The sequence below is a fragment of the Atractosteus spatula genome, chromosome 9 (genome assembly GCF_055471065.1).
Source record: "Atractosteus spatula isolate fAtrSpa1 chromosome 9, fAtrSpa1.hap1, whole genome shotgun sequence".
Classification (NCBI taxonomy): Eukaryota; Metazoa; Chordata; class Actinopteri; order Semionotiformes; family Lepisosteidae; genus Atractosteus; species Atractosteus spatula.
The window spans coordinates 36,451,419-36,502,729 of record NC_142714.1 but is presented as its reverse complement, the minus strand read 5'-3'; the positions used below and the strand labels follow the sequence as shown (position 1 = coordinate 36,502,729).

The window sequence follows — 51,311 nt, the reverse complement described above, 5'->3', positions numbered from 1 at the left end:
GGTTATCAGACTGATTTTCATTTTGTGGTGTCAATATTCAAGAAACACACGTAAAATCTAAGATTTAAATATGTCCATACATTTTCTGCAGCATAAAATACTTAGCTTTTGAAATTAATTTTATCTTTTAAATCACGTGTAAAAAAGCACATTTTTCTATGTAAATTTGTTAATGTACTACTTCCATTAAATCTATAGATGGAACTGTAAATTAAACCTGAATGTAGCTTACAACTACCCATTTTACGTCACATACTGTACAGTATTATGAATGTCAGCTGTCTATGGACATGTTTAGTACAAAGACTGTGTCATTGAGTCTGTGATCTCAGTCTACATCCTCTAATTGTCTTTAAAAGTTTCATATTTAAGTATTTTTGCAGAATATAAATGTAGGCTTTTCAACACATTTGGCAACAAGATTGAGCTTTGTATAATGCTCTAAACCTCTTCAAGCTCCTGGCTTGTAAACAAAGGTTTGAGTAGTTAAGAGCAACTCTTAGCAACAAGAGATGCTCTGTATGCTTTGTATTCCTGAACAAAGCTACTTGCATCTGCGTGTCCCTGAAACTAATAACCCCGATAAAAACACATATATCCATGTTTGATAGACATTCAAGATAATGAGTGTTCAAAGTTTCAAAAAGTTTGTATTAATTTTAATGGCATGAACTTTGTTTAGGTTTTCTACATTATCTCTATTGAAACAGTACATGTAAAGTTTTGTGAAGTTTCCAAATTGAATTTTAAAGGGATTAACAAATATTTGCACAAGACTGTAATTGTCAGATGACTTACATAGTATAACAGCATACAAGTATCAGATAAGAAATATTTTATAGCAAACGTTTGCACTGGCTTTACCATAGGTAATGGCACACTGTATTATTGTAATCTTAATACAAGCACCTTCATCATAATAAGAATTGAATACAGATGCTTTGTGAGGCAAAAAAAAGCAATACCATGTACCATGTACAGTATATTGTTATCTATTATTAGCACAAATGATTTCTCATAACAAAATTAAATGTGATTTTATCTAAGACACAAGAGGAAACCCCACATTGGCCATAGATCTCTGGAAGACAGATAAAAAGGAAAACCACAAGAGTAAAAGTACGAAGATATGTTTAGATAGTAATCGATCATGATAAAAATATGTTTTTTTTTCTGTTATGGTCTTGTTAAGTATAAAAAGTGAAAAGAGAAATTTCAGATACATTCCAAAACTTCAAAAAACACTGTACTGTAATGTGTGCGCCCACCAATGTGGAAAAACAAGTTAAGGCAGGTCCAGCTTCCAGGTATCAACCCATTGAAGCAAAGGCTTATTTGCCCAATATACAGTACTTCTGTACAGATTATCATACAGAATTATTTTTAGCAGTCTAATCCTGATTGGGCACCAAGTGTAAAAGAACCTTCTCAAGACTTTGAGAATGCATTAGAAATTCCTTCCCCATCTTCACAAAGTCTGCCCCCTTGGAACTAGTTCCAACAGGCAATGCAGAGACATTGAATTGTCTATTCAAAAGAATCCTTAAAAGCTGAATGTAAATGAAGACATTCCACATACCATCTAAAGCCTTGAACATATACTAATATTGTTTTACAGTCTTTTTGTTTTTGACTACTGAATGGAATCTGTAAGCACCCATATTTTTGTTTTATAGTCTGTTTTTGACTACTGAATGGAATCTGTAGGAACCCACAGAGGAAAATTATTATACAAATTACAACCAATATAATAAAAGTAGGCTTTATTAAACAAGCCATTTTATTTATGCATTAAATGGGGTTTACAAAGCTGAATTTTTAACTTCAAGTGCTGTTGATATACTCCTACTAGACAAGCAGTACTCTAAGCTTCAATTACACTAATGCACAATATGTTTTTTGGATAACTATCCAGTGACTATGAACTGATGAGGAAAATAAAAGTGAATTTCATGGTGGTAATACCCACAAAATTAATTAAGACAAAGTTTCAGTATTCTATTATTAAATAGTTATCCATTGCAAAGCACTGTAAAATTACATTATTATTATTAGAATTTCTATTGCAATTAGAGATATATACTACTGTACTGTATGTGTACTACTTATACTGTATGGTATATAAAAGGTTGTGATTATGTTCTAGAAGGAATAATTGGGGTAAGTCATCTAGAAGTATCTATTTATACAAAAAATAAAAACAAATTGTTCCCAAGGACAGTAACACAATGTTACTTGTATTACAGCTACACAGCTTTCCCCTCACAGATACAGACAGGGTACAGACAACCAACATTACAATTACACCTCACACAGGTTATTCATACAGTACAGTATGTGTACTATACACATCAACACCTCAAGTAACTGCTTTTAGCAGGCTCAACAGTATATGAAAAGTAAAGTACTTCAAAAGTACAGGACACCCAATTCACCTCAGGAAAGGGCTTGGGGGCAGTTTCAGCTGGTGGATTGGTCATTAAAATGTACATGTACAGTACTTTAATATACAGTGAGGCTAGAAGGAATACAATTTTCCTTTAACGTAACTCTGAAAGGAAGAGAATTGGCCTTATCAGTCTCAATTTACGATTAAAAACTCATTGTAAATAAAAAGCCATTCTCACACTCAAAGTTGTACTAGCAACATATTCTATGCATTCTATGTGAGGGTATATTTTAATTGCAAAGGAGCAGACAAGACTTCAGCCTCCATTAGGCGTACCGCGAAACGTTTTACAGTACCTTGTTAAATTTATTGTAGCAATTTTGCCCTTTTACTGTAACAGAGTTAAAGATAAATAAATGCACTTCTTTTTAAAAGAGTTTTGCCATTGGTTTGGTGTGAAGCCTCGTGGTCTCAACATGATTTAAATATTTATTATACGAAATCATGGTCATATACCGTGAGAAATGTTTCCACAGCACGTTTACGAAAGTAAATCACAGTGACGTTATGGTCACACCATATGAACCCACAGTAAAACTATGGTAACACCGTGATAAATGTGCAAGTCTCCTATTGAATTATGGTGCCGTACATTTTCAAAATATCATTATGAGTACTCATGCCCCACGATTCTTAACCCCCCGTTCATGGGATCTGCAACAGTTTCTGGACCAATGCTTACCAGTCTCTACCGTAACTTTAAGTATAATTACTGATTTAATTGTGTTGGTAGGACCGCGTTTTATCCAAAACAGTACTTAAAGGATAATAACCTTAGCTGGTGAAAAGCTGTGAAACACTGGTCTAACCTGAAAAGCAATTGGCTTATCTTGGTAAACTTTCTTTCATTGTAAGGAAAACGACCAGCCTCTATCAGCCACATCCAAACTGTGATATGAAAAAATCAATAAACAACACCTCTCCCCCGCACACACCATTCAAAAAGAAAATGTATTTGTAGCAATACAGTGGTCTTTTTTCATTCACCAAAAAAATGTTATTAATAATAAAGTAGGCTTAAGTATTTCTAATTTTACTTAGCACACAAACATGTCTAAACAGCCTTATTTTGGGCCTTTTAATTAAACATTCTATATCAAGACTCAATGCATTTTGTATTATTCAGTTCAACAAGTCAAATGATTAAAAGATGCTATTTACCCTCTTATTTAAGTTTCAGTACTTTTTTTAAATTGTCCCAAGCTAGACCCAGCCTTGCTTTTATCCATTTCTGTTTTCCTTGGAACTCGAGGAAGGTACAGTACTCTTTGACAAAGAAAATTACAGAGTGCAAAGCTCAACATCAGCAAACATTTCGGAATGACCTACGTTTTCCACGTCTGTAGGCAAGGGAGCTATTGTGTGCTTCATTCGGTACAGCATCACGATTATTAAGGCAAGCAGGAACAACAGCAAACATACAAAAAGTCCCAAGTACGTGGAAAAACTTGGCATTTTTGTGTCGGGACGTCCCAGATGAGTGACCGAAGTTGTCAGAAGAAATGCTCCTGCAGTCGAGTTCGCCAGGAAGTTGGAATACATGTCGGGTGGAGGCGTGGGGATGTTCATCCAAACAGTCCTGTCATTCAGCATTATGGACACTGTGAACTGTTAGTTACAACAAAGAAAAGAGCAGATATTGCTGCTGGACGTATATACTGTACAGTTATATAGCAAGCTAAAACGCCGTAGCACTGCATACAATGAGTGATTGAAAATGCAAAAATAAGAGAAAAATGAAATTAACGTACACAGAACATTTTCCAATTTTTGGCTTTTTAGTTTTTTTTTTAATTTAACCAGTTACCCAAGAAGTGCTATGAAATTGAATAAAATTCCTGTTGCATCCAAAGAATCTTACAAGCCGTAACGCATAAAGATTTACTTGACAATAGATACAATCACCCGCCTCAATCCAGAATGGAATAGACAATACGTTTCCTCCTTTTTAATATTAGTGTTGATTCGCCGTTTTTATTAGTTCTACAGCCGTACAGCCTACGACAGTTCAATGCAAATCCAGAGTAGGTGATGAAGATTAACGTAAATTACTCGAATCAATTAATAGTATGTTTTGGATTTCCACCGTCTTTCCGGTTTAACACGGAACCTGATAAACAGAAAAGACAATTGTCTTGCTGGTGTGTTAGTATCAAGCTTGAGGTATTCTTGAATCAAAGGTGCGTTTTTCCAAGGAGAATATCTAATAAGCATCTCTTCTAGGTCAACTTATTTCGCTTACAACGAAGAAAAGAGGGTCATTACATTTCGTGAACACATTAGCACTGATCCACCATAAAGATATGACATGCTCGCTGTGATAATGATGATCAATGAAAGTATCTCAGCAATACTGTACTGGCATCGCTGTCCCGAACTAAAAACTCCAATCATGGGAAAAGGCGTAAGGAAATCCAGCAAACCATTCTTCCTCTCAAAAATCAGTTTCCACAAAGACAACCGCAAAGGACACAACCGCGCTTCAATGTAAATCCGAAGGGCATCGGTCTTGTTTACAGCAGGTGTTTTTTTTAATTTAAAAATCTCTCCGATTAACTTACTTTGTAACAATTACGATATCAATTTAAGCAACCCCAGACAGAGAACACTGATCTTCCAGGCTTTTTCTTTTGGGACTGCCTCTCTTGAAGCATCACCGCAGTATCTATTCAAAGTTTAGTCCTCCCGGCTTCTAGGCTGGTGTCACTACCCTGTATGATGCACGACTCCTGAAAGCAGAGGAGGGAATCTATTTACTGGAGACTGTAATTATTTTCATATCTCACCTGTGATCTCATCCTCGACTAAACAACTGAAAGAAATATGTGTTTTAGAAGATTTAAGGGGGTCAGCAGTGTTCATGAGCCTCAATGATTAGTTTTTGACGCAGTTTTTAAATAATCGGAACAAAAACCCCATCTGAACACTGAACGTCTTTAAAATAGGTACAGTAACTCTTCTGAGTTGTCTTTCTTTTAAAAGCTCTATCTTCTCTTTAATTTTAGTTACATTTTAAAGACTAATATGTGTTCACACAGTGGCTATCTACTACCATCAAATCAATGACGCGAACAGAAATTTGATCCAGACATTTTATATTCGCAATAATTAGATCACAAATTTTCAGGCATCCCATATTACATGTAACACCGTGTCACTGAAGTTGTTGATCTATGTTGATTAATCTTGTCAACAGAGTCTTTACAAACGGGTTGAATTCAGTTTATTATACCATCACGGAATACTTTTGTTCTCACAATCGTTACTTCATAACCTTCGTCAATTTCCACATGTTAAGTAAACACAAGTACTCCTTAATTTGCTTCATGTTTTGTTTAGCACATATGTCAAATGTTATCACATTTGAGCCCCAACCATCAGTAGCCAGTGTCTGATAAAAAAGCACGTTTAATATCTCTGTCTCTTACAGAAAATGGAAAAGATCGTTTTTCTCTCTCTACATCAAACGAAGGTCGGTTGAAATTCACTAAAGACTACAGCTGATGCCGTCTTCATAGCTTTTTCATGGCCTTCGGCAGTGCTGATTTTTAGCCTCCGAAAAATATTTTCATCTCTTGAGGTTTGAAAGACAGTTTGGTCGTTTTATCCTTTTTGTTTTGAAAGAAAAATAGCTTTGAACACTCTATAGAAGCTGAAGGACAAGAGTTTTATGTGACTGGTGGTGTAAAATGTATGTGGTTATTGTTTATTATTTCAAATGCTGCCCATATCTGATATGGCTGCTTCATATAAAGTATAATATGTACAGAACTGATTCATTGCTTCAGGCTCTTAAGTGTTCATACTGTAATTTACTAGTGTCGTAGACAGCCTGTTCCTTAGCTTGACAAAAATATTGTCTATTTGACATCCACTAAATATTCAAGCTTTATGCCAACTACTTGATGCCAAACACAGATGGTGAGCTCTGGTTTGAAAAACACTCATTACGATATTTTATTTCACAAATCATATATTTATATCTTTTAGGGGAACATAATGGAATTAAAGTAATCTTCTGAGGGCAAAAAAGAGTTACTAGAAAAAAAAAACTCTTTCAATGCTTTGATAATGTTTTAATGTATGATGTTTTAAAATGTTAACAGATTTATCTGTGACCCTCACATATGGTAGAGTAAAATGAAGGAATTCAGTGAATATTACTAAAGGAATCACTGAATGTCATGGACACTTTAACATAATTTTCAGTTATTTATCCTGTCTCTTGCATACTGTTGTTTTGTTGCAATCCTTGTTCCTCATTGGAAACTATGACAATCCTCCATCTTTTTTGTGATAGATCTCCTAAGAAAAGTATCCTTAACCTAAGAAATACCATGGTGTCTTAACACTACATAACAGCATTGCCTGTGCAGAAGGTAGAGTTAAACTGAACTATGTGATACAAATCTCTGACATGCCAGAAAGAAGGGGTGCGGTGAGAAACAGAGAGATAGCAGAAGCAGACTGGGTCAGAGGTCAGAGGCCAGAGAAGGTCAGAGGTCAAGTCAGTGATGGTGGAAGATTATGAAATATTGGCATCCTCCCCTTACCCACCATAAGAAATAAAGCTTTGGCACAAATTGAGGTAAACAAGTAATGTATTTAAGTATCAGAAAATGTAACTTCTGTAGCTACAATGCTCTGGTAGCTGAAGTGCATTCTAAACCCTTTAGGTCTGCAGGTAATTTCTGGGTAGTAATTTATCCAAGTGAAGATAGGTGGCTGAAAGCCAGTTAAATTGCCTCTACAACAGCTGCAGTAAATAATGTTGAAGATTTTACAGAATTCCTGAGAGTTATCTTCCCCTCTACACCATCATAGTGTCAAGGATAAAGAATTTAAAAGACAATTGATCCACCATCACTGTTTTTAACATTAAAGAAGCATTACTTTAGTTGAAATGTTTAGTCAGCAGTCAGAATTCTTTGAAAGTCATGTCTTTGCAAAGATCAATGATACATTATGTAACATTATTCTTCCCTTATTCATGATAAGTGCTTACTAAAATAATAGAAAATGTTATCTACAAAGTTATCTTTGTAAGCTTTTCTTTAAGGTAATTTAACATTTGTATCTCATTTTGCTACTAAAGCCTTACCAGTTTATCATTTCCTGATTGCTGAATATTTTATTTACAGCACAGATATCTTTTAACTGCTATTCCAAACATATCTGCAACTCTGTATAATAATAATAATTATAAGCCCAGTGACATCTGTCTCTAATTTGTCTGAAAAAATTATTATTTTACCAGAGAAAACATTTACTGTATATAACAAAATCTAATGATTCTCAGGAGTCTTCTTCTTTGCTATTTAATTTCACTTATATATACTTTCAGTTATCTCTTCCTATAGACCCATTTTAAACAATAAAGGTAATGTTTCTGATGAAGGAATTGTTTTGCATTTGAGCAAGGACAAGACGTGATACTGAAAAACGTGTTATGCAATAGGCAAAAGTTCAGCCTTCCAGATACTGTAGGTTTAACTGACCAGCATGTTTTCTAGTCTTGTAACCTCATTGACATTGTTTTGCACTACAGAAGAGACACCTAGCAATCATGAAGACTGAATGTGCTATCTGAGAATTCATATTGTACTGTTGCTACGGCAAAATGAGAGGTAAGTTGAAGTGCAGTCTGTAGTTGGCCAGTTGCATCCTGTGCAGGTAAACCAAAGGGGAGTTTGTTGTAAGATTAAACATCTTTCTGGTCATTTTGTCTTACAATAAGTAAAAGTAGCCACTAGTGGGACTAAATGGACATTTAAGAGGCTTATATTTAGTCTTTCTTTAACAGATTTTATTCCAATATGCCAAAGACTTTGTAGTGCTATGTTGTTCTATTAATTTACAAACTGTGACTTTACTTGTAAAATTATTAGTTCTTTAGCTTGTTTTTCCACCTGCTTTACTCCACATTACTGCTGTTTCCCTCTCCCCCTCTGTCTCTGTAAAAAAGCTGAAGAAGTTGAAAAACCCTGCTAAATAAAATTATATTTAGACCATTTCAAGGTACAGTATCTTCCATTACAAGCAGTTTCCTGAACATTAAAAAGATCTTGGGATATGAATTGTTCTTTGGGGAAAAAAAACTGAAGAAGGAAAACAATGAAGAAAAGTCAATGCAGAATGGATACAAGCTGGCAGGGAGCAAAATTCTCTACATAAAGAAGAAATGTTCTCGCTTAGGAAGATGACCTACTTCTGTTTTAAAAATATACCACTGCAGTGTATTTGTTTGTGATGCTGTTCTTAGCTTCAGCAGGGTGTCTATCTTGACATTAAGAGTTAGGACATCAGAATAAGAAATACGCCATCTGCTCCAGTTTTCTATGTGAGTAAGAAAGGATTATGTGTATGTCTCTGTTATTAATTATTCATTACATCTGAAAATGAATTCAGTAGTATTTATGTAATGAGAAAAAAATAACACCAACAAGAGCAGATCTATTAGCAACGTTAGTTTATTACTGAACACTGCTTGTAATTACATGGCAGCAAATGGACTTTGCAACAAAAAAATGATGCACTCATTAACAATGCTGTTTTTTATTGAAATGACATTGTGCTCCAATTCGGCCATTGCTGCATTATGATTTGGCCCATTTAAAGGACTCCCTAGACTGGACATAAACGTTTGCACTGTTTCCACCTTGTGGTCAGCAGCTGTTACCGCAATGAGCAAAATCTGCTTAACAGGCAGGCTCCAGTGCCTGTCAAAGCTGGTAAAAGCACGTCCCATACTGGAGGCATGCAGTTACCAAGGATTTTAGTGATGTCTGTGAGGATTCCAACAGACAAGCAGAAATATCAAGTCAGAAGTCAGGTTACATTAGCTTTTCTGTTAATGCCTGTCTTCCATAATTAGTAAGACCTCATGCTCATGCAGCCTACTGTAATCCTTAGCTCTGACATTTAACCCCATATTTCTTCATGCCAGTAGTGGCTAAAGGAGTAGGGATGATACTGTTTTAAATGTATTCATGACTATTGTATTTGTGCATTTATATGTGATTTTAACAATCAGAACGTATACAATTTACAATAACATTTCCAATAGGAGAAATATTTTAAATAGGTCAAAAAGAGCAAGAAGACGCCCCTTATGTTAAACCTCTTAATTAGCAAACTGTGGGAGGTATTATCACCCATTAATAATAAGAATAGTGACTTCAGGTGATCTGTCTACAATATGCCCCATCTCCATGCTGTTTATTATCTCATGTTTGCAGTATATGGGCTGTACACTGAAGTGGACCAAGCATGAAGCAAGGGAGACTTAAGAGGTTTAAGTAGGCCTAGCATTCAATTTCATAAGCACCTGAAAATATGAGCAGTAGCTCCCCACCTGCTAAACTATATTGCCCACCACAACATAACTTAACATGTACTGTATGCTATTTTGTTAATGAAGCACTCAGCCATAATAATGTAACCCACTTAACTGAGGGATCTTTCTTGTTAAAATTTTGTTATTATTTTTTGTTAATTAAACTATTAATTTGGTGGGGTATTTTCTACTAAGCTATTTACTAGATTGTTTTCCAGTCCTTGAAAAGATATATGTATTTCTTTGAAAGAGATTTGATTTACAGTTGCATGCATTTGTTAGTATTAGCCTGTAGTGAATGTAACAAAGACAAAGGAACTGGTGGTAGATTTCAGGAGGAAAAAGGTCAAACCTACTCCTGTCTACATCCATGGAAGTGGCGTGGGGATGGTGGACTCTTACAAGTACCTGAGAGTGCACATCGACGATAGACTGGAATGGTCTAAGAACATCGAGGCCATCTATAAGAAGGGACAGAGCTGACTTTACTTCTTGAGGAGGCTCAGGTCCTTCAATGTATGTAGTAAGATGCTACATATGTTCTATCAGTCGGTGGTAGCGAGCGCCATTTTCTACGCAGTGGTATGCTGGGGCCCTGGGATTAGAGCAGTGGATTCTAAAAGGCTGAACAAGCTCATCAGGAGAGCAAGCTCTGTCATTGGATCTGACCTGGACCCCTTGGAGGTAGTGGCTGAGAGGAGAATGGTGTCCAAACTAGAGGCCATCATGGACAACATCTCCCATCCCCTCTATGACAGGCTTGTAGAAATGAAGAGCACGTTCAGCAATAGACTGATTCATCCACAGTGCAAAAGGGAGCGCTACAGGAGGTCATTCTTGCCTTCTGCCATAAGACTGTACAACACATCCACCTTGCGTCTGGGCAGAGGCAACATTGACAGTGACCTGTTTCTGGACTGAACACATCTACACATCTACTGCTACATCTGTTCTCTTTCTTTTTCCGTTTACAACCGTTTTCTGTGCAATATATGCCAGGGACCCGTGCAATACATTTATATTTATATCTATATCTATATTTACATCTATATTTATATTCATATGCGTGATACGATTTTTCTGTGTACTGTTCTGTTCTAGTTTGTTCTTTGTGTGTCCGGACTGTGAGTAACTCTTTTAGTGCACCCCTCACTGTACTGATTGTATTGTATGTATTGTACTATTATTATTATTGTATCATTCGTTACACTGTGGCTGTGTTGTCTGTGTAAAGCTGCTGTTGCACTGCAATTTCCCTCCCGGGATCAATAAAGTATCTATCTATCTAGTGATTTCCTTAAAAATACAAACACATAGGTCAAATCACCCTACAATAGCACATGCTTTATTGATGAACAAACCATTCTATCATGTAAATGACCTGTAAATGATATAGGTTACATAATGAGCTGAACATTTACTGATACAGATCATTTTTAAAGACACTTTTCTTTTTTTCATGAAATGCTAGTGAAAACGGCTTGTGGATTCTAAGTGGCATAACCTAATAAGATATACTGTACAGTAGCTTATCTTATTTTACAATTAACAGGTTATTAACATGTTTCTTTTGTGTGGATATCTAACCATTTAAGGCAAGGTTCAAAAACTAAGCTGAAGAGCCCTAATCCAGTAGTTCATGCATATAACCCTAACTTTTATGGACACTAGGAACACTTAAAACATATTGATCAGTCAATGAAGTGATTTGTATAACTAAGTTAACTCTGGGTCTGGTGATTTGAAAGGTGATTTTGTTGTTCATATAGTTTCTTAATGGGATGCATGGTGGCACAGTGGTTGTCTTTGCTGCCCTGGGTTCATTTCCTGGGGCACTACCTGCATGTGGTTTGTATGTTCACCCTGTGTTTGTATGGGTTTCCTCTAGGAATTCTGGTTTCCTCCCATAATCCAACAATATACCGGGAGGATAATTGGCTTCTGGGAAAAGTGGCCCTAGAGTGAGTGTATATTTGTGTCTGTGTGTGACACAGAATGAAGTAACTCTGCAATGGACTGGTGTCCTGTCTTTCACCCATTGTTTTCTGGGATAGGCTCCACCTCCCCTGCAACCATGTATTGGAGAAAGCAGTTAGAAAATGGATGGATAGTATTTAAATTATTTAACTTATAAACATATAACCCTGCGACTCACAACTAGCAACCCTCTGAAGTTAAGCAGGTGTGAGCCTGGTCAGTACCTTGATGGGAGACCTCCTGGGAAAAACTAAGGTTGCTGCTGGAAGAGGAGTTAGTGGGGGCCATAGAAGGTGCTCACCCTGTGGTCTGAGTGGATCCTAATGCTCCAGTATAGTGACGGGGACACTATACTGTAAAAAGGCGCCATCCTTACATAAACTCTTCTTACACCATCCTTATGAGACGTAAAACCAAGGTTCTGACTTGTTGTGGTCATTAAAAATCCCAGGGCGTTTCTGGAAAAGAGTAGGAGTGTAACCCTGGCATTTTGGCCAAATTTCCCCTTGGCCTTTACCAATCACGGCCTCTTAATTATCCCCATCTATAAATTGGCTTCATTATTCTGTTGTCTTACCCACTGATAGCTGATGTGTGGTGAACATACTGGCACACTATAGCATCACTATTTGTGGTGGTGGAGAGGAGTCTCCATTACCTGTAAATTGAATGGAGTGTCCAGAAAAGAGCTATTTAAGTGTAAGGAATTATTATTATTATTAAAATAAATTTTGAGATTACTTTCTAGAAAAACAGATTCCCAAATACCATTACAAAACTATAAATTAAACCTCCTAATTTCTGAGGAGAAAATTTAAAGGGTTTATTTTATGTTGTTCAAGAACATCGAAATAGCTCTGCAGCACTGCTCCTGATGTTATGTCTGAAATCTTCTTAAAATGTGTACAGAACTCATTAAGTACCCCCTTATAGTACTTATAGTATTATAGTATTATAGTACCATAAGTATAAAAAGTGGTGTTTGTTAAACAAATAACCTATATAAAATGCAATTATGTATTTTAAAGAATGTTCAATTTATCATTGTGCTCCTCAGACCAGCATGGGAGGAATAAAGACATTTCTTCTGAAACCCAGGTGGCCCTCAATCACTGGTGCACCACGACTGCTCACAGGCAGGTAATGACATAACCCAAACTCAGACTAGCTGTGTCTGGATCATATAAGATATATGGTTCAACCTGAACTGTGAATTAAAATCTTTACTGGTTAAACCACTTTGGAACCCCAATACACAGATTTTTATACATTATTCACACACTGCATAATACAATTTGTTTTATAATAATTTCCTTAAAGATTTCAGTCCCCTGTTATTGGTGCTTCTCACTTTGTAGTTCTTTTGAGAGCAAAAAACACTTCAGGACTTCTAGGGCTTCAAAAACTGCAGGTGTATCTGAAATAGAAATTATATTGATAAGCAAGTGGCAGCAGAAATATCTGTGGCCATGTGAACAGACTAATTAAAGTAATGTACAGTATGCATATTTTCCATTTTTCAGGGTGTTCATATTCAATGGTTTGGTAGTGATTAGCAATGTTGATATCTCTGTCTGCTGCATTTGCTAGTCAGTCAATACTGGCTCATGGGACTGTGGGTAACAAAGGTGTTGTTAACCAGGCTTATCTCTAATAAATAATACATTTCCAGAATTCTAGCTAGCCCTTTGTTCAAAGGAATCTTTACACACTGTGTGCCACCACTGCATGATGTGTTTCTGAATGGTGTTCCCTTTTCTGTATTTGTGTTCAGTGAGACTAGCTACTAGGAACACTGACCTGATATCAGAGTCAAAGAGCATGACAACCTCAATTGAGCTGTTCAGATGTTCAGACATCCGAAAAAGGGAGTTTTAGACAGCCTCCCATAGCACAATTTAGTCTTTCCAGTTTAAGCTGTAGAGATAATTGATTTGTGCAATTGCTAATGATGTAGTATATACTCATACTCATTTGTATGAACATATCTACTGTACTACTAAAAATAATAATAATACTTACACTTCATAATGGCTTTATCCAATGGGCAAGCAATGGGCACAAGGCAGGATGTACCCTAGACAGGATGCTAATCCATCACAAGGCACACACAAGTCTGAAAATATCTATAGTAATTGATAGTTGTGACTGATGATGCTGATATTTCATTTGCAGGGTGTTCCAATAAAAAAAAATCACTTCTAGTGAAATTAAAAGTTAAAGGAAGTGAAAAAAATCTACTTAGAAAAAACAATTATTATTAACATTAATTGAAATGGAGTGGAGGTTATGAAAATTATTATTAGCTACGTGAAGGCCTTAAGTGTTTTGTTTTGTATTATTTACTTTAAATCATTACCTAAAACATTTTTAACTATTTCTAAGTGGACCAACATTAGTTATAACAGATACTGAATATATCCATAATCAACCCCAAACATTAACCAGAGGATGCCACCAGAGGATGTGTTCTTCTTTTTAAATCCATATCATCCTCTCTCATAAACAGCATTTCTCATTCTTAGACATAGTACAGAAGATAAAATCCCTCTAACAAAAGGGTGTTACATTATAATTACAAACAGAATTATGTTACGTGCTATCCTTGTAAACAACCTTGTAAACATCCTTGAAATACATGGGGTACACTCTAAAGACAGAACCAGAAACAGCACAAAAAAAAGTATCTGAGCCAAAAGGCAACCAACTGAATCCTACCTCTGAGAGAGCACTTACATAAATATAGAAAGTACAGTATGTAGTGTCAGGGGGTGAATCAAATACATTTAATGACTAGAACAGCCAATACTCACTACAAAGACAATACTGGTGAATGAATCACAATCGAATACTCAATACATCTACAAACTCCTTGATAATCACTCATGTAATACAATGCATACTGTATGTAGACCTATTTTCATATCTCTCATTAATCTGTAGAAATGAAACACATTGTTAAAAGTGTAAACATTTTTTAACCAGAATGGCATGGTTTGACCATGCTCCAGTGATCTTTGTTACGCATAGAAATCAATCAGAAAAAAACATTAATGTTAAAGTGTATGGATTACCAAGCATGTCTTGATTCATAGTATTCCATATAATGTATTTTCTTTGGAGTTTTAGTATCTCAAAAGGTGTCTGTGACACATATAGCTTATAGACTTCATTTTACTGAAATTGTGCCTAATGGTGGGTCATAATGCCACCAGTATTGTTTTCGTTGCACTGAATTTCATTCTGGTCACATTGTTTTCATTAAATTTGAATTAATAAGAGCTGCAACATTAAAGAGCTGCATCAAGGCGTTTGTGTAATCTTGGTGACACAGGCTGAGTGCGTCTCGGTGATAAGACGATTATGGAAGAATAATGGGAACATATAGTTAAGAAAAGACATTTGTCTATTTCACTTTATTATTCCACCATATTATAATAAAGCTAAAGAGCACAGAAGTAAATTCCAGTTCTTACGGTCTGTCTAGCTTTTGTATGGGTGGTGATATGTCATACTGTCTAGCCATTTGCTTTAATGATCTGAAGAATTCCTTCCCTTTTTCTACAAAGCTTTGTATGTGAATCAGTCTACCATTTTTTTCTGTTAACTTCCTCCTGTTGTCTGTCTTGAAGTTGCTGTCACTTATGTCTACATTTTCTGAAATATCTACGGGGTTGAACAGTAGTAGTATTACCCCCTGTCTGAGCTCAGTTAATTCTTCTTCAATATTTATTACTGCTGGATCAGGATGGAAGAAACTCTGAGGCATAAATATTGTTTAAAAAATAATATTAATGAAAATACATAAATTACTGAAAGGCATTTACAAAAGCAGAAACAATTACTTTTTTCTATGACTGTACAGTACAGTACAGTACAGTAGTTATTTGAAGAGGTCAGTGCCAAAGATGACCTCCAGACCCACTTTAGTTATATGATGCTAAAGAAAAAAAAATGTTTGCAACACTGCATTGTTGGAGATAATGAAATCACTATGAAAGAACTAATACTATGCATATCAGTTTCTTAAACTTAATGGAAAGGTTAATTGATAACTAATGCACTGACAGTTATGATTATTATTTCACAGAACTGGAGTATTAATTGGATGTTTTTGTGGCGGCTCGGTCAGCCAGGAGGGAAGAGAGGGAAAGAATGGCCTTCAGGATCTCGGTTCTGAGTGCTCCTGGCACCATCCATAGGGCCTTAACAGAGGGCAGTTGACACGCCATTTCCTCCCAGGTCGGTCATCTCCCTGCCTGCACCCACTGCCATACTTCCCGGAGCTCTGGATCAACCTCTTGGCTCTTTTCCCAGTCCGTAGTGTCTCCCTTAAGTTGGGCTCTGTGGCCATGGAACTCTGGCGCTCTTGTACTCACTCCTCCCTGCACGGTCTCCTTGAACGGGCATCTCTCCTGGCCGATGTTGTACTGTGAACTGGTACGCATGCAGTTTAGCAATCCAGCGAGCCAGCTGTCCTTCAGGTTCCTTGAAGGAAAGGAGCCATCGGAGAGCAGCGTGGTCAGTACGTAGAATGAATGGAAGTCCGCAGATGTAATGGCAGAAGTGCATCCACGATGGCCAGTAGCTCACGCCGCGTCACACAATAGGTGCGCTCCACCAATGTCAGCGCCCGGCTATAGTACACCACTACTCGCTCACCTTCCCCCAAAGGTTGAGACAGCACAGCTCCCAGCCCTTCGTCACTGGCATCCGTGTCGAGGATGAACTCCCGACAAGGGTCCGGCGCAGCCAACACGGGGGTGTTACACAGGTCATCCTTCAGAGTGTCAAAAGCCTCCTGCCTGGTGGTAGTCCATTCAAAGCTGACTCCTTTCCGGGTGAGTTTGTGCAGGGGAGCAGTGATGGTGGCGAATCCTGGTATGAAACGGCGGTAGTAGGAAGCGAGCCCCAGAAATGTCCACAGCTGCCTCAAAGATTGGGGTATTGGCCAGTCCCGCACTGCACCCACCTTGTCCTCCACTGTGGCAATTCCCTGCACACTTACTCAGTGGCCCAGGAATGTGACTTCCTTCTGAATCAGCTGGCACTTCTCCAGGTGCAGCTTCAGCCAGGCTTCGGCCATGCTCTCATAGACCCGGCTCAGAGCAAGCAGAGCACTCTCAAAGGTGTCACCATGCACCATCAGGTCGTCTAGGTACATGAGGCATTGACTTGGTGGAATGCGTTCCAGTACCTTCTCCAAGAGGCCAAAGGGCATAACTTGGAACTGCCCATTGAAAAGGTGGTCTTTAGACGGGACTCTGCGGTTAGCTCTACCTGCCAGTAGCCACTTCTGAGGGCAAGGGATGAGAACCCCGAGGAGCCAGCCAAGAGGTCCAGACACTCATTGATCCTCGGCAGCGGGTAGGAGTCCTTTGCGATGACTGCGTTCAGCTCCTGGTAATCCACACAGAAGCGGGTGAGGCTGATCCGGCCCAGGTCCTGGGGTGACGCTACAAAGGCATGCTGGTACCACTGTAAAAGATCCCAAAGTGCCTCAACTTGTTCTGGCATCAGACTCCTGGTGATCCTTTCTAACACTGGCCGGATCGCAGTTGTTCTAACTCCTGAAGCTGATCCCTGTCTGTCTGCGGGGTCAGGACATCTTGACGGGGGCACCTCGCCTATCCTGTTGCTTCCCGGGGCCCCACGCAGAGAGGCCTTTTTAACATCCTCCCTCAACGGCGCGGGCCGAGCGGAAACCAAAGCCAGAGGGAGTGCTGCAATTGCCTGCAATCAGGGGTAGGGAGTGGTAGAGAGGTGGTCTTCACCTGTCAGGGCCTTCTAGCTCTACAGCTCCTCCTTCTTGGGGTGCAGAGCAGAGGCAGTCTCTCCAGCGGTGATGTCTGAGGGCACGACTCCTTAACAGGAGGGGGAGGAGGAGACGGCGCAGATACCTGGGAGGAGGTTTCGCCATTCTATGTGGTTTTCAAAGCTTGGGCTGGCCCAGTCGAATGGTGCCTTGCTGTAGGTTGAGCTGAGCCTGTGCACCTCGGAGAAAGTCTAGCCCCAGTATGCAGTTTTCCTGTATAGGGGTAACCCAGACCGGGCCCTGGAAGCCCTGACTCCCCACCTCCATTAACGCCACGACCCACCCCAGCATGAAGGTCTCCTTGCCCGTCGCTGTATTCAGCTTCAGGTCGGTGGATCTCGGCGTTACCCCTGGCGGGGCTAGGTCAGTGTGCAAGATGGTGACCGTCGACCCTGTATCCACTAGCTCTTGGCAGGGTGTCCCTTTGATCACGACATGTAGGTAATAGTACAGCTGGGTCTCAGCACACGGCGTAGGCCGCAGGCTGTGGGTTCAGGGCTTAGTTGGCTCCCCACGTGGCACTGACTGTGGGGTACGCAGCGTCCCTCCTACGTGAGCCCTCACTCGTTTCCCTGCTGCTGGGTCACAACCTCACCCTGCCCCACAGTGGGTTCAGTGGCTTCAGCTTGCAGCCTTGACTGTGTCGCGCACACGCTTCATTGCCAGCCTCCCATAGTTGGTGAAGTAGCTCGCTCTTTGAACACCTCCTCTACCTCTTGGGCCTTCCTCAGGGCTGCGTCCAGAGTCCTAGGCCCTGCCAGCCGGACCTGGTGCTGTAAGCAATCAGGGGTAAGGTCGTGGATAAAGCAGTGAGTGATGAGCTTTTCCTGAGCTGGTTCTGGAAAACTAGGATAGGCCGTGCACACTAAGTGGTGTATATCAGCTGCAAAAGCCCCGAGCCTCTCTTCTGGATGTTTGCACGCGGCACTCTAGCTGCCACCGGAGGTCTAGAGTTGGCTCCAGGCCGCCGAATCGCCGGTCAAAGGCCGCCAATACCGCCAGCTGCACGGCCTTTTCCCATTTGGACCAGCCGCTATCAGCTCGAACCTCCGCCTAAATGCTTCCCACGGTGCTTCTTTCGTAAACTGGCCTACCGGTGGAAGTGTTGCCCTGTCCTGACCTGCATTCATCAAGCTGCCCTGTTGTTTGTACCCTGCTCTCTGCTTCTTCCCGCAGCACAGCCCTGCTTCTCTGTCGGTCCATGCCTGTAGCTCCACTGTCCAAGCCCGGTGCCAGCGTAGGCAGCGCGTCACCTTTCCTCCGGGTCTGCGGTGTCTTGTCTAGGCTTGTCCCCATCACTCTGTCTGAGTAAATTGGCTGCTTGGGTTCAATTCGTCCTGCTCCTGACACCAATGTGGCGACTCGGTCGGCTCGGAGGGAAGAGGGGGAGAGAATGAGCAGACAGGAGGCGAGCAAGGGGAAGAATTTATTGCCCTTTTTTGGTACACAGAGCACGCTAGCCGCTTGCAGGTGGAAGAAGAGCTCACAGTTGCAAGGTAAACCCTAGCATGCCACAAGGGGAAAGAGAGAGAATGCTTGAGGGTTCAATTTCTTGAAGGAAAGGGAAACTGCTGCTGGGAAGTGTCAAAGGGTGTCAATCCGGTCCACCAGTGGGGGGGTGGGGGGGCGTGGAACGCTTCATTTTATTCAAGGTCTTAGCCTTTATGTTTCTTTGGACTGGGTTTGAATATTTCTCTCTTACTTGAATGACACGTGTTCTGATTTCCTGTTTCTAATGATTCTGTATGCAGAGTTTGTTCTTCTGTCTACATGCCAGTGTCTGGATTAAAAGTGCCTACCTATGGAAAATACGTTTTCAAATGACAAATATTCAGAGATGAGCTGAAAGAAACATATTTAAAGGAAGCTGGGACAAAAGGGGAAGGAGATTGAGCATTTTTATTTTTGAAATGTAAATGAATCCTCACTAATTACTAATACTAAATATTAAAAAGGAAGCAAATAGGAGATGTATATCAAAGATTGATGACTTGTAGATTCCGATCTTTATTTAAACATTTGTTTTTAGCTTTATTTTAGAGAGCTTCATTGCGCTTTTGAGGGATTTGTTCATACAGTATTTTATATAGTACAAGTACTGTTTCAAGTATCCCATGCAGCACCTATCTCTAGATGTTTTTAATACAGTAATGTGGTATTACTGTGTTATATCCAGAAAAGCACTATATAAGTGTAAGCTATTATTATTACTATCATTATTAAGGCCGTTTGATTGTTCAGCAGCAAAGTTTAACAACCAAAAGCATAACCTAGAGCTTTAAATTTGTTTTGCTGTACAGGTACAGTATATTGTAACGTATATGGCCACCATTGCAGGTTGTTCGAGCCGGCTTACCAGTGCAGTGACTTCACCACCCTTCCCTGTGAAAAGCAGGGACCACAGCCATCAGGCTGACGGGAGATTTCCTTTTAACTCAACTGGCTGGGTCGCTGTTGAGTGACACTGGAGGCCAGGGTTCGAGTCTCCAGCGGTGGGGGGCCGACCTGAGGCAGCAGTGGTGAGGGCGCATACCCACGTGAACCCAAGAACGCTACAATATGTAACAATCACTAAGTAAACAATGGGAGTCATTTAAAACGTGATTAAAATAATTAATAATAATAATTGCTTACACTTATATAGCGCTTTTCTGGACACTCCACTTAAAGCGCTTTACAGGTAACGGGGACTCCCCTCCACCACCACCAATGTGCAGCATACACCTGGATGATGTGACGGCAGCCATAGTGCGCCAGAACGCTCACCACACATCAGCTATCAGTGGGGAGGAGAGTAGAGTAATATAGCCAATTCATAGAGGGGGGTTATTAGGAGGCATGGGAAATTTGGCCAGGATGCCGGGGTTACACCCCTACTCTTTTCGAGAGACACCCTGGGATTTTTAATGACCACAGAGAGTCAGGACCTCGGTTTTACGTCTCATCCGAAGGACGACGCCTGTTTACAGTATAGTGTCCCCGTCACTATACTGGGGCATTAGGACCAAAATGGACTGGAGAGTGAGCCCCCCCCCCTGCTGACCCCACTAACACCTCTTCCAGCAGCAACCTTAGTTTTTCCTAGGAGGTCTCCCATCCAGGTACTGACCAGGCTCACATCTGCTTAGCTTCAGTGGGCTGCCAGTTGTGAGTAGCAGGGTGATATGGCTGCTTAAATACACTAATTCAGCATAAAATGCCCTAATTTACTGTAATTTAAGAATACTTGCTTGTACCAGGAAATGTAATTAGGTATTTTAATGGTTTAAAATTCTAGAAGTCATATTATATTAGACTTACAAATTTAGGTTTAAGTTGCTTTATGCAACATCGGCTTCACGGGACATTCAATTTGTTTGAGATGTTGTTGTTTTAAAGTACATTATAGAGTAAATATGTAGGAAGTTTGAGATCTGTCTTTCCCAGCCAAGTTTAATAATAACTCACTGCATAATAATTATGCCGAATTAGCCCAAAGCCTTTGACGCGATTTACTGTGTGGTATTTCAAACTAATTTCAGAGACAGCCTTAGAGAATGCAATTTGACTGTCGCGAATTTCTCCTTCCAGAGCCTATGTTGACGGCTCGCCAGGTGGCGGCGCATAGGAACCAGTGCAGGAACCGTTCAGCTGTTCCCCCCCCCCCCAACTCTCTGAAAGGCAGTGGAGCGTCTGTGGGCGAGCGTGTTACTGCCCAACTTTCAGTGCTGCGAGGACGCAGGATTCCCCGTGGAGTGTTTCTCTCTTTGTTTTCCGTCTTGGAAGCTGGTGATCCCAACTTTTCATCGCATTTTTCTGTTTAATATGAGAAGATGTCCATGAATGAGGTTTACGTGTTCCGCCCATTCAAATTGATTGCCCTGCTATGTGTGTTTCTTGCTCTCTGCCTGGACGTAGTGGCACTGCTCAGCCCAGCATGGGTCACAGCCGAACAGTACTCTCTGTCGCTATGGGAGTCCTGCAAGAAAGAAGCGTCAGCCTGGCAATGTATTTCAACTCTCAGAACTGGTAGGTTGCAAAACGTTCTTAATACAACCATTTGAAAACGGAGAAAAAATATAATTACTGACATTAACTGACAGTCAATTGATGTTTTTAGCCTCTATCGTTTCTTTAAGAATTCGTAACATTTCTTCTTGTTAATATTCTATAGCTGTATATTCTATAGCTGTACTGACTACAGTACTGTACAATCAAAACCTTGTAAGAATGAGGGATACTATGTTGCTAATGTCATTTTCTGTCTCTACATAATTAATACCCCTTCATTGCAAATAATTGGGTTTCAGTGCGAAGATAGTTGCGTATTGCTACGGTTTCCTGAACTTGAAGAGAATTGAAATTAACGCATTTCAGGAAACCTCGCACTTTTTGGAGTGCTACGTTCAGGATTTAGGGAAAGGCGTCTACTGTCCCTTAAATATCTGTGCTGTTACCGCAAGGTGAAAGCCTTTCATGTGTGTACCTGCCTGATTAAAAACAACAAATAAAGATAATAAACTTGGAAAACGTGAATTCTGAATAAGGTTTGGGGTCATTTATGTTACACGATATAAAATGGTGTCGACTGGAGAAAAGAAAAGGAAGAAAAACATGGAGAAGTATCTGATCTACACATGTTAACATTTGTTTTCTCCCTGTTGAGTGCACCACTGCAGCGCAAGTAGCGAGCCTCATCAAAACTAAGCAAGCTGTATAGTCATTTGAAGCACAGCGCATCAAATTGTTTCTGAAACAGAGCAGGCTGTTCCAGGGGTAACGTGTGTGCAGCATTTGCCTTCCAGAATTTCTACTGGCCAGCCTGGTTGACAGATGTAACTCAGCGATTTTTTACAGCTTTTTGTTATTGTTTTGGCCGGAGCACAGAGAAAGCCATTTGTTGCCTGGAATGGCAGATTCCCTGCTGTTTGCTACATTTGCAGCGTTTCATTTAGGCTGAGTATCTGGTGTGATTGATATGTGTTTTAAAAGGAGGCTGTGCTGATGGGCAATTAAGCTAGTGTGACATGCCAGCTGGATGCTCCATTGAACCCTTACCCGCAATGTAAATGTGGGTGTGACTTGACTGAGAGTAATATAACCCCACTCCTTGCTTACGATTTGAATAGCAGGGATTCTTTCCATTCAGCAGGTTATTTATCCACCCTGTTGTGTGAATGAAAGTCTTAGGTCCAGCATGGCTGCCCTTTGCCAAATGAAAAGCATTCAAGCATCACTTAAGGACAGTATAGCACTATGTGCAGAATGTATATCCATTAATGCAGGGTCTTGATTAATAAAAGCAGAGTTCTATAAACACAATTAATAAAAGGATATTGTATTGATTGTTAAGTGAATTAATGCTTTCACATTGTCACTGAAATAAACTAGAATAATACTACTAATAATAATAGAACAATCTTACATTGTGTCTTTAAGAGGTTGGGTTTCGCCTGAGTCTGACTCAACACTATTTTAGACAAGTAGAATTAGCCATGTTGAACAACTAGAGTATATTTAAATATAGAAATAGACCTTACTTTTAACATAATACATTACATTTATATACTGAAACCCTCCTGTGTGTGTGAAATACAGTTTATAGATTTGACAGTTTCTCCAATTTATGTTTCTACAGAGATCAAATCAGTACAAACAACCACCTTCAGTAGGTTCCAATTATTTTCTTGAAAGTGAAGCTGCCTCCCTCGTGAATTCTGTTTGGTATTAGTTACCTTACTCAGGAGACTGTGTGGGAAGTATTTTAGTGCACCCACCCAGCCGGGGATAAAATTAGCCAAATGCCCACTCTCCAGCATAACAAGCATGCAAGCAAAGTGAAACAGATAGGTAACAGATGGATTTCTGTATCTCTGACTACATTAACTTTGGAACATTAATCCTGGGCAGATGCCTTCTGCCATTCCATCTCAGAACAATGACCTGTTCTGTTGAGCACATGTGCATTCCTCTACTTGCACTTTTTCAGCTGTAGAATTCTGTCTCTGCTATTATCAAAGAAATAATGATTATTACATGTTTTGTAATCTATTCTAATATTAAATAACAGAAGGTATATTATAAAGAGTAGTATGGCATCTAATTATTCAAATTTGAATGTAATTAATTGTGGTAGTTATACTCTAGATGTGCACAAAACCTGGAGTGGTAACAGGTTAAGTAGTTTTCCTGACCTTTAAGGGAGTAAAATATTGATGATGATGATGATACTAATAATAATAATAATTAATTTCTGTACACAGCCTATTGGTGGTGGGGCCTTGGATTGCACGACAGTCAAAATGTCCTTTATTTTATCTTCTGTTTCACTTTTAAGTGTGGAATTAACTTCTGCTTCTTCCTTTTTAGTCCACAGATGCATGCTTCATGCTCTAGCTGATAAAGACAGCAGCCATGCTTTCCTGTACCTCTTTAATTTTGTAAATGTGTGGAGTAACGATCTAGCAACATGACCAGGTCCATTTAGCTATACATAAATGCTTTGTCATATTTCCAACTGCACTGACAGAACCAAAGTCCCAGTCCTTCTCACCCAGCATTATTTTTTGTTCTGTACTTAACTTTACCCTCATTTGGGAAATGCCAGAACTGATAACATAATGGAAAGTCAGGCAATAACATAGACAGATTTTAAGATCAAAGAAATGCTTTTGTACATAGACTACAAGATGAAATTATGAATTCATGTGCATAGGTGCATTGTTATATATATATGTTTAGAAGATACAATATTAATACACTGTAAAACATAGTTATGGGGTTTGTGTAAAAGCTCTCTCTGGCACGCACAATTGAAATTGAATTATAATAGATTATCCTAAAGGTAAATGTAATGGTAAAACAAAATGTAAAGCTTACAAGTACTCAAAATCCTCAAAGGCACAGACAATGTTAACCCAGCAGCTTTCTTTAAAATTAACAGTGAAACACAAACTAGAGGGCACAACTAGAAACTATACATGTAGGTAACTGCTAAAATAAAGGAAACGCCAACATAAAGTATCTTAATAGGGTATTGGACAATCACGAGCCATAAGAACAGCTTCAATATGCATATTCCACCTCTACTGGAGGGATGTGACACCACTCTTCACAAAAAATACCAACATTTTGTGTTTTCTTTATTGTGGTGGAAAATGCTGTCTCAGGTGCCACCCCACGATCACCCATCAGTGTTCAATTGGGTTGAGATCTGGTGACAGGGACAGCCTTGCTTATGGTTTACATTGATTTGATGCCAGCAAACAATTCAGTGACCACTTGCACTCTGTGGATGAGGGCATTGCCATCCAGAAAGTTTCCACTACCATTAGGATAGAAATAATTCACCATAGGTTGAACATGATCACTCAGAATGGCGTTGTGTTTATTGGCATTTACCTTGCCCTCTAAGGGGTTGAGTGGACCTATGCTATGCCAGTAAAATGCTCCCCACACCATAACAGAGCCCCCAGAACCCTTCAATATGGGGAAACAAGCACTCAAGCCTGTAGGCTTCAATTCCTGTGTGCCACACATTAGTTCATCCAGTTGTTGAGAACAGGGATGACTCATTTGAACATCTGACATTTTTCCAGTGCTCAGTAGAGCAAGGCCTGTATTATGTGTACCACGTTACTTGCAAAAGTGCATTTTTTGGTGCACTAAGGGGTTTATGCACTCCAAACCAACCGTAGCATTCCTATCTGTGACATTCTTGACAGACTGTCCTTGATGAAACTGCCTGTTCTTGATTTAGATAGAGATTTGCAGTGAACTGATTCAGAGCTGTTTGTCTGTTTGTTTTGTCCTGCATCTTAAACCAATGCACAGACATCACGGTCAAGGAGTAGGCACTTTTGTCCACAGTTGCCCCTAGCTGATAATGACTTTCCCTCAGAACTCTATGTCAACATCACATTAGCCACTGTTCCTCATGAAACATCAACAAGTTGAGCAGTCTTCATCACTGAAGCTCCTGCCAAACATGCCCAACAATCACACAACAATCAGCTCTCTCTAAATGTCACTGAGATTTCTTCTTCTAGCCATGGTAGTCAAAAGAATGGGCGACTAAGCTTGCCCAGGATCTTTATAAATGACCCTATTCATGATGGGATGATAATTGCCAAACTCAGGAAGCACACCTGTGTGGAAGCACAGGTCTCAATATACTATGTGTCCCTCATTTACTAAAGTGAACTTTAATAAAGTGTTTCCTTTATTTTGGCAGTTACCTCTATGTGGAAGTTTAATTAAAATTGAGAAAAGAAGACACTTCTTTATTCAACCAGCTGTGGAATAATGGAAGAGGTTATTCAGCCCTGTTGTTGAAGCCAATACTAGTTATTCCAAACGCTTTCCTTTCATTTGTTAGCTTTGTTATGTTCTTATGTCAAAACTACCATCTGTCTTATTTGACTGGTTTGATCCTTTCTACTGCAGGGTAAATTGACAGAGATTTATAGTCACATTATTTTACAAATACATATTTAAGTTTCTGCAAGTGTGTTGTTATGACAGAACAGCCTAGGGTTACGTTCCCGGGACTTTAGAGATTGCCATCTTATGCTGGTGGTTAAATGTAGAATACTTTTCATAAATGGATTTTGTTTCATCTGGTAACTTAAAAAGTCAGACACACTCCTTGGAAAAGCATCCTTGTGGAGAAGTCATGTTCACTCCATCACGTTTCATGTGGTTTGGGCTACAAACCGAAGGGGTTAATGCCTAGGAGCCAGTCAGCTGTGTCTGACAATGGAGCTGGTGGGCTGGGTTGGTGGGAACTGAGGTTAATTAACTATGAAGGAAGTTCATCTTTTCTTTTCAGTAAATCAGGCAGTGAAAGAGCTGGTGAATGAATGAGAGAAAGAGGGCAAGGGCTATGCTTCACCAACCACTGGAAGCTTTTGAGCCAGATGGGGGTCGTATTCTTGAATACTGGAAGGTGTGACACTTGGAAAGAAGGCTGAAGGAGTAGTTTAGGGTTGTGGAAGTGGCATATGGAACAGAGAAATATAAAGAAGTAGAGTTAAACAGTCCACCTATCAGATTGTAGCTGAATGAGGTCTGTCATTTGGTTTGATAGACTACAGGGGGAAACAAAACCAGGTATATAAGGCCAGAGTTGCCTTATGTAAATCATTTTTAGTAGTAGCCACCTTCCACTTATGGTAAATTGATGTGGAGGGTTTCAAAAACAAGCCATGTTACTTTGGATAATAGTACTAGACAAATAAAGTAATAGTAATGGAGGGCAAAAGCTAACTTCAAGAGGTTCTTTAACTGTGTTTAGAATAGTATAATAGTACAAATAATCAAAAACTAAAAGGTGAGATTCTGGTCAACGCTTTGTAGCAAATAAATTCCAGAATTCTAATTAAGTCTGCTCAAAAGCTAGAGAAGATGGAGTTTGTATTCCATCTTGGGTGAACTAGATTTAGGATTCAGGTATTTGCAGTGTAGACATGCTAAGGGTGTGCTCTGGAAATGTTGTAGAAAAGACCCAGTGTACACTACATGCTAACAAGAAACTGTAGTTCATATTGGCATTGGAATTTAATGTGTGAAGCAATGCAAAGAAATTTCAACTTCTTTCAGTTACAATAATCTAAGTCTATGTATTAATTCACATCTGATCTCAAATAAATAGTAAAATAAGATACATTGCTGCTGGCCTATTCAAGTTTCTTCCATCTTCCTCAATCTCCACTGCTGAATTTATTTTCAAAGGAGGGAGCTTGTTGATGTCATCATCTCAGCAGTATAAATTCAATAGTAATAGCTATTTAAATAGAGGGTATTGACAGTGAGAAATCATGAGTTTATTTAAAGGCATTTGCGGATTTTGTCCTTTGCTCTTTTTTAGACTGGCAGGTTGCCACACTGGTGTTGCTGTTGGCTGGGGCGGCTGTTACACTGGTGGCTTTTCTGATAGCCCTCATCTCTCTGTGCAATGGAGACCAGAGGAAACACTACCGCACAGTCGCCATCTTCCTGTTCACTTCAGGTTTGTCCTGTCCCATCTTTCCTTCAAAATGTCTGAGGAGAAAACATAAAACTTTTGAGTTAACCAGATATTACTGCAAGAGAGTCTTTGTATTTGCATAAGGCATTATACTTCCCTCTTTATAAAAATAAGCCTTTATGTAACTTAATTGTTCTTAAAATGTTTATAAAGAAATAGGATAAAAGGTATTGCTGTAATAAGAAAAAGAGGAGTGGATCTTGATGGAACAGTCTTTTATCTGTCTCTCAGGCAAATAAAGGAACTCTGGAAGCCATACATTGCTGATGAACAATTGAATATATTCCATTCAAAAACACAATTTTCTCTGCTTTGTTCCAACTGTATCTGTATTGTTGTTTGCTTTTGCCTTTCATTGAAAAGTTCAAAGAGGAAAGCTGCAAGAGAAAAAAAAAACTCTGAAATAAGATTCTTTAGAAAAAGGACCATACATAACAAAAAGTGAAGATGGTGAAGAAGTGCCGGCTCCAAAATACTGAACAAGTTTGAATTTTATCTGCATCTACAACATTGTTTCTGAGCTTAATGTAATAGTTGAAGGTAACTCATCTAAATTTCCATTCCTTTTTCCAGTACATTTTAGACAGACTAAGTGGTACTTGGCCACATTATTGTAGGAATGTAAGTCTGCTACTGGGATATTAGATGTACCACTTCCACAGTTTAAAAGAAATTCAAACACGTGAAACACACGTCAGTTATCCATGATGAGAAAAAAAAGGTTCTGAAATTGTTGCAGTTGTGCATAGTCCTTATTGAGAGGTGTGATTTTGCTTTCTGCTTGCTCTGGTTTAACAAGCCTTACTGCCCTGACAGAAGCACTCACACCTACATATTTGCTTTCCCTGGGCACCAGGAAGGAAGTGGGTGGTATATAAACTGCAGAAGTGCTCATTTCCAAGCACACTTCATGGCAGACACATAGCACTCCAAAGCAAATAGAAGGTTCCTGTTGTGCAGCCTGAAATAATTCAGAAACATTTTAATAGAAATACAGGATATTCAGGAAAGGGATTGACACTTTTTTCTATGGTATATTCATCTATCTGCTCTAAGAGGTGTGGAACCTGTAAGTTGTGTTTAAGATGGTGGCCTATACAATTGAACAGAGAGTGCAAATAATGAAGAATAAAACTATATATGGAGATTTTCATTCTCAAACTGCTTTACATACAGTATAGGAACCTTTTCAGCCACCACTGAAAAGCAACACCCATGTGGTTGAAGAGTGACAGCCATTATGTATGTTGCAACCCCTGTGTCTAGGGGTAAAGGGGTGTAACATTTAGGATGATTTGGATGCAGATGGGTTTCTGGTGAGGGACTTGTGAAAGCATGACAAGAAGTTTTGGTGCAAAAGTGATTTTTTTAAAAGTGAATAAAGTGACTGGTAGGTATACAGGACACTATAACACACAGAGAAAGGGAACTAGAGTGGTGCCAAAGAAAAGAAAATAGCAAACAAAATGGAGCTGGCTAATAAAGTGAGGGAAAGCTGACCTAACTACCAAAACAAAACCCGAAACACTCAGTCTTCGGTGCCTTCTAACGCCCTAGCTTAGCTTCACTAACTACCCAAAAACCATACAGGACAAAAGGCACTCACCCGTCCTAACTAGTGTTACTAATACAGAGACCAACTACGTGTGCACAATGTACCTGACAACCTAAACTAACCCTATACACAAAAGTTCACACAAATACACAAGTGAACGACGAATACAAATAAGGGAAAACGAATGTACAGAGGTTGAACATATAAAATAACAACTTTGGGCAAGGTAATGGCGAAATAAAGGAAAATACAAACAAACAAAAATTCAAGGAGACAAACACAAACCAAGAAAAGCCGAAGCTATACGAAAACACACACACAGGAAGCGAAACGAATGAAAATGGGGAAGCGAAGCCGAAACAAAGCAAAACAAAAGAGAAAAGGAAACTGAGCCAAGCAGAACCGAAGTCAAGTGATAGGCCCCCTTGTTCTGAAAACCTCCAAGTTATATACTGTATAAGCTGAGTTCTGATTGGTCGAGAGTTGATTGACGATAATGTAATATGGAAACAATGGTGTAATGATGGACCAATGGAGGAGGGAGAACAATCAAAGTCAGGAAGTGTGGAACATAGCAACAAAAACATGCATGGACCACACACTGGGACGTGACAATGTACCAGCTGCCGCAATGCAAAACAGGTGGAGAAGTGTAAAATTTCTATACCATAAGAATCAACCATTTTAATTAAGGAGGCCTGATTGTACCCAGAGTGGAATTTAGCTGTGACAAAGGGGTTAATATCCATACTCTTTTGAAAAGTACTAGGGGAACCCCTGTCACTAAACTGGAAGAGCATTACCTATTCTTTCACCAACAACACTTACAGCAGCCTGTACCCAGTCCCAATACTAGAATTGCTTTTTATTTTTAAGGTTTGAAGAGATCAATCTACATGGTGAAGTCTGGGTTTGAGAGGTCAACATAGAGGTCTGAGTATATTCTTATGAACAAAGGACAGAGCTGCTCACATGTGTATCAGATCCTCAAAGAACAAAATAGAAAATCTAGTCATGATGCCATGATGTTTCTGCGTGAAGAATGTTCAATCCTGTAACTTTTAAACATTCCAAAATCTTACAATGTTACATATAGAAGAGTACTTTCTTAAATACTGTAGAAAACTGGTGTACAGTAGCATGCAATGCCTGAAGAAAAGTGAGCTATGGCTAAAATGATTGTTGTTTTTTTTACATCATATGCACCGAAAACAGTTTTTACTAGATATATTTTATTTATTAAAAAAACTTTGAAATTGTTAGTTACTTGATCTTAATATTATAGATTAAAAGTGAAAGGTAAGAAAAGACAACATCCAGCATATGTGTGTTTAGCTAAATAACTTCTGAGATGATTTTATCTGATAACAGTAAAATTACTACTAAATGTGAATGAAAATGTCCATCGGGTTTATACATCTACATTTGTATAAAAAGTGGGTATTTTGTTGCTTTGTGGTTAAATGAAAGCATCACACTCTTTTTTGGAATTATGGTAATACATTTTTCTTTGGATCCATGACTTTGTTTTTCTTAGGTGCATGTCATGCACTTCTGTAAGACTCCACAAGAGTATAGCTATGATTTTGGAATCCAGTGTGTGTGGTTCCCTCCTGTACAAGTATAGTACTCATGTAGTTTTAGACTGTCTCAAGACATGTTAGTTTTACCCTACCTATATGTTACAAGTACAGATCCTTTCAAAATGGAACTATTACATAAACATGGATTATTTTCATGCTTATTTTAAACAACCCTTGTTATACAAAAGATTCTGAAAAATATAAAATATGTTGTAAATTAAAAAAAAGTATTATTTGTATTTGTTTATTGGTGAAAATGTTAATAATAGGATGTGAAGCATATCATATTGAATGTCCATATAAATTTAGATTAAGTGGGACAATGTCAGTGTAGTCAGTGTGAATATTCTCAAGATGGGAGTAAGTTAAATAAAGTGAACTTGTTAAGAGTATGTCTGAAAGACAAGGATACATTAAAAGTGACATTTAGGTTTCATTTAGACATTTGATCAATTACTCCAGTTTGAATCAACATTTCCAAATACACGTTTTGTTCCTACATGATACATTTATGACAATTGAATTGCATTAAGCACATTCTTGCTAAGCAGGAGGTAGACATGCTATTAAGGGAGACACAAAACGCCCCATGATCTCTGCAATACGTTTTTTTTACAACTATGAAGACAAAGTTGACCTTCCCTGAAATAAGAGAATGTGAACATTTTTAATGACCCTTCCTAGTCATTCAATCAAACTTATTTTATTGAAACTCCTAATATTATATTATATCCTGAGTGGTGGCACTGTGGCTAAGGATCTGTGCCTGTGGCTGGAAGGTTGCTGGTTCAAATCCCCTGGCTGGCAGAGGAATTCTACTCTGTTGGGCCCCTGAGCAAGGCCCTTAACCCCAGCTGCTCTAGGGGTGCCGTATAAAAGGTTGACCCTGCACTCTGACCCCAAGCTTCTCTCTCCCTGTCTGTCTCATGGAGAGCAAGCTGGGGTATGTGAAAAGACAAATTCCTAATGTAACAAATTGTAAATGGTTAATGAAGTGATCTTATCTTATCTTAATACATTGCATGATTCTTATTTAAACAGGCTCCTGTAAACACTTAGAATACACTTATTGTAGACACTATATTTAATTAAATTAAGAAGTATAAGTATAGTATTTGTTTGTCTACGTGGAAATATACAACTTGGGAACTAGAACGTGGGTAAGTTCTGTTTATACAAATTATAATATTATAATAAATTATAATAACTGCCCACATAGCATTTTGTGTAAAGATAATATAATGGTTATGTATGTTTGAAAGTTTTTGATACACTTCTGAGATATAAGTATTTCGTTCTACCTACAGATAAATGCTCATTTTGGTTTGGTACAGAAATTCCATGATATTTTCTGCATTTAAAGCTAAATAAACATGTATCAGGTTGAAAGCTGTTGATGTCCTCAGTGAGTAACATGCGAAGTGCAGTAAGAACCCATGGGAAGTACAGTACATGATGATGATGCCTTTCTAGCTCACCCTCTTGAGACTGCACTTTCCAGCGGTCTGTTAATGCCTTAGAAAACATGGATCTGTTGTATTTGCAATTTCAAAGAACGGTTTCATTAAAAAAAAACTGGTTCACTTTTGAAGCCATCAGTGTATTTTTCTGTCTTTTCCTGAAATAATCATCTATTTTCTGGGGACTGACGAATATCTGCTCTTTGAGTATGACAGAGCATTTGTACTGATCATTATTCTTTTTTTCTTTCATAGTGGTCCTGCAGGCCTGTGCACTGGTTCTGTATCCAATCAAATTTATCGATGGCACCGTGCTGCAGACGTACCATGAATTCAACTGGGGTTATGGCCTGGGCTGGGGCTCTACCATCTTCATGCTGGGGGCAGGGATCCTATTCTGCCTCCGGACTGACATGTATGAGGAAGCTCTTTACTAATCAACTCTGGCTATTATTAGACAGTTAACAGAACTATTATTACACTGGACTGCTGAGGTGCTTGTAGAAGAGATGAGGTTTCTTGAACAGCTGTATGGAGAAGCTAAAACTGTTGGAGACCATTGCAGAAGGAAACACAAAGAAGATATTTCCAGTAAACTCTGTGTTTTTCCTTTTGTTGTTGTTCTTGTTTTAGGATTTTAATTTTTTATTGTTTTTTTTTTGCTACTACAAAATGCACAATGTGTTTCAAGGAAATGTATATTGACGTAATTTTCTTCATCTCCTCTGTTTAGATATACTTATCTGAGCTAAACGATCTGGAATTTTAATTTTTTTTTGCTTTTCTGGACATCCCTTCTCTGGACAGACTTTGTATAACTTTGCAAGATTTCCAGAGCAGAAGAATAAGGTAGATGCGTGTGGAACTATACTAAAATGGGTTATATTGACAGTGAAAAATAAAAGATGGTGGTGTTCCCTCAATGGGCAAAGCATGAGTTCCACATTAATGTATTTAAAATGGTAGAAGAATACATGTAAATGACTCAAGTCAATATGCAAGTAGTATATGAAAAATATGAAAAAGGTGTTTTTGAACCGTATTCCACACAATACTGTACAATACAACATTTCACACAAGACAAAGTGGAAGGGATTCAAGATCAAGATGAGAGTAGTCACACATTAGTAGAAATTGTGAAGTAAAATGCTCATCAATGACAAAGAGACCAGAAATAACAGTATGCATGTCACCAGACACACTAAGTAGCCGTTTTTTTAATACCTAATTTAAAAATGCAACACATAAGTTGTTATGTAGGAAGAACAAGGACATAAGAATCGTTACAAAGCTATTATTGCTATCTTACTTATTTAGCTGACAATTGCTTCAATGATCTGCTCCAGTCATCCCTTGAAGAATGCCAGGGTATAAATATCAACAATATGGATCGGTAACATATTCCAGAAACCAATAAACCTTTGTGTAAAGACGTGTCCTGTCTTGAATGTATAACATAGAAATTCCTCTTAGTTTCCCCGGTCCTCTTTTAGTTGACCCTTAGGTCCATTATACTGATTTTGTCAAAGCCTTTAAGGATTCAGAACACTTACAGTATGTAAGTCAAATCGTTTCATCCCATTGTCACACCATGCCCGGCTCAAACAAAAGATTTACCTTCTTCAACTTACATATCTGTTTAGGACATTCTTTTAACCTTCTTCTTAGAAATTTTCCTGGATGATTTTCTTATTATCTGGTTACAGAACCTTTTTTTTAAGAGCACCAAAGTTGTGCACAAAGGTCTTAGTGAGGTTTTATCATTGTGCAAGGCATTGTGTATTTCTAACACAGATTTATTTAGATTTACATTCTGTATATTTATCAATAATAGTTTCCAAAGGTAACTTTTTGATTAACCCTAGCACATCATTACTCTATTTTCTGTGCTTTCACCAGTCTTTTGGTTATGTGCATCTATTAATTATCAACAAGATAAATCTTCCATGTTAAACTCATTCTTGAAATCTAAATATATCATACCCTTCACTGGCTATCCTCTTAATTGCTACTACATCAGTAATCTTATTTTAGTTTCACCTCATTTCCCTTGTAACCCAATTTTGAAATCCTTTTTGGCTTCAAAATGTTCCCTTTAGAGCTTGAGCGGTATGGTACTAATAAAATCCATCTTTTTGTTAATATTGAAGAGCAACGAGAAATTAACTTGACATTCTGGGAAAACTTCTTTGTGTGTAATTTATTCTTACCTTTGCAAAATGTAATCTCAAATTAGTCATTATTCTACAATAATTGAACAAATAATGGTAAGAAACACATAGGAGGTGTATCATATTTAATTCAGTCCATTTAAAATCTCCAGTTCCTCTGATATTTTTTCTGCTGCCATGGTGCACTCACAATCATTTGTGCTCAAAATTAATTTAAATTGCTGTACCAATATTATAAAGAACTGAGAACCATCATAATTGTATGATCTAAATTGCTTTATTTTGCGTGATGGGTAAGAGGACGCTGCTCTCAGTGAAGACACTGAGTTTTATTGTTCATTATTCATTTTATTATTTTGTTAAAATTCTCAATACCCTATAATCGTTACTGATAAGGATACACTGTGTATTCTTATAGAATAAGAACAACAACCAGTTACTATTCTGTTAATAAAGCACAGAGCCCAGTAAGGACCTTATACTCTTGCAGTAAGGAGAAGAAAATGCAAAAATGTGTCTGCTAATGAAACATTTTTTATTTCTTTTTTTACAAGGTTGTATTGGAAAAAAAATATTTAATCTCCTTGAGTTCCAGTTCTCATTGCTGACTTTCATATTGATTATGTTCAGATATCTAATACAAGGGAGATTTAATCTGCATTCCTCTGATTTGTAATTGTAATGAATAAGACTTATTTTTGGTCAGATAATGGATGGTAAAAGAACTCAGTATGATTTTATCTGCAGGAATAGGATGAAAGACGGTGAGAAAGTAGGCTGTAAAAATTAATGCTTGTGCCAGTGCCTGAACTCCCATAATAAAAACAGTTCACAAGAGATGTGAGGATTTTGACAGTCACAGCATAAGTGGAATAAAATAATGTATCCTGGAGAGGATCCCATAAGAATCTGTCTGTCAAGTCAAAACGTAAACGATTTTAGCTATCATTCTAGCTGGCATATATGAAAGTAATCAATTCAATAAAAAGAAACAATCATAAATTTCCTTGTCTCAGATTTCAAAGAAAATTAAATTTTTAACATGATACCTGGCTTTAGGATTTAATGTTGTTTACAACTATGAGGATATTGACTGGCTTTCAAAACAGTTGCATTGTGGGATTAGGACTAGACAATGAAACATACATTTTATACAGGAGTCTAAAGTACTCTTTAAGGGTAAACTTTCAATCATACAGTATGCTCCATGTAGATGTTTACTCACGATTTTCTCAGTGCACAGGTCTGTCTAGATCTGAATGAACAGTCAAAATCACTTAAACCAATATCAGCACATTTTGAAAACTGAACTTATGATTAAAATGCTTTATAAAGTATTAAGTAGTAGTATTAAACTACTTAATAGCAGTAGTATTAAACATTAACTTATAGCATGGAATACTTTTAAGCATTTTTCCAAAAATACTTCCTTATAGCAATGTAGTTCTGTCAGTAGCATGGGAATATTTTAATATTAAATACAGTATAATTTTAAAAAGCCTGTTCATAAAGCATTTAATCTACAAAGATTCATAAAGATGTCCTGAGGATCTGCGGGTTAAACATAAGGGAAAGATTATTGTTTTCAGTAAATGGGAGAAATTTACATTAATATGTGAAGTGGCTGTTAGGTACTTTAAGTATAACTAATTCATAAAAGCAAAAAAAAATCAATTTCTTTGCAAAACCCGAAGGTTCAAAGTAAGGTTTATCATGGTAGTTTAATGAGACGCATGATCTTCAAAAAAACAGAGTAAGGAATGTTTCTTTTTCCATTTCAACAGATTCAGCTGTTTTCTATACACCAGCTGTTGCAGATTGAGAAATATGAGCCTGGAACCGAAAAACAAAGAGGCCATAGTTGGCCTGAGAGATTTATAAAGGCACTGCATACTTGAAAGTCAATGATAAAAGATTAGAGTTACACAGCAGAAATGTATAACATAATTTCTAATATAACCCACTTTTCTAGATGCACTCATAAAAATATGCTTTCATCCATTGCGGCAGGCCAGCAATTATGAGGATAGTAGTTTCAGATGACCTTCCACTAGTAGGCATTAGGGCCTCTATTGTTTGTATATGGGTTCACATGAGGTCTGTTGTTTGAATAATTAACTGGTGAAGGGCTGAGAAACACATTTTCGCATTGGGTTAATTCCGACTGTTTTGGTATGCAAAGGGACTCAAGGTGGTCACTGCCGTTGGGTTGGAATAAGGTTTGTAGTCTAAAGAAGAGTTGTTTTTTTTAAATCTCTTTGCACACTATTTGTTTTTGCTCTCCATTGTGATTTTACATATGCTCAGGCCTCACAAACCATCTATTGAAAGGTTGGCGTGTCACATCCATATTGAAACTTTCCTTTACGGTACATAAGCTGATTTGTTTTGCTGCTTAATAGTACTATACAAGACACATGTCATGTGCTCTGTTACCCTCTGCTTTCATTGGGATTGACCAATACAGTATAGAGGTCTAGATTAATTGAAATTTTTGTAGCCTTGCAATATTATAATATTTTGACTGCGGTTACTTCTTTTTGGTAAAATTGAGTCACGCTTGTGGGTATGAAATTGGGAAAGTCTTCAGAAACAAAGTGTAGTAGGTTGATCTTAGCATTTGAGCAAAATGTTTTGCTTTTTTGTTTTTAAGAAAGAAAATGGGCATGATGAAAGGTAATGTAATAACCTTATGTACGATGCAGAAAAGGCTCACAATACTATGACAGTGAGAGTAATCAGTATTTTTTAGTCTTAATCTGGAAAGTAGCACTTTTCATACATCAGCGACCTAAGTTATTTTTCACACAAACGTTTCAACTATCTGCACCTCAGGAAAAACTAATGACAAATTTCTGAGTCACAGGAGTCTGGTATCCTGTGGTCAGTATGACTCAGTTTGCCATTAGGAAGGTGCTAAAAACTTTGCCTTTTAAAGGTACTAAAACTTCAGTTTCACTGAACTTCCACATTATGCAAAATGAGTTCCTTCCTTTCATATAACTACACATTCATAGTTCAAATATTCCCATTTAAATGGGAAGAACCAAACCTAGACCTTGAATTTTCCATGTGTCTGGGCCTTGTTGAGCTGCCAACAAAGAAGAACACAGAATAATAATAAACAGTGAAATGTTAAGGATTAAAAGGGGGATTTAACAGTTTAATAATAATAATAACAATAATTAGAAAAGTTGGATTGTGTGATGTGTCACTGAATATAATCAGAATTCACTAATTGTTGCTAGGATTGGTTTTCTCAGCTTGCCACACAAAATCAACTGCAGTGACTTGCCACACTCAGAAGCATCTGATGTTGTCAGTGAGAGAAGTATGATTACATACTGTCTAAGAAGATAAGTACCTAAATAGTTAAAATACATATAGTAATTATCTCGTTCATATATTCTATTCCTGTCTTAAGTGACTGTTGGAAGAGTTGTATCAATGGCCCATTTATAATCTTTTGTTTCTGTGAATACATTTGATAAGATACTATCAGGTCCTGGAGCTTTATTCATCTTGAGTGCTTATCCTATCCAATATACTTCTGCGTCTTCTATGCTGATACTCTTTAATAAAGGTACTCTGCTGAACTTCTTCCTTGTCTGAATGAGGTTAGGTTTAGTTTTTCCTAAGGTTCTCTTCTAATACATTAGTCATTTCCAACTCAGTCTGCAACACATCTGGGTTCTGCTTTCACAAACCTACCCCCCCCCGTCTCCCCACAAATCGAAAGGCCCGCCTCATTCTCAGATGCATCTCCCATTCTTTCCCATTCTCAAATTCAAGATGGTGCAGAGTTGGCCCCCTGTTCCCTCTCCCCCTCCCCTCCTCCACCGTCATCTGCAAAGGTCCCTAAAGGAGTACAAACTCATTTTTCATCATGCCAGCTTTAAGAAGTTCCTCTTAGCTCTCAACCTCTCCACAACTCATAGAAAACAAACAGCTCACCTGAGTCACTTTCACATTTTCTCATCTTTTCTGGCTTTATGATAATGTCATTCCTTCTCAGAGCTTGAGTGCAAGTCTCCTCATCTATGCCCATATGGTCTCCCTCCTTCCCTCTTATGTCCATGCAGTCTACAATCTCTGCCTGATTCTCTCTCCCTTCCAATTTAGTTACTACTCTTGGGCCCCCGTTTTTACAGAAACTCAGGACCCCCTCCTTTCTATACCTTTTCAGCAGTCATATTTCAATGTCTCCTTCCTGGACCACTTCTCCAGAGCAGCACACCTCAAACCTTCCACTCAATCATTACTTCAATCTTTATTGATTATTTTATACATTCCAACTGCTAACCATGCCCTCATTCATATTCAATCTTTAGTTTTCATAAGTGCTCTAACTCAGAGATACAGTATGAGGAACCTATAGTATCACTCCTTCTGGGAATTCCAACAATACTGTGCTTATGGGTGAGTCGTTGTTCTCCTCAGCCAGATCACCTGAACTACCAGATTAGACTGAACTACAGAAATGAACCTTAAAATAAAAGTTTTACTTTCTCCAGAACTTTAATCTCACCTACCTTCATAGAAATATCACACTTCTTGATTGTGTGCTTTTGTTTTCACATCTCTCCCTCCACCTTCTTCTTCACCCTTGCAGAAGCCTCTTCATTTTGTTTAGAAGGGGGTTTTCACTTACAGAGTGTTGTTCTAGACAGATAGATGAGTTTCCCCAATACAGGAGAGTATTCAAATCACGTCTCTTCTCCTCTGTAGTTAGGGTTTAACCAAACTTCTGAATTTTATTAAAGGTTTATTTGAGTTTTTTATAGCTGCCATATTTTTTCGGCAGAGATTATGACTGAGATGATAACATCTTATTCAATACCCGGTCACGTGTCCCAGTATTGCAAATCAAGATGTTTCACTTTTCACTGAATAATTCTATTAATTATACAGGTAAATACAGCATGTTACAAAACTATTCAGATGCTTTCCATGCTATACCAATCTGTGAAATTACAAAATGATGAAAATATATTTTTAAATGGGGCAGTGTGGTGGCTCTTTGGGTAAGGATCTGCACCTGTGGCTTGAAGATTGCCAGTTCGTATCCCGCAGGCGGCAGAGGAATCCTACTCTGTTGGGCCCCTGAGCAAGGCCCTTAACCTCAACTGCTCCAGGGGCGCCGTATAAATGGCTGGCCCTGCGCTCTGACCCCAAGCTTCTCTCTCCCTGTCTGTGTGCCTGTGTGTCTTATGGAGAGCAAGTTGGGATATGCAAAAAGACAAATTCCTAATACAAGAAATTGTATATGGCCAATAAAGTGATCTTTAAATCTTACTCAAGATGTCACATGACATCTTTATCATATACTATAAATTGATTCAGAAACTAGTTCTTCTAATGGCTCTGTGGCTGACATTGAAGCAATTGAAATTATATACGGCCCATAAAGTGACCTTATCTTATATATTTTATACTTCATTCAAAACCTGAAAACTCAAACTGAAGATTTCTAAGGGTAAAGTTTCATTTAATTTTAGCAAAAACTAAAGAGAAAAACTGAATTACTGTCTATTGATTGCATAATTATTCAGACACATTAACTCAATATTTGGTGGAAGCAATTATCCACATATCTTTTTGCATAAGTCCCCACCAAATTGGACACTGGATTGATTCACATTTTGATTAGTTTCTCTCACTTTGCTTGGGGATCACTTATGGACAGCAGTTTTAAAGTCCTTCCACAGATGCCCAATAAGATTCAAGTCTGGACTTTGACTGTGCTACTGAAGGACATTCACCTTCTTATTCTTAAGTCATTGCAGTGTAGCCTTAGCCTCTAAGTTTTTGTGTAACATGCTCATCTTTTCAGCAAAAGTTCAGCAAGGGGATTGTACCCTATGTGGTGCTTAGCTAAAGATGTTAAACAAGGAAATTATATGGAGATCGGATGCTGGGTGTACTTACCCAAGTAGCGATGTCAAAAGTCATGGTCAGGAGGATGCATAGGTCTAGAAGCCGGGTTTTCACAAGACGATAGTTCTCTCAGACGAGGAGTTTATAAAGGTGAGCTCTATAAGAACGAACCTAATACTGAACGAGGAGGTGTAGGTGAGGAGCCCTTAAGTAGTGGGTGGTCGGAAGGTGTGGTGCAGGACTAGGGACGTGGTTGGATAATTAGGATGTGTGTCGGCGTCTGTGGGAAGAAGCAGGGGCTTGTGTCTGATTAGTGGAGCCCGTGACACTTTGTCCCGGTCAAAGGCAAATTTATGTCTCAATTTTAAGTCTTAAGCAGTTTAGCTCTAAGATTTGTCAGTAATTTTGTTTTAACAGTGTGTTCACATCAGTCTTGACAAGCTTCACAGTCACTACTGTTGAGCAGCAAGAGTGTATCATAATGCTGTCAACACTATGTTTGACAACAAGGATGATGTTGACACAGTGATGCACTATGATGGTTTTGCATCAGATGTATAGCTCTGTATTACAAACAAAGAAACATCCCGGTTTGTCTTGTCTGACCACAGAACTTTGCCACAAATTTGGGGAATTGAGATTTTCTTTCAGTTCCACAGGAATTCCATTTGTGAAGAGAGAAGGATATTTCTGACACATGAACTCAGCCACTTAAACTTTGTACTTCTTTCAAAGTTGTCATTGGCCTCACAGTGACATACAGTACCTAGCCACTTTCCTCATTGCACAGCAGCACAGTTAGAAGGGACAGCCTACAGTATCTAGACAGTGTCTGAGTATTTTCCACTTCTTAATGATAATTTTTTCTATGCTCAAAGACGTATTAAGAGCTCTTGAAATGTTTTTATACTCTCCTCCTGATACGTGCCTCTATACAAACTTATCCCTCACATGTTTTGAAAGCCCATTGGTCTTTATGGTTAAATTTTCCAATAAATAAGTGTATTTGTTTTGATATTATATAAATTAGTATTATTGCACACTGACAGTGGGCACTCAACTAATTGTGTAGGTCATTAAGGTAACATTTTTTGAAAATCATGACTTTTCCACTTTTCTATCATAATAATTATTTTCTTTTTTGTGCTTTGAATGTGTTTAGCTGTTTGTGTATATAACAAATATAAATTGCTACTGCAAAGTATCATACTGTAACTGCAAACATTAAAGCAACAAAACATGAAGACTATGCAAGGATCTGAATATTTTTTCAAAGAACAGCAGCAAGCTCTGGTCCACAAAGACCCGGTTGTAGCTGAAGTGCTCCTGTTTCCATGTGAGAGTGACATTTATAATATGTAGAATTAATTTACAGGCCATTCATAGGACTGAATTTTTTTTTCTATTTGTTTCTTTATTCATATTGTCAGTTGTATTTTTATCAAACCAACTTGTGGGCACATTTGGCCATTTTGAGCTTGTTGCAAAATGACACTTGAGACAAGATGCCAGCACCACACCTTAGTACTGTTTCTAAAACTGACCTGACACAATTATAGCATTTCTTTTTTTATAAGAGAGGTGAAGGTGTTAGACAAACACAATAGAACATTCACAAACAGCTTCGGTCAATATGTTGCTATTTAAAGACTGACCTTCCAAGTATTCAGGGATTCTGTCTCAGCAGGAATGTTCTTTCAGCTCAAGACAACAAGGACAAATATCTGTTGCTTTCTGCCAAGAATAATAAAAAAAACACTACAAGCCAGGAACAATATTTTCAAACAACAAACAGTTAACAAAAGTTGCTGGACAGATTCAGTAATTCAGTGATATTCACATCTGGTTGCAGTCTGCCAGGTTTTGCAGGTAACAATCCTCAATGAGTAAAGACCTGGAAAAAGTGGCAACATAGTCCAAATAAATGACAAATTTATTCATATTTAGTCATTACGAGTCCCAGATAGAAGGAAAACCAGAAGACACAGTAGCCCACGCAACAAAAATAAAAATCGATCGTCAGTATCTGTTTTTTAAGTATATTTTTCATTGATGACCTGAAAGCCATTTGTGTGGTAATTTGTTATGCTGCAGACTGAAGAACAGTAAGTACTGTATGTTTTGGGTTACTTTGTGTTGTTCAGTTGTCAAGGATGGCCAGGCTTAATCCTGGGAAAATACAATTCAACAATCCTGATAGGTCATCCTTAAATCATCAATTCGTAAGGGCTTGGAACATACTGTAAACACACAGTTTTGATCAATTTCGTATGTGAGTTAGGAACGCACAACTGTGATCCTTTAGACCTGCCAACTGTTGGTATTTTCATTTCACATTGTCTTAACTTAAGTGAAGAAAATGCCTGCTTATTGTGCTCAAAATAAAATGGTTCCAAGCTTTTGAAAATGGATGATTTAAGAGTGACCTCTAAATCCTGCTGGACTGTGGCTCTCCAGGACCAGGGCTGGTCACCCCAATCTACGGGATGCCACATTTTCTAAAGTGAAATTAAGGCTAATAATTTAAAATTAAACAAAAACCCTTTTAATAAGCAATGTCTTAAATGAGAGGAAATGTCAACAATTAAAATTAGAAATATCAACCTTCAATTTTACCCAATATAGAGGACATGGTAGGACTTCTGAAATTACCAGCTAATCAGAGACTTACAGTCCGACACATCATTAAAGAGCGTAACGTAATTAACCAGCCAGACCAGGGACTCTTCAATTAATCCATTTTCTAACCCCTTCTTCCAACTCAATGCTGCGGGAGAATCAGAGCCTATTTCTGCAAGAAACAGGATGCCAGATCTTGGACAGGATACCAGTCCATCGCAGCATAGACAAGCAGAGAAACACACACTCACACCAGGGCCAATTTTCCCAGAAGCCAATTCACCTTACCAGTATGACTTTGGACTGTGGGAGAAGACAGGAGCACCTGGAGGAAACTCAAGTGATCACGGAGAGAGCATCACACCATGCAGATAGTACCCCAGTTTTGAAATTAAACCCCGGGCCTCAGTACTGCGAGGCAGCAATGCTTAGCAATATGAACATGGGACTATTAATAAGTAAAAAAAAAACTTTTCATGCAATTTCTTTTAGTTCCACTAGCTGTGCCACAGGGAGCTCAAACATAGCTGAAACACGAGAACCTGTAGCAATTTTGGCAATTAGTGCTGGAGTTTTTACAGAGACAAACACCCGATTCACACTTTCCAACTGCTGTTTCTTCCAGAACTCTTGGTTATGAAAGACTCTTGTTTTAGACATGCTCAGTAGTTCCGAAGAAATAATAAAGCACTGAGTGAAGTGTCACAGACACAGAATTCTGCATTTAGGCATTTATACCATTTAATATGTTTCATTTGTCTACATTTGTCTTTTATTGACAACATTTATTTTCTTTTGGTGATACATTTAGATGTTAAAGCTACATAGAATATTTTTGTATAATTATTATAGAAGGACACTAAATATGAAGTATGTAAAGTTAATGGTAATAAGATCTATTATACAAAAATCATTTTTTCTTATTGAAACCTGAATTGAAATGTATTTATTCCTACACATACTCTATGGACTTCCCCAACGATCCCAACCAAAAATAAAAAATATGTTGGATATTTGTGTGTGGAATACATTGAATATTATTATACATAATATATTTTCACGTTTTGTTCTTAAAACTAACACTAACAAGGAGCTTTCAGATAGAAATCAGTACGTCGAGAAGATAGCATCAGTGCTCTGTCAACTTGAAAACCTGCAGTGGATTTATTTCCGTCTACCACTTGGGGTTTTACTAAACATAGTTGCCTTGTGCCCTCTAGTGGACAGGTTGAGCAATAACAAGAATTCAAGAATTCGAAACTGTTCAAGGGCTGAAACTCCAGCTTATTTGCAATGATTGATACATAATTCTATTTGTCAGCTCAGTGATTTTGTAGAGTTGTCACGTTATAGATTATTTCAGAAGTGTAGCTTTATAAGGTCAATTGTATTTAGATTCTGTGTTAAGAAGAAATTACCACAGGTTGCAAAAAATAATCTTACTTTGATGTCCTAAAAAACAGTAAAACCTCCAGGACACTGTTGAGTAAACCTTGAGTAGGCAAAGCTTGAACAAGGAATTGATTAAATTTGACAATTATGACATGTACCTGGGTTGAATGGAGACATAGTGGTTAGCATTGCTGTGTTGTTCGCCCATTGTTCACACGGGTTTCTTCTGAGTGCTCTAGGTTTCTCCCACAGTCCAGTTGATTGACGTCTGGGAAACTGGCCCTGGTGTGAGTGTGTATGTGTCTGTGTTTGTGGCTACCTGTGCTCTGCAATGGATTGGCATCCCATCCAGGGTGTATCCTGCCTTGGGCCCGTTGCTTGCCGAGATCGGCTTTGGCTCCCCTGCTAATCTGGTGAAATACAAAACCTGACTTGGCAACAAGCAACGGAAAATAATAATGTTTTAAAACTCATCTTTCTTCGAAGGTCAATGCAGCACTTATCAGGATTATTAATTCTGAGCTGACTGTTTGAAAATGTAGCACTGAAACTCTGTCTTTTTTTGGAAAAACAATTAACCAGACAGACTGTATCCTGCCACTGCAAATGGCAAAGATTAGACATGTACTCATTACAAATCAATGGTCCATCTGATCCAGCTACAGTAGTTGGAAAACATTATGGGATCTGCCATTTAAAATAAGAAAGGTTCCAATGGCATGTTTACGGGAAAATGGCCGGCAGATCTATTTTAAGAAGGCTACAAATGACCTGCTCATTTCCCAGAATGGTGGATGCTAGAGTCTGCGCTTCTGTCTTTCCTTGTCCCTAAGTGAGAGGTAGGGTGCCCAGTCGGTGGCCAGCGGGTAGTAACAGGATCGCCCCTGCAATCCGGACAGCTACAGGGACAGATTCCAGTTACTGACAGCAGGCACCAGAGACCTCCTGAAGTTCTGCGGTATAAGCCATAGCACTTCACCAAGTACTGCAAACGTGGTTAAGAGTTCAGGCCACAGACAACTCACAAACAGAATAGTTATACAATGTAAAACCCAGGGTTTTGTGACATTAATATACATAATAGCATTATAGATATAGAAAACAGTGTAGCACGTGTTCTAACCATGAAACATACTAATAGATGATTTACATAACCATAGGCAGAGTAATATCTAATACCAAATAGTACTAAGTAAAAAGTATTTTGTAATTCTAAAAGCTTAATTAATTGTCTAGAAAATGGTTTGTTGCACTAAAGCTATAAATTTGTATACCATTATTTATGTATAAATACATTGGTAGTTATAGAAAGTAATATGTACTACAGTTGAATGATGTTTATATGAAACCAGTTATGGCAGTACTAAATGCCTGAAAATGATTTTTAATGATGATAACAGACTTATTACCTTCTAGACTGTTTTTTCACTTTAAAGATTATACAGTTTTGTTCTGATGCTTCAGTCTCGATATGATTTCCATTTTATCCCCGCACTGAAAAAGCAACAACGCAGCTAAACAAATAAAATAGAATACATCACCATTTTTAGGACTGGAAATTCACAAACACACTCTCCAGCTCCGTCTCAGGGGTCCTTCTTGTCAGGCAGAGAAAAGAAGTGGCTGTCCCTTTTCCATGAAGTGAAAAATCAATACCTGGGCTTGGCAAGGTCATCCTGATACCAGCTTCTCCTCACAGCATTAAAAATTAACCTGAGCACAAAGAGGGCCTGGCTGAGGTGCCCAGACACCTACTATCTTGCAGATCCTCCAGTGTTGAACTAAAGCCTCTCTGAAGAGAAATCTTCTCATCTGTATATAAAGGGTACAATTCCCTCTGTTTATGTGGCTTCAACAAGGTTCATTAATTACTCTGGTTTACTTCTATGTAATATCATTTTCAAAAGGAACACAACATGCATAGGTCGTTTTACTCAAAATGAACACATTGAGTTATCTTAGTTTTATTCTACTTCAGATTTTAAAAAAAGGCACTGGGCTGATAACATCACTCTAATCTCCCACTCTAAAATTGCAGGGTGGTATGTTTTTAATAGTTGTGTATTTGCTTACTGCATTCAGATGTTTCACATTTTCACACAAAATGATGGCATACCTGCTGTGATTAAGGAAGATTATGGCAATTATTGTGAGAAAAGTAACTATTAAACTGTGAACAGTTGTTACTGTACCGTGAGCACTACAGTGACACAGAATGTGTTGCCAGTTAAACTATTTTTGTCTGTTATTGCTTTAATAAGGCTTCTACAGTATGTGACCTTGTTCTTTTATTTTATCAAGTTTTTCCATGGTAGCGGGATATCTACAATCACAATGAACCACGAGAGCTGTCCACCTGTTATATAGACCTGTTTGTAAGATGTTAGCACTTTTTGTTTCGATGGAAAAAGAAATAAGTACAGTATTTTCTTTTTTTTAATTTGTGAAACACTTCGATATATTTTTAAATATTAATATAATTTCACTGATATTAAAACAATTTTAGGATATTTAAATTAGAATTGCACAAAGCCTGAAATGAACGTTTATTACTTTTCAGCAAGTAACAAACTGGCTAAATTTCATAATGATAAGGAAAACATACATTTAACATTTAAAATATTAGTGCTCTAAACAAAGTTTGAAAAATCAGTATTAATAGGCCTAATTTATTTGATGATCTTGACAATTCATATGTCTAACAGTCTTCAAATCTTTAAAAATGTTTCAAATCTTTTTTGAAAAAATTCAAATCTTATGTCTCCATAATGTAGTTCTTGTTCTGTTATGACATGTTAACCATTTGCATATCTGATACATGTTCTACAGAGAAACACAGCAGATTATATTTTTTCATGAGAAAGATAAAACAATATTTTCAGAGGACCTGATGCCACTAAGGGTATATTTTTAAGTTAGCCTCAGTACAAAATGGCTTTCTGTCTACAAAGGAAAGCACTGATGAAGTTTTAATTGTCTTGTTAAGAGTAAGTATTAATGGTGCTTCCATAAGGACATGGCACTATGTTCCTTTTCAAATTACTGACAAATTAAGGACATATTATTTTTCCTCTTATGACTTGTCACTTATTGTGGGCTGAATGGGATTTGTAGAACAATTCATAGCTTCAAAGCTTTATCCACCTCTTTAAAAACTTAAGGTTTAGAACTTAAATATCATTTTTTGTAAAAACAAGCACATTTTCACGGGTCATTTATTGCCTGTCAGTGTTCCTTAACAGAGTCTTGAGGAATTTTGGCCTTATAATTATCAATGCAAAGCATGACTGCATCCATGGTGTGACTGTCAAACTAGTAACTCGTCCACTATATAACCTTGTGAAATTTAGTTTGTTTCTTTTCCCTTCTGCTTTAAGAAAAATATGCTATGCTATGAACATTTTTATTGAAAGCATGGCTTGAACATTAAAGCTCCCAGTTGCAATGTCAATTTGAGTTGAACTATCTTTACACAGAATTGATTACAAAGAGAGAGCAGGTAGAAAACACGAAAAACTCCCAGAGGAAGATGACTTTCACAGAGGACAAAGGTCTTCAGGCTCAAAAAATAAAATCAAATTCTTGCATTACTTGTAGTGAGGAGTACTTCTGGTACCTAGAAAATCCCTAGAAACTGATTTATTTGAAAACTTCCTGCGTTGCATTGTTTAATAGTTAGGTGTGTAGGCAGCATCATATATCTGACGGTTCTTTTTAGAAAATGATGCCCGTGTGCTCATTTTTTTCAGTGCTGTTAAAGATTTCATGACTGCACTTTACAACAAAAAGGCGTGGATGACCCAGATAAACCTGAATTGTTCAGAGAGAAGTGAAGAAAGTATTGTTTTGATGACTGTATTAGAATAGAATTTTTACCCAAAACTGAAGAAACTCCCCTTTAAAAAATATTGTCCCTTGTTGCTACAATTTTCATTTTATGCTTTACTTTTTTTCACTCCATTTCCTATTGTACTTTTTGGTACCATTTTGTGCATCCTCTGGCACATGAAGAACATCAGCATAGCATAGTATATCCCATAGGTGAAGTATTATATTCAAGCCTTTTCAGAATAGCTACAATCACTTCATTTCTCAATTTCGCATTCTTAATATGCCTCACAGCATTGTGGCCCTGGGTGTGCTATTTGCAAGGAGCTTGTATGTTCTCCTTGTATTATATATAGTTTCCTTTGGGTGCTCCAGTTTCATCCCAAATTACACACACAAGCTTAATTATTTTCTGGGAAACTGGCTCTGGTGTGAGTGTGTGGATGTTTGTGTCTATGTGTGCCCTGGAATGGACTGGCATCCCATCCAGGGCGCCGGTATCCCCCCCTTGTTCCTGTTGCTTGCTGGATTTAGGATCTGGCTGCCTCCACCACCATGTAGTGGATGAAGTGGTTCACAAAATGGATGGATAGATGGACATGCCTGATAACTTCTTAAGAACATAAAATTATCCATTATCCAAACTACAGCAGAAAATCACATCTTTTCATTGTTAATAATATACTGATGGAAAAAAGAAACACAATATCTCCTTCTCCACACTCTGGCCCTCCCATCTGGGTGGAACAGGCTGAAGTGTGACTCATCCGTGAAGAGGACCTGATGCCACTGCTGACGAGTCCATCGCAGCCTCTGTCTGGCCCAAGCCAGTCGGGTGTGACATCTAGGAGGTGTGAACAGAGGGCCTCTGACAGGTTGCCTTGCTCTAAGGCCAGCAGAATGGAGCCTCACTGTCCTGTCACTGATGCAGGCATTGTGTCTGCCGGTAGTTTCAGCAGCAGTACAGGTGGCAGATCTGAAACGATCTCTCAGATGGACCAGTCGAATGTGTCAACCCTGCTCTGGTCTGGTCTGTCCTGTCAATCTGCTGAAACCTTCTCTGCAGTCGGGACACAGTGGAGCAGCTAATTTGCATAATCTGATGATTGAAGTACCCTGAAGACATTAAATCACTGATTTTTCAGACTTTATAGTTCTTTGGATTGTAGGATCGGAGTGTCATGAAAGGCTAACAGGTTAGCTACATAATGACTGGCAACGCTAGCACATGACATGCCTGCCCGCAGCATGCCAATGGCCCTCTCTCTTGCTTCTGATGACATTCGAGGCATTATGGAATGCATAGAAAACTGACTAAGTGGCCTTTTTCTTGCAGTAACCTAAGCTTTGACATAAGACCTTTTTAAATGTGACCTGATCAGGCATTGTTCCACCTGGATCTCATTGGGTAAAAGTGCATCTAATGAGCTTTCATGTGATTGGCAAGTTGCAATGTCTCACTGCACAAGCTTTATTGCTCATCAGAGGGCTTAAAACAAATTTACAACTTTTTGTGAAAGTATATAAGCTATAACTATAGCATTTTCATTCCAGAAAATGTTGCGTTTCTTTTTCCATCAGTGTATATCAAAAACACATTTGATAAGATGCTGTTTCAATGATGGAAATCTAATTTCATTCTATTTGTTAAAGACCTTTTTCATACAAAGTGACTTATATACAAACAAATGTGGCTTCTGCCACAGCAGTTTGTCAATCCCTGGCATTTCATGTCTTTTTAAAGATAATGTACTGTAGGTAAATAAAAGATTTGTTGTCCTTTAGCATTTCATACTGCTTATTTTTTTGGTGCCTTTTGTGTACCAAGGTTGGGCACCTGTAGTTCTTGAGGGTCAAAGTAAATTTTATACTCAATAAGTCCAAATACAAAGAGGTATTTTGGCTTCTTAGCTAAAGCCTTAGTTCAATGTAGTTCTTAAGATAAATATCAAGAAAAGCAGGAAACACTCAGATCTTCAAGGATCGGAGTTTATCACATTTAAAAGAAATAGTGGGCAATCACTCTGCAATTCAAATCAAAAACTGAGTTAGGAATAACTCTGGTTTTACTCTTCTCAGAAGCCTAATCTACATAATGTCATTTATCTAATGTTACATACAGTATATGATATATGGAATATTGTTATATTTTTTCCATTTTCTAACTGCTTTATCCAGGGTCAGAAGGGAGCCAGAGCCCATCCCAGGAAACAATGAGCGCAAGGTAAGATACACAATGGCCAGGATATCTGTCCATTACAGGGCACACACAGACAAACAAAGACACACAATTACACCAGGGCCAATTTCCCCAGAAGCCAATTAACCTACCAGTTTGTCTACAGACTGTGGGAGGAAATCGTAGCACCTGAAAAACAAAACCATCGACACAGGGAGAACACCCATGCAGATAGCACCCCAGTTCTGAAACTGATATTGTTATATTGTTATTGTGAAGTAAAACATACAAGAAAGTCATTCATTACATATAAATATCATTGTTAATTGTCAATATCGATTGTAAATCATCATTAAAAGGCATTGTAAATATACAATGAACCCAATCTGTACATCTATTAACAAAATGGTTAGGGAATATACACTTTTTATGGTTCTAGACCACAAAAATATAGATTATAATTAGACCTGAAGTGTAGGACGTGCTGGAAATCAGAGGAGGCAGTTTAACCCCCTGAGACAAAACCTTTTTATTGAAATAATTTCCCTCAGGCAATATATAATTTCTTCTTTTATACCCAATGGGCTGTGATGCCTTGAGACAGAGATGAATTTTCAAAATTGATCTTTTTAACTCAGTTCCTTAAGAGGTATCTGATCAATAGAAGAAGGAGAAAGACTTTGAGAAAAATGCTGGCATTACTTTTTTTTTTCAATTTTGCAAGAATATGAACACCATTTCAAACTCCAAATGCCCGCCTCCATCTGCCCCTATCTGGGATGGCAATGAAATCCCAAATGAGGTCAAACCTCACATCAGTGAAAACATTGAACACAGAGAACTACTGATTTCTAAGCACATCACTGTGTGGTGCTCTGGCTTTTAAAGTCCTTGCATGCATACATTTCCAAGTAAAAACTCGACACATCAAATGTTCCTTCTATTCATATTCTATTCTATTCATTCAGTTAGGAACAACAGAAGAGCAGCAAGAAAGTATAGTGGGTGTGTACAGGAACCAGCAATTAAGCTTCATTATTGCCCAACAATCATTCTTGGCAAGC

At 38.1% G+C, this 51,311-nt stretch overlaps 1 protein-coding gene across 1 annotated transcript; it reads left to right on the top strand.

The window, feature by feature from the left end:
• Positions 1 to 21,261: 21,261 nt before the first annotated feature.
• Positions 21,262 to 33,611, top strand: LOC148828511 (transmembrane protein 47-like). The gene is made up of 3 exons (XM_088925470.1): positions 21,262 to 21,585; positions 27,425 to 27,565; positions 32,437 to 33,611. The coding sequence occupies exons 1-3, from the start codon at positions 21,390 to 21,392 to the stop codon at positions 32,616 to 32,618; spliced, it is 519 nt and encodes a 172-aa protein (XP_088781596.1). The 5' UTR covers positions 21,262 to 21,389; the 3' UTR covers positions 32,619 to 33,611.
• The last annotated feature ends 17,700 nt before the right edge of the window (positions 33,612 to 51,311 follow it).

Excerpts from the sequence above, each read along its gene's own strand:
- LOC148828511 (XM_088925470.1), top strand. The coding sequence starts at position 21,390 with ATGTCCATGAATGAGGTTTACGTGTTCCGCCCATTCAAATTGATTGCC. Across the intron at positions 21,586-27,424 it reads TATTTCAACTCTCAGAACTG|ACTGGCAGGTTGCCACACTG; the intron begins GTAGGTTGCAAA and ends GCTCTTTTTTAG. Across the intron at positions 27,566-32,436 it reads CATCTTCCTGTTCACTTCAG|TGGTCCTGCAGGCCTGTGCA; the intron begins GTTTGTCCTGTC and ends TTTCTTTCATAG.